The sequence below is a fragment of the Helianthus annuus genome, chromosome 11 (assembly GCF_002127325.2).
Source record: "Helianthus annuus cultivar XRQ/B chromosome 11, HanXRQr2.0-SUNRISE, whole genome shotgun sequence".
NCBI lineage: Eukaryota > Viridiplantae > Streptophyta > Magnoliopsida > Asterales > Asteraceae > Helianthus > Helianthus annuus.
The window spans coordinates 35,090,353-35,162,441 of NC_035443.2; the positions used below are offsets into that span (position 1 = coordinate 35,090,353).

The 72,089-nt window shown below is 38.2% G+C and overlaps 3 protein-coding genes across 3 annotated transcripts; 2 read left to right on the forward strand and 1 right to left on the reverse strand.

The window, feature by feature from the left end:
* Positions 1–18,246: 18,246 nt before the first annotated feature.
* On the forward strand, positions 18,247–22,990 carry LOC110890037 (putative DUF21 domain-containing protein At3g13070, chloroplastic). The gene is made up of 14 exons (XM_022137599.2): positions 18,247–19,031; positions 19,136–19,233; positions 19,666–19,759; positions 20,225–20,302; positions 20,422–20,525; positions 20,599–20,680; positions 20,777–20,916; positions 21,000–21,078; positions 21,159–21,222; positions 21,309–21,400; positions 21,495–21,560; positions 22,102–22,218; positions 22,281–22,460; positions 22,548–22,990. The coding sequence occupies exons 1-14, from the start codon at positions 18,498–18,500 to the stop codon at positions 22,746–22,748; spliced, it is 1,929 nt and encodes a 642-aa protein (XP_021993291.1). The 5' UTR covers positions 18,247–18,497; the 3' UTR covers positions 22,749–22,990.
* A 1,144-nt stretch (positions 22,991–24,134) lies between these two features.
* LOC110890036 (ABC transporter C family member 3) lies at positions 24,135–30,906 on the forward strand. Its single transcript, XM_022137598.2, has 10 exons — positions 24,135–24,241; positions 24,973–26,754; positions 26,842–26,928; positions 27,453–28,052; positions 28,118–28,282; positions 28,366–28,660; positions 28,753–29,273; positions 29,363–29,426; positions 29,515–29,754; positions 29,835–30,906. Exons 2-10 carry the CDS (start codon positions 24,985–24,987, stop codon positions 29,951–29,953), a joined length of 3,861 nt encoding a protein of 1,286 aa, XP_021993290.1. The 5' UTR covers positions 24,135–24,241; positions 24,973–24,984; the 3' UTR covers positions 29,954–30,906.
* Positions 30,530–31,918, reverse strand: LOC110888079. Its single transcript, XM_022135620.1, has one exon. It carries the CDS (start codon positions 31,916–31,918, stop codon positions 30,530–30,532), a length of 1,389 nt encoding a protein of 462 aa, XP_021991312.1.
* Between the last annotated feature and the right edge of the window lie 40,171 nt (positions 31,919–72,089).

A 72,089-nucleotide genomic window follows, 5' to 3' on the forward strand; every position in this document is an offset into this window, starting at 1 on the left:
GGGGTTATGAACTCACCTTGACATTCCTGTGCAAAGCTAGCTTAACGTGATTCCGTGATGTCATTCCAAGAATGTGAACTCGCTAGCGTGCAACTACGACATTCCTACGAAGGAATACTTATAAGTTTTCTAAATAAATCGATGTAGCTAAACTACGTGTCCGAGCTCTACCGAGTCGTAGATAAAACGACTCTACGAAGGTGTTGTTAGTTGATCCGAATAGAAATACATATACGGATAAGGGTACGCCTCGTAGTCTACGTAAGATGAGAATAAATAAATATATGCGTATATATATCTATATATTCGAAGGCTTGACGTTTGAAATGAATTTAAACAATTGTATCGTTTTATAAAAATATGGGAACCCTAAATAATTGAAAGTAATATAAATAATTATATTTACTTCATAAGTTTTCCGAATACTAAACGCTTAAAATAAATATAAAAACTATATTTAGTTCGTACGAAAGTTTAAAGTCGACGTTTTAAAACAAATATAAACCGTTATACTTATTTCATAAAGAAAAAGTACGAAGACGATGTGGAAATCAAATGTTCGAATCCATGATGTTTAAAATAAATGTCAACTAATATAGTCATTGCATATAAGTTTTTGAAATCTCGCCGCTTGAAAATGATATAAATAGATAACTATATCTATGTTATATGTTTTTCGACTAGTCAACTTTTGAAATATAACTTATTATATTCGTTTTATAAACGTATTCGAGATTTCAAGAGTTATGGATACATTTTGTGAGTCGGGATAAGTCATCAAAATAATAATACACTTTATATTTCTTTAAAGAAATACTCTAATTTCCGGTAAGTATCATTTTTTTTTATGAGATAAATGCGTTTGTATTTCGGGTTTCTAACGAAAATTGGACAGAGCTTCCTCTGTTTTTCGAATAACCCCGACAATCAAAGTTGTCGTATTTGTCAAACTCAACAATAATTCAATTAATGTAATCGAATATAAAACTTTTGTCGCGTAATAAACTATCGACTAAATATAAAATCTTGTAACGAAATGTCGGTTCGAGCTCGGTCGCGTTTAACTATAATAAAAAAATCTACTATAAACGGAATTTCGCATCGTTTAATTTCATTACCGAGTCTTTGAGTTGACTGTCGTTGACCTGTTTGGTCGCTGTTGACCCGACAGTTGACTGTCGTTGACCTGATGTTGACCAGTCTGACCATCTTTGACCGAATCCGAAACCCGAAAATCTGAGTAGTTGACCAAACCGAGCTATCCGTTGACTTGTTGACCCGAACATCGAACTGAGTTGACCCTACTTTGACTGTGTTGACCCGAGTTGACTCGGGTTTGACCGAGTTGACTCGGGTTTGACCCGAGTATCCGACTGAGTTGGCTCGAACCTGAGCCAAAACCATCCAAAATCTGACCCGAACCGGAGTTTGTAACCCGAACCATAACTCAAACTGATCCTCGACAACTTCTACCATCAGCCATTAATTAACATAAATAATCAACTAATCATCTTCGCTCGCCGATCTTCGTCGGAACCCACTCGAAACAACACCACGCAAAAACCCAAACCAAAAAGCAAGAGAACTATGTTATCACTCTGTAGAACCGAAAAAAAAGAACAATAACAGAATATAAATCGGCTAACCGGAGTGTTCTTGCGTCTGCCTGAATTTTCGTCGCCAACGCTCGAAACGGAAACCTGTCGAAATCCACCTTCGACAGTTCACCATCGTTGCCCACCATCATAACCATCGCGGCCGGTGGGGTCGCCGGAAAAACCACTCCGACCGTCGTCGCCCTACCTCCCTCTACGATCTTTGTACTCTCTCTCTCCTGAACACTCTCTCTCTCTCTTCTGTGATAACGCCGTCGTACGCCACCACCGGAGTGTCGCCTGTCATAACGAACCGCCGCCAGTGTCGTTGCAGCCGTCGAACGCCGCCACCACTTTGGTGGTCGGCCGGTCTTCACAGAGGGGAGATGGGTGTGGTAACAAGGTATAAGAGGTGTAAGTGAAGAAGAAAAGGTTGTGTCTTTTCTTTTGTGCAGTGGTTATCGAGAAAGGGAGAGTATATGTGAGTGTTGGATTTGGTTTGATCTCATCTCATATGTGTTTTATGTATGTTTGTAGCAGAGAAATTAAGAGGAAGGTTTGGACAAGATGAGATTTAGGAGGGATGTATAATTAGCGGCTGATGAAAAATGATAGGTTTAGGGTTTGCTTCTAATTTATAGTTAGGTTAAGATTAGTGGGCTTTGGGCTTGGGCCCAAGGCCCACAAGCCCAATCTCGTATCTAGGTGGCCCGTTTCTCGAACCCAACTTTGTAAAATGTCGTAAATTATATTGTTAAGTCGAAAACACTACAAGCTGCGTCAGAAGTCGATATTGGACGCACATTTCTCATCGGTTGTCAAAATGCGTAAAGGGACTCGTTAGTCGTTTCTTGTCCGTTTTTCAATACGGTTTCAACTACGGGTAGTAAAATTCGATTAAGGAGCTGAATACGTCATAATATTTCAGTTTTGAATGAACTATAAGTGTCCGATGCGTCCGTTTCATTGTCGGTGCGTTCTTACTATCGCGTTTTTCGTTCATGTTTGCGTTTTGTGACATTTGGAAGCACTATAAATTCGCAGAAACCACATTCATAAGTGTAAGTTATATGCATAAACTTTGTATTTGTCGGCGTGGTCAATATTTTGTATGGTGTCAATTCGTTATCGTTTAATATTCAACGATTTTTTTCGCAGATTATCATTCGCGTACTGTAAAGCCGAGTAGGCGTTTTTAGACATTATAAAAGCCTAATTGGGTTAATTCGTGTCATAACCACTATTAATTATCGCCTTAAACGTTCACTAATCGCGTACTTAGAAGCCGTTAATTACCGGTTGTCACAAAATTTTGACTCGACAGAATGAATTTTTTTTTTTTGTTTTTATTAATCACCTAAGGATAGGTGATTGGTATTGTATTAAGAATCTAAACGCAAGTAAACTCGCATTAGGGTCCTAGGAAGGTTATAAAATAGGTCAAGAGCATTACTAATATCCTAATTCCCTATAACCATGGCTCTAATACCAACTTTTCTGTAATACCCCGACCGCATAATACAATAAACCGCGGCGGAAACGTCGGGGAGTCATGTCACAGAATCATTGTTTCAAACACATGATATTTGAAGTTTTGTTTTATATCATTAATAGACTCATTGTTTTGATATAAACCAGATAAACACAGATACTTGTCTTTCAAGTTTTAAAGTCACTAAGGCACGGGTCCATCCTATGTGTAGCATGCGTCAACAATCGTTACATAATAGAACCTGAAACATATGTGAAAATAAAACGTCAGCATAAAAATGCATGTGAGTAACATAGGTTTTGTGAATTAGATTCATGGATTTGGATAACATAAGAAAAGATTATATGTTTACAAAAATAGCCATGAATCCTTGATAAAAGTTTGGTTTCTAAAATACTTTGTTTTGATAAAAAGGTTTGTAGTATATACGAAATATACTTTGGTTTTGAAATAATAGGATAAGTAGTATATCAAAATATACTTTAGTTTTGAAATAGTTGAATTGATAGTATATCAAAATATACTTTGGATAATGAAATAATAGATTTGGTAGTATATCAAAAATATACATTGGTTTAAGAATGAAAACATCGGTAGTATATCAATCTATACTTTGGTTTGAAAATAGCATATCATACTATGCTTTGGTTTGAAAATAGCATATCAAATTATGCTTTAGTAGTACATCAAAATATACTTTGGTTTAGGAAATAACAAAGTCGGTAGTATATCAAAATATACTTTGGTTTAGGAATTAACAAAGTCGGTAGTATATCAAACTATACTTTAGTAAACAATATCACATTGGGAGCATATTAAACTATGCTTTGGAAGTATATCGAAATATACATAAATTGTGATTTGGTAGTATATCAAACTATACTTTAGTTTAAAAATAGCATATCAAACTATGCTTTGGTAGTATATCAAAAATATACTTTGGTTTAGGAAATCAACAAAAGATAAGTTTTTATGACTTATTGGAAAACATTTGTAAAAGCATATTGTGGTCGTTTGGCAATACATTCAAACCTAGTGTATCAAACTACACTTTGGTGACTATAGATTTACCACAAAGGCAAAATCTATTTGGTTTAAACTTTGGTTTTTGACATTCCGTACAACAGGAATGGGGTGTCAAGTCCTATAGCGCTATATCGTACTACCAATCGGCTTGATCATTGTTAATGAATGTATAAGTATAAATACGCACCAACAAATAGTCTTACAAACTTTGAAAACCAGTATTTAAGCCATAGATAACAGTTTCAATTTGTCAAAGGATATGTACTATGCATGTAAAATCATATAGCTTGATATCATGAAAATAGTGAATAGGCACATCTGAATCACCCAAAATATTTGAAAACGTAAAAGAGGGGACTATGTACTCACTTGGGATTGCAAAGTATCCTTGAATCAAGTGACATAACAAAGCTTCAAACGTGTCCTAAAATCGGGTAACTATGTTAAAGTAACGGTACATAATCGGAGGAATCGGATAGAATGAGGTCTTGTAAACCAAACCAGTGTTGGAACTCATATGAAATGGTTTAACAAAGTCTACATTCTGATTTGGAATGAATCCTAAGTGCTTTTGACCCGTTATGACCCGTTAAGGTAGTTTACGCTACTTTAACATGTCACTTGTGCAATTGTGTGTTCGGATGGTCAAACTACTCCTATGATATCATTAACTCCATAATATCATCAAAACCTACTTCATACTGTAGGATCGTGTAGCGACCCGAACGAGTCGTTCAGAGGAGTTTTAATCTGTTTCAGATGCGGAAACTAAGAAACAGACTTCGAAACAGCTTGCAAATCACTTTAAACTTCTTTCTGATTGATATAACAACAAGTACAATCACAGGATAAACCGGCAGCACCTCGATATCCGAATCAAGAACTGTTCCATATGATTTCGCTCGAAAGGAATTTATAGAATTCAGATTTCGCTTGAAACAGCTTCAAGCGAAATAAGAAGATTGTTGATTCCGCTTGAAAGTGACAAATGTCATTTCAAGCGGAATATCATCCTTCAAGCGAAATCACCCTTAATTCTATTATCTCGAACTTCGTGCCCTAATCTTAACAATCTAGAACAAGACTCGATACAAGACGAAGTCGACAGCTGCATGCACCAACAGACTCCCCCTCAGATGTTGACGAGTCTTCAGTGTCGAGTCTTCTCATCTTCAGTCTTTATCAGTCTTTGGGCTTAACTCTTTCAATCAGCACCAACATGCTCCCTTCGATCTAATCCTTCTCTCGAATGTCTTCAGACTCCCCCTTTCGATGTGCTGGCATTCCTTAAGTTCATCAGCATCATCAGCTTCAGGATCATAATCTGTCTCTCACAGGTTCAAGATCGTTGCCTGGCTCATACTGTGCTCAGAATCGAAATCTGGCTCTCTCCAATCACAAGCTTCTCAGGATTGATTAAACCAGCTCTTACTCAAACCTACACAGTCTTCTTTCACACAGGAAATTCCATAAATTTCAACAATTTAATATTATGAAGTATGCACCAACTCAGACTCTCCTATTCAAAACAATCAGAATATCTGTGACCATTTGTAGAAAAATATTCAGCAATGCAGAAAGTATAATACGTCCCGTATAATACTTTCTGTATTATACTTTCAAACATTTCAATGCAGAAAGTATTATACGGGATGTAGGACCGGTTTTGACACCGTTCGATTGCGTAACGAACGTTCGACGTGCGGAATCCGTGAACGTACTTGATCGAACACACAATAACGTACAAGAAAACGTGATTCTATTAATGTGACGTCGTGTACAATGCCGTGAATCACGTAGAGAGACTTTCTCTCTCTAGACTTTCTCTCTCTAAGCTCTAAGCTCCTAAATCTCCAAATGAGTTCCAAGTCTTCCAAAAGTCTTAACCTTTACAACTAAATGAGCTATTTATAGGCACAAGGGATATAATGAGAAATCTCATTATTTACAAAATCGCCACCTTGCCTTTCTAACTAGTTGTAACCTAAAAGCTTAAAATTCTTCGGTTTCTTCGATTTCTGCTACGGAATAGATTGACGGAGGCGATAGACAGATAGTTGTAACCACCTTGCCATTTATATATGTCATTCAAAGAATTTTCAACAAAATTTCCCAATCCAATTCATCATGTTTAGCACTTAGAATTTTGAATATCAGCTCTTCAACATCAGTTGCCGAAAATCTTTTTGAATTTTTGTTTTTGAATAAAATGCAGTAAACTAATATATACAGACAATATTTTTGTGAGTTTGTGTAGGAGGATCATATCAGTTCATGAGACAAATCACAAGCACCGTTAAGCTTTAATCATATTAAGTTCTAAACGATTCACCTTGATTGTCGATATAGTTATCCTCTTAAATTTTCACACAATTTTCAATCTATTCAGGATACGATTTAGATGTTTTAGGAACTTAGCTCAATTCATGTGTCCCACCTCTTGAATATACTCCCGTATCCAGAATCTCAATATTCAGTCTTACAGGTGATTGTACTAAAATGATGTCTGTACATAAATTAGGACATGCGAGAACTGGGGGATCTCAGGTCGATACTTCCGTATGCGCAGAGAGATATCAGTTTCGACTTTGGTATGTCCCCTTTAGAGGATCTTTTAGCTACAACAGATGATTATCAATTTTATTGTCTAATCAATCTGAGGGCTATAATGCTATGTTTCAAGCATTTCAGGCAAAGCATTATCCAAGGACTAGGTCAGAACTTCCGTTCAGCAGAAGTCCCGGAATAATACCCCAGACATCAAATAGTAGAAAAACCTAGTATATCAGAATAAGAAACCTTTCAAACGAGATTTCAGGGGTTACCTATATATCCAAGTAGTGTTCCCCACAAATTTCGCAAGTTTGAAATTTTAGGTTTATATCCCGAATAAATGTACTAAATGTGCAAAAACCTATCGACACATCATCAGTGAGACCGTTTATCACATTTATCATTTCATTTCTTTAGCGTGCTGTGATAGTCCACTGATGTACTATCATTTCCTCTTTTCTCAACAAAACTCATTTTTGATTTTTCAATGTTTTTGGAATTTTCAAATTTTTTTTTAAAATTTTTCTCCCCCTAAAATCAAAATATGTTTCAATTTTGATTTTCAAGGAAAATTTGAAAAACAAACTGTACAAATAAAGTGACAAACTGATATCGAATTACTTCAATTCACCATTCACTTGGCATAAACAATCAGAACTCCCCCTGACAACAAACTATTTTCCCATTTAGATTTCAAAACACTTAAGTTTGTTTTAATCAAAATGGTGTTTCCGGAAAATTAGTTTTGTGTGTCATTTTACAAATTCGGGGTTCTTTCATCATATTGTTTTCCTTTAATCACTTGTCGGAAAGAGAAATCAAGTACAACTTAATGTCCTTGATTAGTCTTTTGTAATTCGAAATATCACAGTTACCAACCTGTGAATTTCTCAAGAAAGATGCCGATACCTGTTCCACACTTACCAACCTGGGAACTCCGGCAAGTCAGGGTTTTTCATTTGAAAAGATCCACCCAAGCCTGACCAGCCTTGGGTTTAACAGTTTTTACCTCAACAAAAGGCTCTTCTGATTTTGACGAACCAGAATCATTGCCTGAATGTGGCTTGTCTGACTTTAATCTGTCAGATTCATTGCCGACATGTGGCTCCTTTGTTTCCGAAGAAACAGAGTCATTGCCACCAAATTTTACCTTCTTCTTTATCTCCTCTTTTGTCCTCAGATTTGCATCTGACAGATTCGGCTTGCTTGACTTTGCAGTCGAGGGAAGCGATTCATCAGTACTCTTATTCGATCTGTCCGGTGAACCCGAGGACAAAATCTTCTCGAGATACTCTCGTGCTTTCTTCCTCTTCTTCCTCAGTTTGTCTTTCTGCCCTTGTGAAAGCTTTACTTTCTTTTCTTGAACTTTCTGTTCTTGAACTTTTGGTTCTTGAACTTTCTGTCCTTTGGGCTTGACACTGACGGGTTTCTTTGCCATTCTTTGAGATTCAACCCTCGATCTTCCCATCGATCTCCTCGGGCAGTCTCTGGCAATGTGGCCTCGAATTTGGCCTTCATAACACCTTCTCGTTTCAAATCTCTGACTTTGGCAGTTAACATCTATGTGCCCTTGATAGCCACAAGAGTAACACACTCTGTTATCATACCTCTTCTCTCTTTCATATCGTATACCATTTTCATACCACACACTTAAATCATAGCATTGAGTTGCCTTGTGGTAGTCATTTCTCTTCTTGTATCCTTGATTTGGCATTTGAGCACTGTGGTCAGACCTGCACCACTTATTACCAACATTTTGTGAGTTTTGATTTTTAAATTTTTGTGGTTTTTGAAAATGTTTGGATGACTTATCTGATGAGCTTTTATTTTCTTTTTTAGGATTTTTCAAATTTTTATCTTTTTGTTTCTGTTCCACATTCTTCTTTACAGGTTTTTGCGTTGAGCATTCACCTTTCTCAGTAGATTGCAAAACAGTATTTTTAAATTTTTCTTTTGAATCTAAAAATATTTTTCTTTTCTTTTCTTTTTCTTTTTCATCATCATATATTTCATCACAATCTTCAATTTTGACTTTGTCAAAATTTGTGACATTGTCACTTATTGGAACAGAATTGATTGGTTTTGGACAAGGAAAATTCAACCTTTCTAATGAAGTCACAGAACCCTTCAATTTCTTTTCAAGTTCATCAATCTTGTTTCTTGAATTCTCAGCTTCATTTTCAAGCTGAGATATTCTTTCAAGATGAGACTTGATAGAATTTTCATTTTCAATTTTAAGATTTTCAAGAACAGATTTTTCATTTTCCAAACCTTTTAACTGTTCTTGAAATCTTGTTTCATTTTCTTTCAGATTTTTGTTTTCCAATTTTATCCAGAAATCTTCATCTTCTGAAGATTTTCTTCTGCTTTCAAAATCTTTTTCTTTTTCTTTCAAAATTTTGTTTTCAGATGTTAAACTGTTCAAATCATTTAACAGTTATCATTCTCAGATTTCAGTTTTTCACAGTTCAAGCGTAACTCCAGAATCTGTTCATTATCAGCCTTCTTCTCGTTCTTCAGAGTATTGTTTTCCAATGTCAAACTCTCCACATACTTCAAGAGTTTCACACTGTCTGCTTCTGATTTTTTGCATTTCAAGCAATTTTCATTCATTTTACCACCTTCAGCTTCTTTCTTTGTTTCCATCATGTATGTTCCTGCACAAAAAATTTTAACAAAATTAAGAGGATTCGAATTTTTATCAATATAACAACCCCTCTTAATATCGTATCTCATATTCTTTTTTGCTGCAAGACATACATCAATTCGTTTTCTCATTTCAATGATTACATTCAAATCTATCTTTCTTGATTCCTCTTTTATTTCATCCAATAATTGCCCTTTTCTTACATATTCATGACCACTATGATTTGTAATTGTGTTGATGAAACTTCTTAAATCATAACGTGATAGACTAGAATCCCGTTTCAATCCATTCACGAAGTTATCCCATTCCAAAGGTAAAGCATCAACAAATTTCAAAATTCTTTCATCCTTTGAATGATATATCTTATGTTTTTCTAACTTGATGATTAATTCCCAAAACCTTTCTTTCAAACTCTCCATTGATTCATTCTTCAAACATAAGAAATTTTCGTATCTTTTAACATAAACATCCTTATTATATCTCATCTCACACCACAATTCCTTAGTCCAGTTATTTAAACTTTCAAGATTCTTGTTTTCCTTCTCATCAAACATTTTGATCTCACTTTCTTTGTTAAGTGACTTGATTAAAGTTTTTATTTAAGTTCAAAGTCCACAGAATTTCAATGTCTTGATATTTGCACCTTGTAAAAACACTTCGAATCTCCTGCAAACACACAAACAAATGATCAGTTAAAAAAAATCAAACTCTCAAACAACTGAATCAGATTGTGATTGGGCCCTTATAGTATAGTGATTGGGCGATGAACATGATTAACAACACAGGGGCCGTTTTAGATTGTGGGCGGTGATTTAAAGGGCTGGGATTGGGCCAATGTTTAATGGGCGGTGACAATTAAGTGATTGGGTCAACAATTTGTAATGGGTCGGTGCACATCAATTGCTAAATCACACAATCAGCCGACAAATGAGTGGTGAACAAAGGCTGAGATTGGGCCATTAATAGGTAGTGGGTCGGTCAACATGGCTGAAATTGGATTGTAGGTAAAAAATGATTTTATGCTTTAATTGGATCGAAAATGAAACACATTTAACATGCAGCCGACATCACACTTATACTAATGAAAGTCTTTAGCCAAACATTAAACATGCATCCCGATTGGACCTTTTTATTCCACTAAGCCGACCAACCAACAAACACATGCATTATCATGATTACCCCTTAAAAACCTCGATTTGTCAGTGACACATGCACATTTTTTAACACATGACCCGATGATGTTGATAAGTCTGTTATTATCACATGCAATTCTTACTCATTCAAGAACGACAAACAATTCGATTGAACTTTCCAACTTTAATCACGTGATGACTGATAACCACTTTCAAATGAGATCGTGTTTCAAACGGTTGACACCTTTCAAACGTGATGTCACTTTCAAACGGACACTTTTCAAACGTGAAGGACTGCTTCAAACGGTCAGTTCAAACGGGAACCAATTTTCAAACGGAAAGTTATGTTTTCAAACGATAATTCAAACGTAAGTCTTGTTCAAACGACCAGTCAAACGGGAACCCACATTTCAAACAATAGGTGTCAATTTCAAACGGAACCTAGCTGATTCAAACGAACTTCGGACCTAAAAACTCGAATTTCTCCTAAACGGCTAGGAATTAGGATCTGAAACTTGGTAGGGTTGTAAATCAGGTGTTTGCGCACAATATATCAAAAATTCAGACAATTTGGACCGTAAAAACCTGTTCAATTTGACGTTTTTCAGTAAAAAACGTGAAAATGTGAAAAAGATGAAGAATTTGATGAAATTAGGATATGAAAACGCTGAATTCTGGTACGAATCAATGTGTTTGATCGTGCAATCGAGCTCCTATCTCTGATACCACTTGTAAGACCGGTTTTGACACCCTTTGATTGCGTAACGAACATTCGACGTGCGGAATCCGTGAACGTACTTGATCGAACACACAATAACGTACAAGAAAACGTGATTCTATTAATGTGACGTCGTGTACAATGCCGTGAATCACGTAGAGAGATTTTCTCTCTCTAGACTTTCTCTCTCTAAGCTCTAAGCTCCTAAATCTCCAAATGAGTTCCAAGTCTTCCAAAAGTCTTAACCTTTACAACTAAATGAGCTATTTATAGGCACAAGGGATATAATGAGAAATCTCATTATTTACAAAATCGCCACCTTGCCTTTCTAACTAGTTGTAACCTAAAAGCTTAAAATTCTTCGGTTTCTTCGATTTCTGCTACGGAATAGATTGACGGAGGCGATAGACAGATATTGCACTAACACGGGACTTCTTACTCAATGCAGAAAGTATTATACGGGGCTTCTTACTCAATGCAGAAAGTATAATACTTTCAACAAACTATCCCGGGACTTCTTACTCAAACCTGCACAATCTTCTTTCACACAGGAAATTCCATAAATTTCGACAATTTAATATTATGAAGTATGCACCAACTCAGACTCTCCTATTCAAAACAATCAGAATATCTGTGACCATTTGCAGAAAAATATTCAAACATTTCAACAATCAGAACTCCCCCTTTCAACAAACTATTTTCCCATTGGAAAACTAACGTTGAATTGACCGAAATTCAGGCACCTGAAAAAGTGAACCCAGTGAAAAAATATCCTGGATCCGCCACTATGTCGCATAACGCCCACAAAGGGGCTTTATGACTACGGATGGCCTTAGTGCGAGAGTTTTTTTTTTTTTGAACGGTTAATAGAATCAATCTCGAGCATTGTCGGGACACCCACTGGACCAAACGGAGTATTCTGAGAGAAACCTGAGTCCACCACCAATTCTGGAGAAAACCTGGCAACCCACCCGCCCAAGCAAGAAGTAGATTAGGATTAGAAGTGTAAGGTTTACCATTAAAAAAAGAGTTAACTGCCATTTCCGTCCCTATAGTTTGTCCAGTTATGCCAGTTCAGGCCAAATTTCAAATTTGTACCATTTCTGTCCCTAACATTGTTTAAACATGCCAGTTTTGTAAATAAAAAACATGAGTTAACTGTCAGTGTGGTTTGTCCAATTATTAGATTCAATCTTAGTTTTCTGGACTGAACTAGAATGCTTCAAGAATGTCAGGAACAAAAATAATATAAATGTGAGGAACAAAAATAATATAAATCTGAAATGAGATAATTAGACAAACATAATTGCGAAAATGGCAATTAACTCTTAAAAAAATTATCCCGCCTCCTAGCCCAGTTGGGTATCCCCACTTGGGTTAAGTTGGGCCGGCTTCCTCCTTGGAGGTCGCCGGTTCGACTCCCGGCTGCGGCATACGAGGGGTGGGAGTCCCAATGATGGATCGTTCCTACCGAGGCATGGTGCGGTCCTAAGGGCAACCCGGTTTTACCCAGCTGTTACCCCAGCGAGTCTCTCGTGTGGGGGCAGTATGGTTTCTGGACAGAAGTCAGCTTGCGCAATGGCCGGGGCCCGATCGAACATCGCGTCCGTAAGAGCGGGGCTGACGAGGGAATGTATTTGACATGACCCCGGAGACCAATTCGATCTTGTACAGAGAAAGACTCCTTCCAAAAAAACTCTTAAAAAAATGGGGAAATGGACTGTATCACCCTCAACTATGCAAAATTGGCCAATATCACGCTCAACTTTCAAGTTGGCTCCCACCACCCTCTACTCGACAAGTTGGTGTCACTGTCACCCCTTCGTTAAAAAAACACTAACTGAGTTAGTATTTTAAGCCTATGTGGCATTTAAATGATGAGTTGGAAGCACACGTGGACAGAGCCTCAATAAATACCCCCTTTCCCTCTCTAATCAGTTGCATTTCATCAAAACCCAGTTCACCAGTTCACTTCGATGTTGGCGATCAAACCCTAGTTCCTTGATCATCGACGATTGCAGGCAAAATTCAGACTCCCAAGAGGTAAGGTTTATGTTAGGGTTGATTGCATTGTGATTTTACACACTGATTTAACTTATGGACCGTATAGATGTTATGCTTTGGTATGGTGGTTGTCTTGATTTCTCTTTTGAGCAACCTCAGTATATTGATGGTAATTCTAAGTTAATCCAAATGGATTTTGATCATATCGCATACTTTGAGCTAGTTGATTATGTAATGGAAACCAACGAGTATGAAAGTAGGGATTTTTATATGTATGAGATGGATGCGGATAATGGTGATTTTAAACTGTTTCGTGATGATAAAGATGTGTTGGAACTTGCAATGAAGGCTAAAAATTGGAGTGAATCGTTCATTGAAGTCTTTGTTCAACATACCCCAATTATGTCTGAACATAAGACCCACCTCTGTTCCCAACCCAGTAAACCACAGGCCCAGTCCAGTTGCCAGTCCAGTACCCAACCCATTAAACCTAAGTCTAGTTCCCAGCCCATTAAACGACAAGCCCAACCCAAAAAACTAGTACCCAAGCCCAGAAAAAAAAGTAGTACACGTGAAAGTGGGTAGGGCATCTGGTAAATGTTTTACAACTCTCGAAGTCCCTAGATCTGGAAGTACATCAGGTGTTAAACAGGTTGTTGAAGAATCAGTACACGAGGCTTCATGGGCATTTGATATAGATAAGGAAACAAATCTTAAAGAGGTTGTGAAAGAATCAGTAAAAGAGGTTGTACAGGAAGAAGTCTTTGGTCAACATAGTGATAAAGAAGCTGATTTAGAACAGGACAGTGAAGACAGTGATTACAATGAAGAGTCCAGTTGTGATGATGATGAGGATTGTTATTCTGATGAGGATGAGGTTTTGGAAGAATTGGTTGGCTTAGATTCAGACAGAGAAGATTTTGAATGGAAACAATCACAAGATGCAATTAAACAAGCTACCAAGGATGAAGAAGCAGCCACAAAGAAGATACTTGAAGAGTGTATCAAACATAATGAAGAAGAAGGTAATTTGCATGAATCTAATGATGCAGGTTGTGCACATGTAGAGGGATACAGTAGTTATGAAGAATCAGATGGTGATATTGCCACACCAGGTGATAGTGAAGAAGATGATGTTCGAGGTAAAAATTTTAGGGAAACTGCTCCTAGTGTAAGTGCACAAACTAACTGGAAGAAGTTTGTTTGGAAAGTTGGGACAAGGTTTACTTCAAGGGATTCCTTTAAGGAGGCAATTAGAAGATATGATGTGTCTAATGGCAGGAATCTTTTCATAGCAAAGAGTGATAGCAAACAAGAAGGTCGTGTAGTAATCAAGTGTGTAGCAGGGTGTCCTTTCTATCTATTTTGTTCAATGCACACAGGGAAAGAGTGTTACATGATTAAAAGTGTGAAAAACCATCGCACTTGCCAAAGAAACATGATAAAGAACAGGTAACTAACTGCTAAGTTTATAGGTGATGAGTTCCTACCTTTATTTAAGGCCAAACCACACTGGTCTGCAAAGGAAATCACAACTGCTGTCAGACAAAAGTACAAGGTGATTATAAGTAAGTGGTTGGCTTATAAGGCTAAGAAAAGTGTACATAAGAAGCTTCATGGATCAATGAGAGATCATTACAGTAAGATTGGTTCATATCTGAATGCATTAAGGAAAGCAAATCCATCATCAACTTTCAAGTTGGAAACTGCTCCACCAGGTTCCATTAATCTAGATCCAGAGGCCACATGTAAAGCATTCTTCAGACTGTTTGTATGTTTTGATGGTCTTAAAAAGGGGTTTCTAGCTGGATGCAGGAAGGTGTTGTGCTTAGATGGGTGTTTTCTAAAGACCTTCCTTGGAGGAATGTTGTTAACTGCTGTTGGGAGGGATGCTAATGACCAAATGTATCTTGTGGCTTAGGCAGTTGTTGAAGGAGAAAACAATGACAGTTGGGAATGGTTCATGCATGAGCTACTGCTATGTTTGGAAGTAAATGATGCTGGGCTTTCATGGACATTGATTTCTGACCAGCAAAAGGTTGTTACTCAATTCTGTCTTCTTAAATCAGTTATTTAGTTATTCATTACTTATGTTTAAATGCTTTGGCAGGGTCTGTTAAATGTTGTTTCAATGATGTGGCCCTATGCAGAGCATAGAAACTGTGCAAGGCACATCTATGCAAATTGGCACAAATCATTCAAAGATGAGGAGCTGAAAGAGTTGTTTTGGAAATCAGCGAGGGCTTACTCTGAAAGTGACTATCTACAAGCAATTGAAGACATGAAAGCAATCAATCCTGATGCTGTAGAGGCCTTACTGAAGCAGAATCCCAACTGGTTTAACAGGTGCTATTTGAACACCCACACCAAGTGTGATGTAATAGTAAACAACATGGCAGAAACCTTTAATGGTTTTATCATTAATGCAAGGTCAAAACACATAATTCATATGTTAGAGGATATAAGGATTCAGGTTATGAGTAGGTTAGTGACAAAAAGGACAGAAATGGCTGCCAGAGATGTTATCATATGCCCTAAAATCCAGGAAAAACTTGAATTTTCAAAAGCTGCTTCTTATAGATGTGAGGTGTATCCCTCATCATATCAAGGTTTTCAAGTAAGGGATTTTGATGATGTATCTGTGGATCTAGAAAAGAGAAGCTGCACATGTAGAAAATGGGATTTAAGGGGATATCCTTGTAAACATGTATGTGTTGTTGCTGGTTTTTTACATAAGAATGCTGAAGACTATGTTGATGTGTGTTATCACAAAGATACATACATGAAGGCTTATGAGTTCTCAATACCTCCATTGCCTAGTGAAAGGTATTGGACCAAGATCAATCAGCCAATGGATCCACCACCAATCAAATCTGCTCCTGGTAGGCCCAAGAAGAATAGGAAGAGGGATCCTCATGAAGATCCAAAAAGGCCTGGGAAACTCACAAAGCATGGGGTTATAATGAAATGTAGTAACTGTGGGGCTAGAGGTCACAACAAAAGAAAGTGCACTGAGAAGGGGAAAACAACTGAAGGTAAATGTTATTAAGTTTAAGTTTATTATTTAGTTAATTACATGGCTTAAAGTTTGTGTCTCAGGTGGTTCTGCTCCAAAGAGACAGAAGAAGTCAACTAAAAAGGCAACAAAGCAGTCCACTCAAGAGGCAACCCAACAGTCCACTCATGAGGCAACCCAGCAGTCCACTCAAGAGGCAACTCAGAAATCTACTCAAAAGGGAACCAACAAGTCAAGTCAAAAGGGAAAGAGAAAGACCAATCAAGGCTGAAGTTATATGTGATCTTTTGTGTTTGTGGCACTGTTATGTATGACTTATTTAAGTAGGCAATGTTATGTATGACTCTAACATTTTGTCTAAAAACACCTTCTAGTAATGTGGGACCAGTTAAGTAGTCAATCTATGACTTTTCTATGTTGTTTGACTTTTTATGTGTTGTTTGACTTTTCAGTGTTGTTTGACTTTTTCTGTTGTTGATTAAGTCACATATTGGTGTACATATTCCATTATGGTCATTGTGTTCACTTTAATAGGTTGACTCAAAAATTGATGAACATGCTTTCTGTTTGGTATGTTTTGGTCAGTCTGCAGTTTGGTTTGGTGATTCTGCTGTTTGGTTTGGTGATTCTGCTGGTTGGTTTGGTGATTCTGCTGTTTGGTTTAGTGATTCTGCACTTTGGCCAATTTTGATTCAACTTACAGTTTGGTCTGTTGTTTCTACAAGTGCACTTGCACTTTGGTTCAAAATTTGGCTAACTATGCACCTAGTTACAGTTTGACTGCAAATTGGTCAAACTTTGGCCAATTTTGCACCTAGTTATGCAGTTTGAGTCACTTGCAAGTGCAGTTGCACTTTGGTTCATATTTTGGCCACTTATGCACCAATTTACAGTTTGACTGTAGTTTGGTCAAACTTTGGCCAATTCTGCACCTAGTTACAGTTTGACTACAAAATTGGCCAAACTTTGGCCACTTTTTCTTTACACAGTTTTTGAATTTTGGTTCAAACAGTGGCCATTTTGGCTTCATATGCAGTTTCAGTCACTTGCAAGTATGGTCAACATGTACATTAACTTAGATGTCCAGTTGAGTCAAAGTAACAAAACACTTCATTTCATAACAAGTGGGCACAAATGGTTACAAACACTAATTACCACAACAGTTCATTATCAATAAATACTAATTCCACAAATACAACAATATGGCAATTGCAATTACAAAGGTTAGCACATATAGTTTCTTCGACTTCGTCTTTGTGTCAAATCTCATTGCTTTCAAGTTCTTGTTCTCTTCTATTAACAACATATTGTATAATTCAAGGTTCTTTATCTTCAGGTCTTTAAACGTCACTTGAGTTGAGGTGAGGTGCCGTATGAACGTTCAACGAACATCTTATCAACATCTTCTTTCCAGAGGAAGAATTTGCAATCCCCTCTCTACAAAACACAACAACTATAAGGAAATCGCAATGGAATATCTCCTAAACACCAAATTGATATGCAAATTCAACTTACAGGCCAGTGAGAACAGCCGTAAAATTCTTCACCATGTCTTTCACTTTTAAGACCAGCTACCCGAAGAACAGCAACAATGTCGTGATGACAGTACACATTTCCATCCAAATCGACCTTGAAGACTTTAGGTTTTCGAATTAGAGCAGAGGTAGAAGACGACGACATGTTGACTGAATGTTTCAATGGGCAATTAGGGCAAGATTGGCTATGGGGAGGAGGTATTAGGGCAAGAACGGCGATGACCCTCTACCTGCAATTGATCTTCGTCACCAATTTGATGGGGGAGAAGATGAGTTTGTTTGGGAATTCGGGTTAAATGGTTGAATTGATGTTAAACAGATGATATATCAAGTTTCTGTCCACGTGTGCTTCCAAGTCATCATTTAAATGCCACATAGGCTTAAAATACTAACTCAGTTAGTGTTTTTTTAACGAAGGGGTGACAGTGACACCAACTTGTCGAGTAGAGGATGGTGGGAGCCAACTTGAAAGTTGAGCATGATATTGGTCAATTTTGCATAGTTAAGAGTGATACAGTCCATTCCCTCTAAAAAAAATTAGGCAAACGTGAGTAGGGTCAAATTTGTGTAGCATTCCGAGCTACAGAAAATCAGAAACCCCACTTGCATTCTCCAGCAAAAAGAGGGGTTGGTGTTGAGTTCAACAACGGAAGAGATGGTCTCCAATAAGCAACACCACCACCACCATATTCATCTTCTCCACTAACCCATCTCACAAAACCCTAATTTCATCCCTATTCAATCCACCAATTGTCTATTTCCCCAAAGAAATACCCACATGGATGTGGTCGCTATTGACCCCTCAATTTCATCGTACCAAACAACCCCTAAACTTAAACTCCCCCTTTTCAGATTACCATCAAGAACACCCCCACGACTCTTACATTGTACCCCTCTTCGATTCAGCCACAAGATTGTTCTAACAAACTTTCACGATTCAAGATTCAACAGTGTTGTTCAAAAAGACAGAGGCTTGAGATCTGTTTGGGTCAAAAGCAGCAGCAGTCTTGAAAACCCCTCAACTTTGGATTCTAATTTTGTTGAAATCTTGGTTAAAAAAGGTTTGATTTTGGGGGCTGTTTGTTGTGTGTTGGGATGCAGGGGGGTTTTGGCTGCAGAAGGGGTTTTAAATGGTGGGAATTTTGTGGGTTTGGAGCAGCAGGTTAAAGGGTCTATGGTCAATTATATGCCAAAAGTTTTGATGGTTCTTAAGGTTTTGAAGGAACAGGGGTTGATTTTGGCTGCACTTTTTGGTTTGTCTGCTTTTTTTTCTATGGCTGAGACTTCAATTACAACTCTTTGGCCTTGGAAGGTATTAGTTATTTTTTTTTTATTTTTATTTTTTTGCACCTGGTTAACAAGATCAAACAATCATAAATTTCTAAGTTTTTTGTGCATTTTAATTGCTAATTTCAGGTTAGAGAGCTGGCTGAGAAAGAGTCTGAGAATGGTGTGTTCAAAATGCTGCGGAATGATGTTACGCGGTTCTTGACTACGATACTTATTGGCACAACGTAATGTTCTTTGTTTATCCGTAAATGAGCTGATTTGGATTATGTTTAATTATTAATTGTCAAATGAGTTCAAGTTAGAAGAGTTTCCTTAAGAGGAAGCATGTATGTAGGCATCCTACTATGCATATAACCTCCTATATCACACTGTAGTTGTTTTATAAAGTTTAAAAGGATGGATAAAAGAGAGTTGTGGGTCTGTCGAACTCAACCGGCCTGTTTTGACCTTTTACTCGACCACCTGTTATGCCTCGTTTAGGTGCAATATCGTTATGAGTAACAAACAAACAAACGTACTCAGTAAAATATCACTCATAGGAAGCTGCTCCCACTGAGATACCCGTCTCCAATATAGAGTTTTTGATGGTTACAAACTTGCAATATAGTCAATATCGCTATGAATATGATTCAATATTTTTTTTTGAATTATTTTAGTGTTGTAAATATTGGAGCAACAGCACTAGTGACTGAAGCAGCAACTGCGATATTTGGTGAAGCAGGTGTGAGTGCTGCCACAGGAGTAATGACGGTATGCTTACAAACCGCTTCTTTGGCATATGATTTGAAAATTGTGATGTTTTGGTGGGTATTTTGATCTCTTTCTTGAAACTGATTATTTGATTTTTGTGACTTGAGGGTACAATGATCAGTTAGAAAAGCATATTATGCTTCGGTTTATCTAATATTTTAAGGGTTAAATAATCATTTTTGTACTAGTTGCCACAAAACTAATTACGTAAGGGAACATAAAGTTTTTTTATAACGTAATATTATAAACTATTGTTCCCATTTCTCATGTCTGATCTTTTCACATAAATGTCCATTTTGGTCAATTCTATACTGATATTTAGTTATTAACTGGTATAAGTGTATATAATCAAGATAAGTTTTTTTGTTCATTCTTTTTTTTTTTTTTTTTTTTTTTTGAAACTACACAAATTTGCGAATAGTATTTTTAATTATCTTCATTGCAATAATCCTGTATCTATACCAGGTTGCAGTCTTGTTACTCACTGAAATAACTCCAAAAAGTATAGCCGTTCATAATGCCACCGAGGTTGCAAGAGTTGTGGTACGCTCACTACCATCTTTTTTCTCTAAACTTATTATACAAATGGATATTTAATTACCCTAATGAGTTTTATAACTTTTGAGGAGTTTATCTGAGAAGTTGACCACCATTGACTCTAGGTCAGGCCGATTGCATGGCTTTCTTTAGTCTTATATCCTGTTGGAAGAGTTGTAACTTATCTCTCTATGGGAATGCTCAAGTTGCTCGGTCTCAAAGGAAGAAGGTGTGTTTCAAAGTTTCTTATAAGATTAATTTTGTTTTTTGCTCATGTTTTTCATTTTTCTTATTTCTGCTAGTGAACCGTATGTCACTGAAGACGAACTGAAGTTGATGTTACGAGGAGCTGAATTAAGTGGGGCCATAGAAGAGGAAGAACAGGTATGCACTGTCACTTTTTAGAAACAATTTCCTTAAATGAATGACACATACATACGTTTAAATATAGGATTAATATTTTGTGAAAGTCTTTTGCAGGATATGATTGAAAATGTTTTAGAAATTAAAGACACATATGTTCGTGAAGTTATGACACCTTTGGTTGATGTTGTAGCTAGTGATTCTAGTGCAACGTTAATCGATTTCCACACCTTGTGGGTAACTCATCAGTATTCAAGGTATCTTATACTCTTTTTATTAAGTTAGGGAATATTTTTTTTGATGCATTTAAGCATGCTAACGACATTGCACATGCGCACAGGGTACCTGTTTTTGAACAACGTGTAGATAATATTGTCGGCATTGCATATGCAATGGATCTATTAGACTATGTTCAAAAGGTTAGGCGACTGACGACTGCCCTTTTGTTAATTAATTTAAAAGTTTTCTTTTTAATCTTGAATTTTGATTTATATTAAAGGGGGACCTTCTAGAAAGTACGACGGTGGGGGATATGGCTCATAAACCTGCTTATTTTGTGCCTGGTATGTTTATCGTTTTACGTTCCTTTTTCTCCATCGGTTCAATTTAAGAGAATATTAAATAATTATCGGTAGAAGTAATAATGCAGATTCAATGTCGGTTTGGAATCTTCTTAGAGAATTTCGCATTAGGAAGGTACACATGGCTGTTGTCTTGAACGAATACGGTGGGACTGTTGGAGTAAGTATCCCCCTTGCTTTTTGGATATTTATCATATATTCATATCCACTGACGATAAAACTTGTAATTGTTAACATCTATGGCTATGCAACAGATTGTAACACTGGAAGATGTAGTTGAAGAAATCGTTGGTGAAATTTTTGACGAAAATGATTCAAAAGTAGGTGTTTTTTCAAATTTTTGTAAAGAGTAAAATGCCAAATTCGTCCCCGAGGTTTGGGTAGATTTGCCACATCCGTCTAAGAAGTTTTTTTTCAACTAGACCCTTCAGGTTTGCATTTTGTTGCCAGTTCCATCCAATTCGCTAACTTCGTTTGTTTATTCTGTTAAGTCAAGGGTATTTTTGTCTTTTTACCTATTTATGTTTGTTTTTTCTTTTTTTTATTCTCTTTTTATTGTTTTTTTATTTAAATATAAAAAGAGAATGAAAAAAATAGAAAAACAAAAATAAATAGGTAAAAAGACAAAAATACCCTTAACTTAACAGAATAAACAAACGAAGTTAGTAAATTGATTGGAAACTGACAACAAAATGCAAACCTGAAGGGTCCAGTTGCAAAAAAAAACTTTTTTGGTTGGAACAGGCAAATCTGTCCAAACCTCAAGGATGACTTTGCCATTTTACTCCATTTTTAATTATAAGGTTGGTATTTAGGTTGTAATAATGATTAAAAAGCTTTGTTTTTTTTCTGTTATAAAAGGAGGAAATAGATAAAAAGACTGGTTATATAGTAATGAGGGCGGAAGGAATTTATGATGTGGATGCAAATACTTCAATCGACCAGCTTTCCGAAGACCTCAACATAAAGATGCCAGAGGTATTATTTTTCTTTTTTCTAATTTTGGTTTATTATCTTTTCATTAAATCTGTGTATGCCAGGGTCATCAATACGAAACGGTGTCGGGGTTTGTGTGTGAAGCGTTTGGATACATCCCAAAAACAGGTGAAAGCATAAAAGTGGTACTTGAGAAGGAAGAAGTTGATGACGAGTATATCGAGGATGATGGCGATCGCCAACATCAAAAAGAAAAAGAAAAGAGCCAAGTATTTCAAATAGAGGTATAGTATATAGTGTTTACGTTGTTTCATTTTTTAGTCGTTATTAGCATGGGTATTCTGAGAATATGTTTGCAATCTGGTGCGTAGATTTTAGCAGGCAATGCTAGAAAAGTTGGTGCGGTGAGGTTTGAACGGGTAACCAATGAGGAGGAAACGGAGGAGAAGAAGGTGGTGGTTCCGGTCATCACGAAAAGGAAATGGGGCGGTGATGACGATGATGAAACGAATATAATTGATGAGGGTGAAGATGATGTAATTCCACAACATGAAATAAAAGAGGGAGAATGAAAAAGTGAACTACTTTTGTTTTGAATTTTGAAATGAAATATTGAGTAGATGTAGGGAGGGAGATCATGGGAATTTATGAACACAAGGTTTCTGAAAGAAAAAAGAGATACAAAGTTTGAGGTGAAACCATAGCATTTTCTCAATGTTGACGGAAATTTAATAGATTTGTTCCTTCTGTTTGACTTGAATTGGTGAATAAAAACATTATAAATTGATTAACTTGGTTAAGATTGTGGATTTTACTTGTTTGGATATCTGCAACCTATGTAGCACGGATACGGGTACGGGACTGGGGTACGGGGACGATACGGGTACGGGGAACGGCAAAATTCAAAAATACAAGATACGGGTACGGCAAAAAAAATAATATTAAAAATAAAATTATATTAAACAAAGTCCAAAAATATATTAAACTCCAAAGACACTACATAAACCATAGGTAATTAATTATAGTTAATCAAATCGTTTTCAAATTCCGGTTCATCTAGCGAAAGATCGGCAACCTCCAAAAACCCGACATCTTCCATTGAATCGATGATGAATACTTGAATAGAGTTATAGAGATGATTCGTATTTTGGAATAATTCGATGAATGATTCAATGAATGATAATAGTGTACGTGAATGTTGGAAGAATTAGATGAATGATAATTGACAATACTGTACGTGAATGATTATATAATATAAAAAGGGCGACCATTCATATTTTTGGAAGTTAAAAGGGTTAAAAACCCTAAATAATTTAGGAAACGTCCCCGATACCTTGTTTAGGAAGTACCCAATACCGGGTACGTTTTTGCGGAAGTCCCCAGAATCTGGGTACGGTTGGGAAACGTCCCCGAGGCGTCCCCGAGCCGTTTCCGTCCCCGGGACGGGTACCCGACGTAGAATGGAGTCCCCGTGCTTCATAGTCTGCAACTGTATCCCTGCCTCGGTTTTCGACCTGTTTACTTATCATGGATGTTTTTTTTTCCTGAAAGCTGACTAATTTATTTGAACGCTTATGATCAAATCTTGTCGAGACATAAGATGTTTGATATTAGCAATCCTGAATTTAACAACCAAATGAATCAATGATTTATGATGGCATTTGATAAGCATATACAACGGGGTTTGTCTTGGATTCGGACGTGAAGGTTTGAGCAAAAGATCATTACCGGTTTGTAATCAAAACCCGCCCTTACAAAAGGAATGAAACATTTTTCGTCCTTTATGTATATTTCTCATTGCACGTTGGATCCTTATTGTTTACTAGACATCCTTAATGTATATGTAGTAGGTAACGTCATCAACGGTAACTAAAGTTAGAATTTTCAGTTAAATCCATGTGAAATGACCGGTATACCCTTGGTAATAAAACAAAACAAACCCTTCACCACGATTGAACCACCAAAGTTTCTTCACTCCAAGACTTGACTATGTTATTATAAAAGAAGAAGAATTACATGTGCATAGTCTCCATTCATCAGCTTTTGCCCACTAGGAAAACAAGAGGTACATCTTATCACTACTCAAATCTCATTAAAATCTACTCTCTAATTATTCAGATTATTATTACTATTATTTATTTTTCAGTATATAAAACTTGGGTGTGTGTGTGGTCATGTGAGAGATAGAAGAAGGGGATAGTTTGATGATTAATTCCATAGATAGATGAAGCTCAGGGTAAACTTGTGTGTTCAATCATCTGGTCCTAAATTCAGTCAACAAGCTATCCTATTGGAGGAACCATCAATCATTAAACAAGATACATATATTTTAATATAAAACATTAAACAAATCACTACCACTTATAACAGTTACTACTGCACATTTTTGTTGATCAATCCAACTTGCCATTAATGGACCAAGTTGCTACTGATCTCGGTTACCACCGATGATCAGTAGCAACGTCAGGATTATCCATCACTAGGGTCTGGAATCGACAATAGTCTTGCACAAGGGTGTACACTAGAGGTGGCGATTCTTAACACGACACGGGAAAAAAAGTTTTTAGGTCGACTAACATGACCCATTTAGAAAACGGGTTGGGATCGGTTTGACACATATAAGAACGGGTTGATTTTTTAACCCGTTTATTATTTAGAAAAAAATAAATAAATCATTAAGCAGGAATTCATTCTCTTAAAGTTTTTATAATCCTGAATAAACTGATTCGCAAAAAAAAAAAAAAAACAAAAAAAAACACTTTTAGGTTAATAGATATTTTCTACAGGCCCACACAGCTAGAAACTGCAATGCGGAGTGGTGATCAAGATCTTGCAGCTGAACCCAAACATAATGATCTTCAACAACCACTCATAACCCACAGTTCTAAACCTGTAACCACTTATGCAGAATGCAGCATCTTTAGCCATTTGACTTTCTCTTGGTTGAGCCCATTGATTGCCATTGGTTACAAGAAACCATTAGACCTCGACGACATCCCCGACCTATCCGGGCTAGACAGCGCAAAAGGTTCCTTTCCCATCTTAAAAAGCAAACTAGACCGCGATCGGTTCATCAGCAACAAACTCACAACCTTCAACCTGGTGACAGCTTTGATCCATACAACATGGATGGACATATTATCCACAGCCATCCTCGCGGTTCTTTACACATTAGCATCTTACGTCGGTCCTTACCTCATAGATGCATTTGTTCAGTTCCTCAATGGACGTCGCGAGTCTAGACTCGAAGGTTATCTTTTCGTTTTCATCTTCTTTGTTGCGAAAGTTGTCGAATCTCTCTCACAAAGACACTGGTTCTTTAAGCTTCAACAAGGAGGAATTCGGGCTCGGGCAGCCCTTGTTGCAATGATATACCAAAAGGGTTTGACCATTTCAAGCCAGTCAAAGGTCGGGCAATCGGGTGGGGAGATCACTAACCTCATAGCCATTGATGCAGAAAGAATCGGTGATTTCGGTTGGTACATACATGATCCATGGCTAGTAATCCTGCAAGTTGGTATCGCGTTAGTCATTCTATATCTGAACCTCGGGTTTGCTTCACTTTCTGCGCTAGTTGCAATCGGTTTCGTGATGTTGAGTAACATTCCTCTAGGAAGTTTACAAGAGAAGTTTCAAGAGGAACTAATGAAATCTAAAGACAACAGGATGGTAAAAACATCTGAAATTTTAAGGAACATGAAGATCCTTAAACTTCAAGGATGGGAGATGAAGTTTTTGTCGAAAATTCGTGAACTTAGAAGCGTCGAAACAAAATGGTTGAAAAGCTTATTGTGCACCTCAACCACAATCATATCGATCTTTTGGGTCGCCCCGAGTTTCATAGCTGCAGTCACTTTCGCAACATGTATGCTCCTCGGTGTCCCACTCGAATCAGGAAAGATACTGTCGGCAATCGCAACATTTAAGATACTCCAACAACCTATTTACAATCTTCCCGACACCATATCAATGATCGCACAAACTAAAGTTTCGTTAGATCGTATCACAGCATACCTTAATCTCCCCGACTTAGATTCTGGTCTGGTTCAGACATCTCCACGAGATAGCTCGGACGTTGCAGTTGAAATCATTAACGGAACCTTTTCATGGGATGTTTTATCCTGCAATGTATCGTTAAACGACATAAATGTCAAAGTTTTACATGGTATGAAGGTGGCTGTTTGTGGTACGGTTGGATCAGGGAAATCGAGTTTACTGTCGTGTATTCTAGGTGAAGTGAGTAAAGTAACGGGAAGTGTGAACGTTACTGGTACAAAAGCTTATGTTGCGCAATCTCCATGGATACAAAGCGGAAAGATAGAAGAGAATATACTGTTTGGTAAAGACATGGATAGAGTAAGGTACGAGAAGGTTCTCGAAGCATGCGCGTTGAAGAAAGATCTTGAAATCCTGCCTTTTGGTGATCAAACAGTTATAGGTGAAAGAGGGATTAATTTGAGTGGTGGTCAGAAGCAGAGATTGCAGATCGCGCGCGCTTTATATCAAGATGCTGATATTTATCTGTTTGATGACCCGTTTAGCGCGGTTGATGCTCATACAGGAAGCCATCTATTTAAAGTGAGTAAAATTTAAAAATTCGTTAATTCATAAGTTTTAATAGTAAAAACGTTGGTAATGATTCTTTATGTAAGCTTGGCATAACAGGAATGTGTACTCGGATTTCTGAAGTCGAAAACGGTTATTTATGTCACTCATCAAGTAGAATTCTTGCCAGCTGCTGATCTTGTCCTGGTGAGCTAGTGAGATTCTTCTTTTCTTTATAAACGGGTCGATGTGGGTTGTATTTTATTTTAATGAGTTAACTGCCAATTCGTTCCATTGGTTTGTCTAATTATGTCAATCCAGACCAAATTTCAAATTTGTACCATTTTTGTCCCTAATGGTCTTCAAACATGCCAGTTCCGTCCAAAAACTTAACGTTTGTTAAAACCTGCCGTTTAATGAAGGGTAAAACCGTCATTTTCCTTTTTTTAACCCTATAAACAGAATATTAAAAAATGGAAAATGGTGTAAAAATGAAGATGACGTTTTGACCCTTCATTAAACAGCAGGTTCTAACAGATGTTAAGTTTTTGGACGGAACTGGCATGTTTCAAGAATGTCAGGGACGGAAATTGTACAAATTTGAAATTTTGGCCAAGATTGACATAATTGGGCTAACCACAGGGATAAAAATGGCAGTTAACTCTATTTTACACGGGTCAATTTGTATGTAGAAGCACTAATAAGTCCTATATGTTTGAATTTTCAATAAGGTTATGAAAGGTGGAGAGATCAAACAAGCTGGAAAGTATAATGACATTCTTGATTCAGGAAGTGACTTTATGGAAATTGTTGGTGCACATAAAGAAGCTTTACCAATAATCGATTCGATAAACACAAAGTTTGAATCCGAAAACACAAAAGTCAATGAAAAAGATAAGGTCGAGATTATACCGGACGACACAAAAGTGACAAACGGACAAATCGTTCAGAAAGAAGAACGCGAAAAAGGAAGTGTCGGTTTTTCCATCTACTGGAAATACATTACAAGTACATATGGTGGCACCCTTGTGCCTTGTGTATTGCTTGCAGCGATTTTTTTCGAGTTACTTCAAGTTGCGAGTAATTACTGGTTGGCTTGGGCATCACCCGTGTCACAAGACATGGTGCCCCCCGTTGGGGGCACCACACTTATAACTGTGTACGTTGGTTTGGCGGTTGGAAGCACATTTTGCATATTTTTTCGAGCAGTGTGTCTTACAACGGCTGGTTATAAGACGGCTAATCTACTCTTTAATAAAATGCATTTATGCGTTTTTCGCGCTCCAATGTCTTTCTTTGATGCTACACCGAGCGGACGCATTTTAAATAGAGTAAGTTAATATTAAACTTATATAATATTTAGTAGTAAATATGAACATAATTTATCTTCGTACAGGCGTCAACAGATCAAAGTGCGGTTGATCTGACAATTCCGAACGCAGTTGGTGTTTTTGCGTTTGCGGTTGTACAGCTTCTAGCGGTTATCGCTATGATGTCTCAGATATCTTGGCAGGTGTTCCTGGTTTTCGTTCCCGTTATTGCTATTTGCATATGGTTGCAGGTATCGTCGTTTAAAACTTTAAAAGTTAAAACTACCTGCATAATATAGCAACATCAACAACCTAACTTTTTTCGTTTTGTTAGCATTATTATATATCTTCAGCACGAGAGTTAGCACGACTAGTCGGCGTGTGCAAAGCCCCAATAATACAACATTTTTCAGAAACTGTATCGGGTTTAACCACCATCAGAAGCTTTCATCAAGAACAAAGATTTCACCACACAAATATGAAATTAACCGATGGATATTCACGGCCAAAGTTTCACAGTGCCGGTGCTATAGAGTGGTTATCATTCCGCGTGGAGCTTTTGTCATCCGTTATATTCGCTTTTTTCTTAGTTTTCTTGCTCATCGTCCCAAAGGAGACCATCGATCCAAGTAAGCAATCGAGTTTTATAACTTTTATGAACCCTAATTCATATTTTGGGTTATGTTACATGTTTATGATTTGACGTTCTTCAATCATGAAGGTATCGCGGGGTTAGCAGTGACTTACGCGCTTAACTTAAACATCCTACAAGCGTCTGTAATATGGAAACTATGCAATATGGAGAATAGCATTATTTCCGTCGAAAGAATACTTCAATACACATCTATACCCAGTGAGGCACCTCTTATTGTAGAGACATGCAGGCCCGACGATATGTGGCCATCGGATGGAAAAGTGGATATACACGATCTTCAGGTACGGTATGGCCCACACATGCCACTTGTGTTGAGAGGAATTACATGCAGTTTTCATGGCGGAACAAAGACGGGAATTGTAGGAAGAACAGGAAGCGGTAAATCAACACTCATACAAACGCTCTTTAGAATTGTTGAACCAACGGGGGGACATATTTTCATCGATAGGGTCGATATATCCTCGATCGGGCTTCATGATCTACGGTCAAGATTGAGCATAATCCCTCAAGATCCAACCTTGTTTCAAGGGAGTGTAAGAAGCAATCTGGATCCGCTTGAACAGTACACCGATGAACAGATTTGGGAGGTAAAATAGCCTAAATTCTGATTTTATAACGTATAGTCGTATACACATGGATACTGCCTCTTGTTAACTAGTATATTTTGACTCGTTAGGCTCTAGATCAGTGTCAGCTGGGAGATGAAGTTAGAAGGAAGGAAGGAAAACTCGATTCAGCAGGTTTTTCTCCAAACGCGAAATTTCAAAATAGCCAAGAGAACACGTCTGTTTTTTTTTTTTTTTTTTTTAGTTCATAAAATTGTTGCAGTCAATGAGAACGGAGAGAACTGGAGCATGGGTCAACGACAACTGGTGTGTTTAGGCCGAGTACTACTTAAAAAATGCAAGATCTTAGTGCTTGATGAGGCTACCGCATCAGTGGACACATCAACCGACCACACAATACAACAAACACTTGGTCTGCATTTTTCTGACTCGACTGTCGTCACAATTGCACATCGGATCACATCTGTGCTCAACGGTGACATGGTTTTAGTCTTGGAACAAGGTTTGATTAATCTTAATTATATTCGTCATTACTTGTTAGTTACGTTCTCTGTTATCTTAAAATCGTTGATTCTATTGCAGGACTGGTTGAGGAATACGGTTCGCCTTTAAAATTGTTGGAAAATAAATCTACATCCTTTGCAAAGCTCGTTGCTGAGTACCGTGGACGCTCTAGTTCCAGCTATGATTCTAGAGTATGAGATCGGCTTCTAGTCGTAAAAAAACAGTAAATTGCATTTTACGTCCTTTAAGTTTGAGCCAAATTGCAGGCACTGTCCTTTGGCTAACGAAATTACATTGGATGTCCTTTATGTTACTGATTCTCATCAGGCGGTGTCATTTTGCCCTAACACAATTAATTTTTTTTGGTGTTTAAGAGTTAACAGAAAATATTAACTGTGTTAGGGCAAAAGGACACCGCCTGATTAGAAGTACCAACATAAATGACATCCGGTGTAATTTCGTCAATTAAAGGACATCGCCTGCAATTTTGCTCAAGGTTAATGAACGTAAAATGCGATTTCCTCTAAAAATATAATGTAAGAAAGCATCAAAGGTTTGGAGCAATCATACCTTGTTAAGGATTGTGAATCACTGGTTAATGTGTAATAATAATGACATAAATGAGAGAAAAACATAACATGGTTAACAATATAATGTAAATACTCGAACGATGTTGTTATCGTAAAGACTTAAAATTTCAAAATTCAAAAATATTCATACCGTATAACATTGTTTGAACTTTAGAAGTAATTACATACGACAAAAAATAAAAATTACCCCAGAGCAGGATTCCAAGTAAGCTCATCGACAGTCATCTGTCTAACCGATTCAGCCAGCCGTAACTCCGCAGCGCGTGTCTGCACCATCCGCTCCCGCACCCTCAGGAACACAGGATGACTCAGCGCACCTGACATTCGATCACACAACAACGGGTCCTCGTATAAACAAACAAGCGCTTGAGCAGCATTATCTTTAACTTCCTCCGACTCATCTTCTAACATGCTAATCAAAACCGAAATTCCTCCCAAATCAGCGATCACAACCCGTTCAGCGTCGTTGTAACTCAACTGACCGATTGCCCCGCAAACTTTTTCCTTAACGTTACTATCATCACTCCTTCTCAAAAGCTCGACCAAAAGAGATATCACACCAAAGCTATGAAAAACCGGTAATACGTGTTTATAACTTGATAGGTCCCACACGACATCAGCAGCTGCGCCTACACTTTCGTTATCATTACCTCGCATAATCGTCACCAAATGTTCAACGATTGCAACAGCATTATCATCGGTAACAGCTAAAATACAAAAAACATCCTCGGCAATCTCTTTACCCAACGGCTCTTGTTCCCGAAGAAGCTCAGCATATAACGGAATAACCCCATGTTCCGCAACGGGCCGAATATAATCAACATGTGACGATATTACCCCTAACGCATTCCCCGCTACTAATCTGGTCGAAACATCACCGTTTCGAAGCAAATCAACAAGAGCTTCTATCGCACCCGAGTTAACAAGCTCACGCCTTGCTCTTTTAACCAACCCGAGCAACCCGATCGCCTGACCGGCCCGAGCCCGAGAAACCATTTTCCCGACTTTACACGCTTCGACGAGTAAACCAACCGCGCGGAGATTAAAAACCGATCTCCTAACTTCTCGTAAAAGAGCAAGGGCGCTCAAAATATCTAGTAACAAACGTCTTAAACTATCATCCGGGCAAGTATCCGAATTCAACATATCGACAACAACTTTTAATCCACCGATTCTTACAAGATTAACCCGATTAGGCCCGTCAAAGGCTACAATATTTCTAATACATTTAAGAAGCACTCTTTGTAAAGCGAGTTCCGACTGGGGCAACAAGCATAATATGCGATGAATGGCTCTGGATTGACCTATCGTTACGGCGAGTTTCCCATCTCCTTGACAAGATATACATTTTAAACAATAGACAGAGGCTTTTAACACTGAATTAGCTGTGGATGTGTCAAGAAGGTCTACTAGGATTGGGACAGTGGATACTAATATGCTCACCGGAATGCGGTTCGACAGGCGGGATAGTTTTATTATTGATTCTACTTGTAATGACTCGCTATTGGTTGCAATAATGTGTTCAAATTGGTGGAGTGATTGCACCCAGTCTTGTGATTGATATTGATCCATTTGTGCTAGGGTTTGTGTGAATATTTGTAAGCCCTATGTTGAAAATTGGTTTAGATGGTTGATTTTGTTGAAAAGTATGGAACTTGGTGGTGGATATAAACAGAAAAGGAAGAATTGATTGAAGAACAAAATGATGAAACCCTAAACAGAAAACGAAGGAGAGTTGCAACAACTTACGGAATTATGGGGGTGTTTGGGTTAGCTTATTTAAGTTAAAAAGGACTTTTTGTGAGAAGGACTTATTAACTTATGACTTTTTGAAAAGGACTTTTTAAAAAAGTGTTTGGGTTAGCTTATGAGCCAATAAGTCACTAAGTAGTTTTTTTAAAATGTGTTTGGTTTAACTTATTCATGTAAAATGACCAAAAGGGGCATCCTTTAAAAAGTGTTTGGTTTGGCTTATTTAAAAAGTGAGGGCTATAATGGGGAATTTGTTCACATAAGGACTTTTAGGACTTGAGAAGTCAGTAATCTTAACTTCTCAAAAAGCTCCTTCTCAAGGGTAAAATATAAGTCATTTTAAAAGTCCTTTTCTATTTCCCAAACACTATTACAACAACTTATTAACTTATAAAAGTCAATAAGTTATAAGTTGAGAGAAAATAAGGAATGCCAAACACCACCTATATCCAAACAACTGCAGGCAGGCGACTTCTTTAGAATTTGGAAAGGTTGATCATGCCCTAAATGTTATCGAAAATGATCCTTCATAAAACTTGGATTATTTCTTACTTGTGCTATCAAACTTTACAGAGGGTGTTAGAGGTGTTTGGGGTTCTTTTTCAGGGTAAAAGGACTTTTAAAAGGGCAGAAGCACTTTTTAAAAGGGTTTGGCTTTCCTTCCTTTTTTTAAGGACAAAAGTTCTTTGGATTTGTCAAAAGTCAGGATTTTCTGACTTATTTTGGACAAAAGTTCTTTTACAAAAGTTGAAAATAAGCTAAGCCAAACATGCCCACATTATCATAGATATTCTTTTTTTTTCTCCGTTCATTATACCTAAGAGGCTAATGGGGGTGTTTGGCTATGCTTATTATTCCATTATTCCAATATAAATAAACAAGTTATATGTGTATCACTAGGTTTTTACCCGGACTTGGGAAACTTATTTAGATTAATTACTATTTGTTATTAATACGACCACATTATATCAACTATCTCATTCGATTCAACAACAATGTCTTCAAATCACCGAATTAGATCATGAACCCATATTAGAGGTTGTTAGGATCTGAATTTCTTTTTGATTGTGTTTTTATTTAAGAATTAAGAAGATGAACAAGTAATGCAGCAGAATTAAAATGGAAATAAACTTTGCACACAATCAAACAGGAGAAATGCTTTCAACACACATTTTAACATCTAGGAAAACATTGGAATAGGTACAAGTGGCAGTGATTGTGTGGTTGTTTGTGGTAATAAAGTGTCATCATCTAGGACAACATTGGTTACCCTTCTCCTTTTGGGTTTAGGAGAGGTAAGTGGTGTTTTGATTGATTGAGTGGTAGTGATTTGAGTGGAAGGTTGCTGACTAACAGTTGTTGGAACAACTGGTGTTTCAACCAGTGAAGCGGTAAGACCCGTGTGCAAACACGGGTCGATTCTTAGAAAATTATGCATAACATATATTGACAAAATATATAGATATGTGTATAGATATTGTACCAAAACGTGTTATTTATTATAGCTAAAAGACAACTATAAGTAAATATAAAAGATATTTAACATGCATAACATATATTGACAAAATATATAGATATGTGTATAGCTTTGACCATTTAAACATACCTTTGCCAATATTACAGTGCTGAAAATGAAAACAGTAGCTGACTATAACTATCAGTGGATTAAAACACTGAGCTTTAACAACAATCATTATATAAATAGTGATTCAAGAATCTTCCTTCTCCAAAAAAAACAATATTTTAACCCATCAATCATTTCAATCCCCTTCATCCTCCACAAAACACTATTTTAACCCAACAGTGGTTTTAAACCACCATTTTAACCAAACAGCGGTTTCAACCACAGTTTTCTCAACAGTAGTTCCAAACATCTGTTTTCATCCATCTGTTGACCAAAATCAACAAATGTATCAACCACTGTTTTATTTTCAAACATCTGTTCCCAATAACAAAGCTTTGATCATTTAAACATACCTTTGCCAATATTACAAGCTTTTACACTCTCAAACCTAAATATTTATTTACTTAATTTAAATAACAAACATGGTTAATAATTTAACACAACTAATTATATAAAAACTACAAGTGTAAAACAGAGGTAACTATATAATAAACAAAGTTCAAAAAAGCAAACAACAATCAATAGAATACAGCATACTAATTCCAAATCAATGCGCGAAACAACATACAAAGATCTGACGGCTAAGTATTGTCCACGTCTCAACCTCTGATGAATAATGGATGACAGTTGTTAGGAAACCACTGATGAATCAATATCAGTAGTTTACAGTGATGAAAATGAAAACAGTAGCTGACTATAACTATCAGTGGATAGCTTATCGGTGGATTAAAACACTGAGCTTTAACAACAGTCATTATATAACCAGTAGTTCAAGCATGTTCCTTCTCCAAAAAAACTACATTTTAACCCAACAGTCGTTTCAGTCCCCTTCAACCTCCACAAAACACTATTTTAACCCAACAGTGGTTTTAAACCACCATTTTAACCAAACAGTAGTTTCAACCCGCATCGGTCAATCCGACCCGGTTACAACCTATTATTTTAATATAAATATAAATGATTATTCTAGAACTTTCCATATCTACATGGAAGTTGTACAACCGAATCTCCAACTTTTCGGGAAGATCATTAAATCTTTAACTTATCGGAATATATCCTAGGTTAGAGGAAACCCTAAGGGAAAACCTATAAATAGAGGTAAATGTATAAGGTATGATCATCTGACTTTCATATAACTTCTTCTCCTCAATTTCTCTTACCCACATAAACCGAGACTTATTCTCACGCCGGAGGGTGGTTACAAGAATAACCCTATTCCTGTAACGAGTCCTAACGGTGTTTTTGTTTTGCAGCCAAGCGTTCGGGTCACCAATCGTTGAAGTCCTAGTCCGAAATCACTACATAGGTCAGTGTTTCTTCATTGGCGCCATCCGTGGGACCTATTTAGTGACAGAACCTCATGGCAAGTGATCAGAACGAGGCAGATCAAATGGTGATAAACAATAATTTGACGTTGGGGGCGAGCCTCGGTACCGTACCACAGTCTTCCCCAGCCGTTACGAGGTCGCTGGATCCGGAGTTTGAGGCAGAGGGTCCACCTCCAGGCTTTGACAACATCACCACCATCTCTTCCCAGACTGTGGTTACGAGTCCGTTTCTCTATATGCCCTCACAACTACAGTCAAGGGAGTTGGGGAGAGCTAGCAGTAATATGTTCACCCCGGCGACAACGACTAACGCACAGGCTTCACGCCTCTTCTCCACCCCTGTCATTACATCGGCGAGCCCCAGCACCATCGTGTCAGAGATTAGTATGCCTCAATACTACCAGCCGCTGGTTTCCAACTCAATGCCGCCGCTATACTCAGCGGCGCTCACGACGGCATTGTCTCCCCCGCCTCATCAGCCGGTCATCATGCCAGCCGGGGTAATGAATGCCCCTGTCACACCAGGAAACCAAGTATACTTCCCGGGGTATTGTTACGCACCCCCTTATGGGTATTTACCCTCATACGGGGGTTCGGCGTACCCTCTCCAGGGAACCGCGCAAGGAAGCACTCAATCGCCATACGCGGACATGCCGCCATGGTGGAATGTCCCAACTCCACAACCAATGTATACCCAAGCTCCGACTGAGCCCATGTACGACAGAGGAAACGCGGTCAGACCCCGGGTAACCCCATTGGGAAACTCCAACCCAATAGTGGGACCTGCCCCGGGTATGGACGCTCCACCGGCACAGTCTGTAAACGTGGAAGAAGATGAACTTACCAAACCGTACAAGCCGGTAGACGCGACGTTCCGGTCCAAATTCACTCGTAGGATCGCCGAGGCTCCTATCAAGGAAAAACCCAAAGGCAAGTACGATGGTCTCGCCGATCCGGATGATCATCTCAACTTATTCAAGAGCGCCGGCGAAGTGGCCTGTTGGTCCATGCCCCTATGGTGCAAAATGTTCGTACAAACTCTAGTGGGAGCGGCCCGAGTCTGGTGGGACAGCCTGCCCACAGGCGAAATAAACAGCTTTGAATATTTGGAATCAAAGTTTATCTTACAGTTTAGTCAGCAGCGCCGACATACGAAAGATAGAAACGAACTCCTCCACATCCGTCGTCGGGACAATGAGACGGTAGAAAATTTTATTATCAGGTTCAACAAAGAAAGCTTGGCGATCCCAGGCGTGACGAATGATCTGGCTTATGGAGCTTTCCTCCAGGGAGTCAACGACGATGAGCTATTGAGAACGCTGCATGGAAGGGATGGCGTACCCCCAACCATAGACGAAATACTTCGAATAGCCAAAGTATACGTTATACAAGAGAAGGCAGTAGCAGCCAGTCACGCAGCCAATAGGAAGAAAGAAGCCCTAAAGAATCAGGAGGAAAAAGATCACCGGGGATCCAAAAGCAAAAACAGGGGGGACCGATACCAGAGAAACGACAAAGACTCGCGATACGACAGGCACCGAAACTCCTATTCAAGGAACGAGCCGTCGAAACCTCGGTCTGAATATCCCAACTTAAGCAAGACACCGGCTGAAATTCTAGCCTCAGAAAACCTCAGGCTTAATCCACCAAAGCCGTTGAAAGACAACCCAAACAAGGATACGAGTAAATACTGCGAGTACCACAAAGGAAGCGGGCATGACACCAACGACTGTTTTCAGCTTAAGAAGCAGATCGAATACTTTGTGAAGTCAGGTAAATTGGCACACTTAGTACGAGACATCAAGCAAGGCCCGCCAGTGGTCAAGGAGGAGAATGACAAAGCGGCAGGCAAAAGGCCGCGTGAATTGAACATGGTACACGCGGATATGGGAAGGGGGCAAAGCGGAGTTTCTCCACGCTCGAGCCTTGGATGTTGGCAACAATGACCATAGAACCTCGAATGGAGGATTTGCACCTCACCATAGATGCCCTGATCATATCCGTGGCAGTAGGAGACTACCGCATGAGGCGAATCCTAGTCGACACTGGGAGCTCAGAAGACATTATCTATGAACATTACTTTAACAGAATGCAACCAGAAGATAGGAAGTTGCTTGAATCAGTACACGCCCCCATCAAAGGTTTCACAGGGGAAAAGGTTGATCCTATTGGTCAAATCACTTTCCCAGTAACCTTTGGGCAGTCACCCAAAGAAAGAACCATACTACTAACCTTCCTCGTGGTCCGCGCTGAGTCGTACCACAATGTGATAATCGGAAGATTCACCCTGGGGAAATTGGACGCCATAGTCTCCACGGCGAGGGGTTTTATGAAGTTCCCCACACCGCGAGGTATCGCTACTGTGTTTCGTGATAAAATTGGAGAAGTACTAAGTACCAAACGGTGCCGCCAAGGGCCCACCAGGGCCACGGGCCCAGAAAGATGGGTACTAAGCACACGCCATCCGGACCAAATGGTCACAATCGGGGACACTCTGTCCCCGGAAGTTAAAAACGACCTGAAGCAACTGTTAAAAAGAAATGTGGACATTTTCGCTTTCGAACACTCCGACATGACGGGAGTCCCCCGTGATAAAGCAGAACACAGGCTCGCCACACTCCCAGGCGTTAAGCCGGTTGCTCAGGGTAAACGCAGCATGGCCCCGGACCGACGGGCGGCGGTTGTTAAAGAAGTACGAAAGTTAGTGGAAGCTGGAATCCTCAGGGAAACGCAATACCATACATGGGTATCCAACCCGGTCATGGTAAAAAAGCCAGATGGCACGTGGCGAATGTGCATCGATTTCAAAGACTTAAATAAAGCGTGCCCAAAGGATGCGTACCCGTTACCCGAGATTGATTTAAAGGTCGACTCCCTGGTACCTTACCGATTCAAGTGTTTCCTGGACGCATATAAAGGGTACCACCAGATCAAAATGTCCAAGGAAGATGAAGAAAAAACAGCGTTTCATACCGACGTGGGCATCTTCTGTATACCAAAATGCCTTTTGGGCTACGAAACGCAGGAGCTACCTATCAGAGGCTCATGGACAAGGTGTTCGAAACACAGATTGGGCGAAATTTGGAAGTCTACATAGACGACCTTGTAATTAAAAGCAGCGAAGAAAAGCAGATGTTAGCAGATTCGAAGAAACTTTTCAGCGACTTAGGGAATACAACATAAAATTAAACCCAAAGAAATGCTCTTTCGGGGTGGAAGAAGGAAAGTTCCTGGGTGTAGTAGTCACCCGAGATGGTTTTAAAGCTAACCCGGAAAAAGTAGCCGCCATAGCGCGAATGCCTTCCCCAAGAACGCTGAAGGAAGCTCAAGCCCTAAACGGACGATTGGTAGCGATCAACAGGTTCTTAGCAAGAGACGCCGAAAAATCATTACCCTTCATAAAAACATTAAAAGATTGCCTCAGCAAGAAAAACTTCAAATGGACCTGCGAAGCCGAGCAGGCTTTGCAAGACATGAAACGTTTCATAGAAGGGTTACCCATGCTGACAGCGCCAAGGCCCAGTGAAATTTTAAAGATGTATTTAGCAGCAGCTCATACGGCGGTAAGTGCTGTGCTCATGGTTGAGCGAGATGGAAAGCAGACACCGATATATTACATAAGCCGGGTGTTAGCGGGGCCTGAAACGCGATATCCCACGCTGGAAAAGCTAGTTTTAGCACTAGTACACACCACAAGGCGACTGAGAAGATATTTTCAGGCACATCGCGTGCAAGTCCTAACCAATTACCCGTTGCAACAAATCTTACACAAGCCGGAGATCTCTGGCAGGCTGGCCAAGTGGGCTATTGAGCTAGGAGCCTTGGATATTGAATATCAGAAACGAACAGCAGTTAAGGGGCAAATAATTGCTGATTTCCTAGCCGAAATACCGGAAGGAGAAGCCATTATGGACCCGGCCGTCCAGGACCTCCCAGAATCCAGCACTGCCAGACAGACTTGGAAGCTATACACCGATGGATCATCTAGTGGAAAGGGATCTACCGCAGGCTTAATGTTAATAAGTCCAGATGAAATCAGGCTGATGTACGCCCTACGTTTCGATTTCGCATGTTCTAATAATGAAGCGGAGTACGAGGCACTATTAGCAGTTTTGAGGATGGCAAAATCCATGGGGGCGGCAAGGGTAGACGCATACGTCGACTCGCTGCTGGTCAACAATCAGGTGAACGAAACGTATGAAGCCAAAGATGAATCAATGGCAAAATACTTGGCGAAAACAAAAGAACTTATGAATTCTTTCGACAACGTCACGCTCAATCATGTGCATAGAGGAAAGAATCAAATAGCGGACGCCCTTAGCAAACTCGCCACCTCGGGTATGGAAAAGGAAGTCAAAGTCGAAACGCTACAGATGCCCTCAATCGAAATACGGAATGTTTCCGCCGTCACAATGGAAGACCCTTGCTGGTATACCCTGATTCTACGTTTCCTCGAAACGGGAGAATTACCTCCCGCCAAGGGCGAAGCACAGAAGATACAAACGAAAGCGCTACAATATGAAATCAACGATGGTGTCCTATACCGAAAATCTTACCTGGGACCCTTGTTGCGATGTGTTTCACCAACAGAGGCAAAGTACCTCATTAGCGAGATCCATGCGGGTCTATGCGGAATACACGCCGGACCTCGAGCAGTGGTAGCCAAAATCCATAGCGCAGGATATTACTGGCCTGGGATGCACGAAGACGCTGTAATGGAACTACGGAAATGTCGCAGCTGCCAGAAATTTGCTCCACAAACAGTAAGGCCCAAGAACAGCCTGGTGCCGGTGACAGCGGCGTGGCCTTTCCAGAAATGGGCCGTGGACATCGTAGGTCCTTTCCCGCCGACCCCCGGAAAGTTAAAATACCTGATTGTGGCGGTTGACTACTTCACCAAATGGGTGGAAGCCAAACCTTTGGCCAAGATAACGGCGGATAACGCCAAGAAATTCCTCTGGGAACACGTAGTGTGTAGGTTCGGATTACCACTCTACCTGGTGAGTGATAATGGAACACAGTTCACAGACAGAATTTTCCAGGAGTGGTGCACTAATCTCCATATCCAACAGATCTTCACATCGGTAGCACACCCCCAAGGCAATGGCCAGGTAGAGCGGACTAACAGAAGTTTGCTGGATGGCATCAAAAAACGACTAGGGCACGAGGGAAGCTCCTGGGTGGAAGAGTTGCCAAATGTCCTCTGGGCACATCGAACAATGCCCAAAACCAGCAACAACGAAACCCCATTCAGCCTAACCTATGGAATGGAAGCAATGATACCCGCTGAAGCGGGGTTGCCGTCATTACGCCGTCTCAACATAGGCGGGGAAAATGACAGATCTTTAAGAGAAGGCCTGGATTTATTGGAAGAAAGGCGCGAGGCAGCCGCCATCAGCGAAGCAAAATACAAGAAAGCGTTGGAAAAGTATTATAACAAGCGGGTGGCTAAACAGAACTTCAAAGTGGGAGATTACGTCATGCGTGACAACGAGGCAAGTAGGATGGAACCTTCGGGGAAGCTAGGCCCAAACTGGGAAGGCCCTTATGTCATCCAGGAAGATCTGGGCAAAGGGGCCTATCGCCTATCCCGATTAGATGGCACACCAGTACCGCGCAGTTGGAATATTGCCCAGTTAAGGAAATGCTACCTGTAAAACCTTGCTCCTAACAGCAAGAGTTAACTGTTTTTTTTCAGTTCACATTTGTAACCCTCAGTGGTGCTTTCCCGTTTTCTTTCTTACTCCATTCAAGTTTAATAAGAAACATTTAAGTTTATTTGTTACATAAGTTACCATCGCACTACGAATGCATAAAACGGTAAAAATACAAACAACACCCTTAAACACGAAATATTTTCACTTATATAAGTCATAGGGTTAACATTTAAAAGCGCTTATGGCGGGTATCTTGGTAATAGATACATACACCGCCACAAAACAGATAGGCATTACTACATGCACATAACCTATCTCAAAAAAACCAAGTACTTGTCCCTGTCATTAAAAAACAAACACATGGGAACCAAAATACAGAACATGTTCAAAATATCTACTGATGAAAGTTAGGTGCCATCACCACTGCAGGGGTATGCACCACCACTTCATCATCATCAACAACTGCAACTGGATCAACCGCCAAGTTGCCAGATGAATCATCACCAACCATCGGAACCACCATACCTGAGCCGTCCATCTGTTGCTTCATCGGGTGACCACCAGAGCGACGTTGGTACGTCAGGCGATATCGCTGTTCATGATTCACCGGAATCAGACCCGATAGGACGTCAGCCGATAGGGGTGGCACTCCGGAATCCATTGTTTGAGGGTCCTCGATGACAACGCTCTGACAGGCCCGATTAGCACGGTTTGGGCCAGCATTAGGAACTGGTCTCCTCCTCCGAAGCATCGACCTTGTTACTGGATACTGCAACTGGAGCAAGCCGTCGGCAGCATCAAGTACTCGGAAGATCTCGGTAAGCCTCTACCTATACCGTTTTCTTTCCATCTTGTCCAACACTACCAAATAAGGAAATGGGAGGCAAATTTATAGAAGGATTAAAAAAGTTTTGACAGTGATGACGTCGGATGCATTAATAGATAATAATCATTACACGTCACAGGTCCATATTTTCAAAATACGGCGGTGTCAGAAATCATGACATTTGCATTAAAATGACTGTCAAATCAAAACAGAAAGGGGCACTAAGCCCAATTCAAACAGTGTCATTTGCGAGGAAACAAGAGTACATAACAAGTAACAAAGAAACAAATTTATCATTCTTCTTCAGACTCCTCCGCGGGGTCCAGCATCAAACGCAGCGACTCAATCCCATCCTCATTGACCTTGTCCATCAAGTCGCCATAACAGGGCAGTGGCTCGGTGTATGCCGCTTCAAGGACATTTGCCATATCAGTTTGAAGTTTACTCTTGACAGCATGAAAGTCTGGCGATATCTTATCTAACTGCTGGCAATCCGTATAGCCCTTATATACACCATCATGATGCCCGGATTGATAAGCAGCCGCGGACAAGCGATCAATCAAGCTGGTAAAAGGGGACGACTCACGCAAGTACTCAAACGCCCCCACCAGCCCGTTAGTTATCAGCCAATTCCTGTCACCCCGCATAGCCGCTAGTTGGCTAGTCAAGTCATCCACTTCGGCGTTGGATTGTGCCAATGCATTTTCCACCTCCTTCAGCTGAGAAGCGGATGATGCAGCGAGTTTGCTATTCTGAGTAACAAGCGAATCGCAATGGTCCTGCAGCTCCTTGACCTTTCCCTCACGATCTTCCAGCTCCGCCTGAAGAAGCCGGACCTTTGGTATGGGAGGCCTCTACCTCGGCCGTCAAACCTTGGTACCGCTCCTGAACCTGAGACACAAAATCAGTGTCAACACGGAATCTTTCCAATTGTGCTGATAACTCGAGTCTCACCTTTTGGGCCTCCGCTATAGCCTTACGCTCCAACTCCTCCTGTATATTCTTCGCCTGAGCCAACACTCGGTCTTTCTCCGCCACATCGCGGGCCCACATAATCCGCTCTTCAGCAAGGTGGGCAGTCACCCTCTTCAAATCTTCCTCAGCTTTGTTTTTCTCAGATAGTAGCCTGGCCTCCCTTAATCCCACAGTCTGAAGTTGATTCTCCAAGCGGAGCTTGTCATCCCTCAGCTCCTGAATAGTGGCCCGCGCCTGGTGGAGTTGGGTGTTATCATGCATCCACCTACGACGAATCTCAACCAGCCTTCGTGGTAGGCTCACAGAGTCGGATATCGAAGAATTCATCAGATCTTCATTGTTTAAACCCTCTACATATGCCGCCTCGGCAGGGGGGTACGCCCGCTCAACCCAGTGTTGAATCACAGGGGTGAAAATCAGTTTCGAAGATTCAGCGATTTTCCAGTGGGGTTGATAGCATTTGTCTTGAGCATTGGGATCCCAGCGAACTGTTGGTAAGAACAAGTCATCAATCAGACGGGCACCGTCATCAGCAATACCGCTGCTTGACCCCCCAGCTTCACTAGCACCAACACCACCAAGGCTGGTCACCTCTTGTGCCCCTGACACGGCAGTAACATCTTTGTCTACATCGGAAAAAATACCTATGGGCGAGTCAAACAAAGCCGTATCAACACCACATGCCCGTGGTGTGGAAATGGGATCAACAGTTACAGCTACTGATAACGTAGAAGTAGGAAGCGGCATGACACAGCTAATTGCAGCAGTAGCAGATACCGGGGTTTTGGGGGCCGTGGACACGCTAACACTGGAACCAGGCACTGATAACGCCGTAGCCGACACGAGCGTTGGTGCGACAAACCTAGGAGGTACTCCCACAGAGATACCTGCACAATAAAATGGCTGGGGTTTTAGTAACGTGAAAATTTCCACCTATAGCGGCGTGCTAAGTCAGTTAATAAATACCTGTAGGGAAGGCACAAGCAGCCTGTACCGCCTCAAAGGCACTTAGAGTAGGAACAACAAAGGTTTTCCTCTTTTTAAAGGCACGACCCGGGCTCGTCATATCGGCGGCCAGGGGAATATCGCGCCCAATACAGGAAGATTCCCCAGCGGAAGTCACAACCACAGGGGTCGCTGTGTGTTTCCTCCCGGCTAGCTTTATCCGAGCAGGTTTCTTCTCCGATACCGACACGACGGTATTTGCAGTAACCGACAATGGGGTGATGTATACAGTGGGGTCCGCCGGTACAGCAGGTAGACTAAATTGCTCAAGGTGCATCCCTAGCACATTAGGCTCCCCTCCGTCCAGCACGCGGTCGGCAGGCCTCAACGCGAGATGACGCGGAGGATCAATGAAGTCAAACATACTCCATTCCCCTGCGTGGTGTGTGGGCTTTTTTAAATTAAAAAAAAATGAATGTATCGAGACACGACAAGTAAACATACCTGCATCATCCCTTTGGAATGAGGGGTAACGCCGGATATCAGGCCACAACAGACTCATACCCGCCATCACGAACGCACCTTCAGGGATACTTGTTCACTCGAAGGGGCGGCAACAGAGTTTCGTGTACAGAACATTTGATACATACGCATCCTCAGATGGACCATCGTCTTTCACTTTGTCCTTTGGCCCTTTCTCTCTCCAGTACACTTCACCAGGGATAACAGTGGCGTCAATATAGAAGAACTTTTTCTTCCAATCTTTATCCCTAGAACTGGTGGGAATATCCCTTAGGCATGACGCGTCAGTATCTCTCCGATCAAAGGTAAAGAAAGGGGATTTCCACACAAGCACGAAGAAAGCCCTAAACACGATCAGTTCTGGGATGTGGCCCAGGGCTATGCAGGCAAACTCAAATTGCCGAAGTTTCACTAAACCTAGGGGATGCAGTTGAGATATGTGAATACGATAAAAGTCGAGCACCGATTTAAGGAACTTGGTGATGGGTAGCCGGAAATTACAGAACTTGAAGAAATCACTAAACAATGTGATTTTACCCGGCTTCAAGGGAAATGCAGTATCGGTTTTCGACGGAAGGACAGGGTTCCATTCAGCCCGGATACCATAGTCCTGAACAAGGTTGTTATATGACGTCATGCCCCACTTACAGAACAACATGTCAGCAGTGGCGGCAGCGGAAGAAGACGATTCGTTAGGGTTTGAGGCCATTTTTTGGAGAGAATGCTAAGAGAACAATTTGGGGGAAGAGATTTGAACCCTTACATACAGAGTTGTTATTTATACGCAAAAGCAACTTTTCAAATTCAAAAAGAGGTACGGACGGAAATACGTGTCCATACAGGATATGGACAGTTGTCACTCCAATGATGACCCAACTGTCGCATCCTATCTTTTCGCCGTCATTTCCCAAAAACGTAACGGCACATAGCCCAACGAGTTTGGCAATAAGCATGATATAATAACTTTTCTTTTTTCTCTCTTAGTCCGAGCTAATGTAAATCTTTCCATGAACTCGGACTGGGGGGACATGACGAGGTGTGACCCGCATCGGTCAATCCGACCCGGTTACAACCTATTATTTTAATATAAATATAAATGATTATTCTAGAACTTTCCATATCTATATGGAAGTTGTACAACCGAATCTCCAACTTTTCGGGAAGATCATGTAAATCTTTAACTTATCGGAATATATCCTAGGTTAGAGGAAACCCTAAGGGAAAACCTATAAATAGAGGTAAATGTATAAGGTATGATCATCTGACTTTCATATAACTTCTTCTCCTCAATTTCTCTTACCCACATAAACCGAGACTTATTCTCACGCCGGAGGGTGGTTACAGGAATAACCCTATTCCTGTAACGAGTCCTAACGGTGTTTCTGTTTTGCAGCCAAGCGTTCGGGTCACCAATCGTTGAAGTCCTAGTCCGAAATCACTACATAGGTCAGTGTTTCTTCAAATAACAAACATGGTTAATAATTTAACACAACTAATTATATAAAAACTACAAGTGTAAAACAGAGGTAACTATATAATAAACAAAGTTCAAAAAAGCAAACAACAATCAATAGAATACAGCATACTAATTCCAAATCAATGCGCGAAACAACATACAAAGATCTGACGGCTAAGTATTGTCCACGTCTCAACCTCTGATGAATAATGGATGACAGTTGTTAGGAAACCACTGATGAATCAATATCAGTAGTTTACAGTGATGAAAATGAAAACAGTAGCTGACTATAACTATCAGTGGATAGCCTATCGGTGGATTAAAACACTGAGCTTTAACAACAGTCATTATATAAACAGTAGTTCAAGCATGTTCCTTCTCCAAAAAAACTACATTTTAACCCAACAGTCGTTTCAGTCCCCTTCAACCTCCACAAAACACTATTTTAACCCAACAGTGGTTTTAAACCACCATTTTAACCAAACAGTAGTTTCAACCACGGTTTTCTTAACAGTAGTTCCAAACATCTGTTTTATTTTCAAACTTCTGTTCCTAATAACAGAGTTTTGATCATTTAAACATACCTTTGCCAATACTACAAGTTTTTACACTCTTAAAACCTAAATATTTATTTACTTAATTTAAATAACAAACATGGTTAATATTTTTAACACAACTAGTTATATAAAAACTACAAGTGTCAAACAGCATACAAAGTTCATCCATCTGTTGACTCAAGTCAACAGATGTATCAACCACTGTTTAATTTTGAAACATATGTTCCCAATAACAGAGCTTTGATCATTTAAACAGACCTTTGCCAATATTACAAGCTTTTACACTCTCAAACATCAATATTCATTTACTTAATTTAAATAACAAACATGAATAATAATTTTAACACAACTAATTATATAAAAAATACAATTGTCAAAACAGCAAATAGCATTAAATAAAATACAGGATCCTAATTCCTAATCAATTGGTGAAACAGTAGTTTCGATAAGTAAAGCTCCTTTCGGACCATTGTAGTTGTCAACATGTTGGAGGTATTTCAGAAGTTCGTCGCTCAGATCAACTTCAATCATATCCCCCCAGATGCTTGTTATCAGCCACTTGTTGTCTTCAATTACATTAGTACTTCGGCGACTATCTACATAATCAACTACACGAGGATTATTGAAAACAAACACCTTCATCCAGTATAACAACCCAAAACTGACACCCTCATTTTCCCGACACCTAATATATTTTAAAATATTCATATATGTCTTTAAATATACCCCGTATGTGAAAACCGAGGCCGGAATACAATATAGCATTTAAAAATAAATTAAAAACAAGAAATATTAAGTTGAGGCGAGCCGCGTAGAACCCACCTCAACACTCACGCGGGCAGTATGAAGGTTAGAACCTGATTTCGTTGATTTCATTAGTTCAGGCGGGCCGCGTAAGACCCACCATTAGTTTACGCGGGCCGCGAGAATCGCAAAAGATGGCAAAGCCCGGTGCGGCCACGTGGCCCAACACCCGACAGACCTATGCCATGACCCGGACAAGCTACACGTTGACCCAGAGTCAACGCGGGCCGCGTAGGCCTTTACCTACGTTTACGCGGGCCGCGTAAAAGTCAGATTTCAGCCCTATATAAGGAGGCATCGAGCCTTCAGTCTGTTTCGTTCAATTTTCTTTTCTCAATCTCTAATTCTGAATAGTGGGCATTATACCCGAGTCTAATACCCCCTAAATAGCGAGGTTCTGCTACGATGTAAGTATCATAACCCCTGGAGACGTATTAGATACTCTGCCCGATTGATCTAGGGTTCTGTAACGGCTGTCGTGGTTCTGCCTGACGTAGTCGTTGGAATGCCGTCTCGGGGAGGGTATTACTAATGTTAAAATGGGTTATTATACTAACACACGTGCATTTGTAATTTATAGATTATTCCCAGGAAATCCATACTGAAAGCCTTAAGACAACAATGTGAGTTGATCCACTTTTTGAAAACCTTTTATTTATTGTTTTTACAAAACTTTAAATACCTTTCCATGCGAATAACAGTTATTGCGTATTTGTAAGAATACAATTATAGTGGGTATGTTGGGGTTTTGTATACAAAATTTGTTACCACCTGGTCAAGGAGTAACATTTCCACAAGTTGAGTATGACAGTACCACTGATGTTAATTGTTATATCTTGGAAACAAATGTAATTGCGGATGCGCCCTCAATACTGTACACTGTGACTTTTTTACTTAACTTAATTAAACTGGGATTCACTCACCAGTATTTCCCACTGACAAAATGTTTTTAAAACGCGTTTCAGGTAACAAGATGTAAAAGCCAAATAGAAGCCAGCTGGACAGCACTGAAGGCTTGGAAAAGTGGCAATAAAGTTACCTAAAAATAAATAGATGTTTTTATTAAATAAAATAGGGTATATCCCTATGAAAGTGTGTGTACTGAAAACTTGGGTTTTACCCATGTGTTTAATGTTATAAAATGTGGTGGTTTTGCTCTGATAAAATATTTCCTTACTACGGCCCTGATGAAAAAATCCGCTGCCAAATTGGACAATAACGTGATACCGCCGAAACTGGCTCGCGGCCGCCCGTTCCTGAGGATTAGGGATCGGGGGTTGCGACAGAAGGTGGTGTCAGAGCTATGCCACTGATTCAGCCACAGAAGTGTTCCGCTGACATTAAAATTCAACGTGTTAGGAAATAAATAACGGCAATACATGTATAATTGTATTTTCTTTTTATGTGTTATCTGACTATTTGTTAGTTTACAGTATGAGTGACCAAGGACCATCTGACGTGTATCATTAATTGTCTGGTTCACCTAGCAGCGAAGGTGCCTCTTCTCAGCCTGCCCTCTCGGGGTACTCTGCTGATACAGAAGATGGAATATTCGTATTTAAGGCTCAATCTGAAGAGCCATTTCCTCAGAAAAAGAGGGGATGGTTCAGTAGGGGAGCACACGAGCGTAGAAAGCGTATGAAAAAGTTACAAGATCAGAGAGCACTAGCCGCGGCAAAAAGAGAAACCGATGCATATGCCCAGGATATGCTTAATAGGGGTATAGCCAATATCCATATTTTAACAACCAATGCAGCTGACCCAAACCTGGAGCAAATGCTAGCACCCCAACCACAACCACCAATTCCTGATCAACCCATGGAAATAGAAAACTTTGGAAATCAAATAGAAATGTATAATTTCAACCCGGAGGAGATACCTAGGGTACCTGCACCAAATCCCCTAGACCCAAATTACGACCCATGGTGGGACGACAACAGGGATTATGCGCAACATTACCCTATCCATGAAGATTTGCCCATGCCAAATCTAGGAGCCTACCCAGGGTTAGATACTCTAGATCCCTATTTCGACAACGATGCATACATTAGGGAGATTTTAGAGAACCCTTACCCATACCAGGCCCCTATACCTCCATACCAGGAACCCGTACCCCAGATTCCTAACCCAGTCCTAGAACCTGCACCCCCAATGAGTGCAGAAAACGTACAAGAACTTAGGACTTTTGGTGAGGAAAATTTAGAAAGCAGTGAGAGAATGCGACAGGTGGGAGAGCGTCTCGTATGGAAATACGAGGAACGCAATATGGATTTTTGGATGAATCCATATCCCTGAATCGATGGTGGAGACGGTAGAAATAATAATAATAATATAATATAATAATATATGTGTGTATGTGTTTAAAAAAAAACTACGGATGCCTATTACTAATAGTGTAGTTTTAAATTTCAGTCGGTATTGTAATTTTTATTTCAGTACTGGTGTGTAATAGATGTATACTATATGAATAGAGTAAGTCGCAATGATCAACGCTTTTGACCAAAAGTGTGTGACATGTGATTGGCTATATTCAAATATTATTGATATTAATATTTGGTAAATGTTTAAAATTCAGATGGACAACGAAGTGAATCAGGAAAACCAGAACGATAATATTCAGAACGACAACCACTCGAATAATGATAATCTGAATAACGAGAATCTGAACGACAATAACAATGGAAACCAAATGGATAATAGTGTCGTTCAACATATAATGGCACAAGGAATCATAGATGCAATGCCACTTATTATTCAAACGGTTCAAGAAGCGAATAATAAAAGTAAGCATAGCAGTAAGCGACCAATTGAACCAGAACACAATGTGAACAATGGACCCGTACTTCAGGTGCCCATCCCTAAAAGAAGAAGAACCATGCCATATGGCTGTTCTTACAAAGAATTCTGGTCCTGCAAACCAATAGAATTCTCGGGCAATGAAGGACCCATTGCAGCTCTACGCTGGATAGAGAAAACTGAGGCTGTTCTAAAAATAAGCAAGTGTGCTGAAGAAGATAAGATAATGTTTGCTTCTAATCTGTTTAAGAACTCAGCCCTAGAATGGTGGAACACTATCCTCCAGTCAAGGGGAAGTGATAGGGTTTATAACATGGAATGGGAAGAGTTCAAAAATATGGTAGAAAAGAAGTTCTGCCCTCCCAATGAAAAGGAGCAGATAGCCAATAAGTTTCTGAACCTTAGAATGACCGGGGTAGATAGTAAGGGTTATACTACTACATTCTTTGAATATGCTAGAATAGTGCCAACCCTTGCATCACCTGAACCGGTATTAATCTCCCGTTACATCTGGGGACTGATTGGGGAGATTAGGCATGTAGTCAAGGCAGCTAGACCCCAAACCATAGAAGAAGCTGTAGAACTAGCCAATACCTTGACTGATGAACTAGTGCGTACTAGAGAAGAAGACCAGAGGAGAAACCTAACCCAAAGGCTTACCCAAGAATTCCGTTTTGGGAATTCCAACCGTAGGAATGTAGGTTCTACCTCTGCACCATACTGCAAAACTTGCAGAAAGAAGCATTCTGGAAGATGCTCCACTCACTGCAATTACTGCAAGGCACCAGGAAACAAGGAAGAAGATTGCAGGAGGAAATCCAGTAATGGATTGTGCTTCAATTGTGGAGAAAAATGTCATATCAAGCCAAATTGTCCGAAGTTAGCTCCACCTGCAAACAACAAGAACACTAAAAATGCTAGAGCATTTGTTCTGACTGCAGATGAAGCCAAGACGATTCCGGACGTCATAGCTGGTACGTTTTTAGTTAATGATATTTTTGCTAAAGTATTATTTGACTCTGGTGCAAACCAAAGTTTTATCAATACTTCATTTTGCAAACTTCTAAACCAATCATTAACTAAACTACCACAAGAATGTCTGGTAGAGACAGCAAATGGAGAAACCGTTAGAATTTCTGAAATCTTGCAGGGAGCAAGAATAGAAATTTTTAATCAAAAGTTTATTGCAAACCTTTACCCAATGAATCTGGCAGGGTTTGATGTTGTATTAGGAATGGATTGGTTAATAGCCAATAAAGCCAGTATTTTGTGTGATCAAAAGTCAATTCAAGTAAATTCACCAAGGGGTGAAAAGATCACAATTAAAGGAGATAAATCATCTAAATCCACAAAATTCATCTATGTGATGAAAACTGCAAGTTATATAAGAAAAGGATCTATAGTGTATTTGATTTCTATAATCACTAACACTAAAAGAAAAGAATTAAAAGACATTTTAGTAGTATCCTAGTTTTCAGATGTATTTCCAGAAGAATTTCCAGGATTACCGCCAGACAGGGAAGTTGAATTCAGAATTCACCTGCTACCAGGGACATCACCGATTGCCAAAGCACCTTACCGTTTGGCACCCGCCGAAATGCAGGAACTGAAGAAACAATTAGACGAATTGTTGGAGAAAGGATTCATACAGCCAAGCTCATCGCCATGGGGAGCACCGATACTGTTTGTCAAAAAGAAAGACGGATTAATGCGTATGTGCATTGATTACCGTAAATTGAACAAGGTCACGATTAAGAATCGGTATCCATTACCAAGAATCGATGATCTGTTCGATCAACTGCAAGGAGCTCGATTTTTCTCTAAAATCGATTTAAGATCAGGATATCATCAATTAAAGGTACAGGAAGAGGACATTCCTAAGACTGCATTTAGAACAAGGTATGGTCATTATGAATTTATTGTCATGCCATTTGGTTTAACCAATGCCTCAGCCGCATTTATGGACATGATGAACCGAATATGTAAGCCATATTTGGATAAATTCATAATTGTCTTCATAGATGATATTTTAATTTACTCTAAGAATAAAGAGGATCATGCAAAGCATTTGCATTTACTTTTAAGTCTATTAAGAAAGGAAAACTTTACGCTAAGTTTTCCAAGTGCGAGTTTTGGTTAGAACAGGTACAATTTCCTGGACACTTAGTCGATCATGAAGGAATTCATGTGGATCCAACAAAGATCGAAGCAATTACCAAATGGAAAGCCCCTGAGTCGCCAACCGAGGTTAGAAGTTTCTTAGGATTGGCCGGTTATTATAGAAGATTTCTTCGAGATTTTTCTAGAATAGCTATTCCTTTAACCAAGTTAACGTGTAAATCCATTAAGTTTGAATAGGGACCAAAACAAGAGGAAGCCTTTAGAACTCTTAAGCAAAGATTAACCCATGCACCCATACTAGCGTTACCAGAAGGAACTGAAGACTTTGTAGTCTATTGTGACGCTTCTAAGTTAGGTTATGGATGTGTATTAATGCAACGTCAAAAGGTTATAGCTTACGCCTCTAGACAACTTAAGAATCAAGAAGAGAATTATTCAACCCATGATTTAGAACTAGGAGCCATAATTTTTGCCCTTAAGATTTGGAGACATTACCTTTATGGTAGTAAATTTACCATATTCACAGATCATAAAAGTTTAAAGTATGTTTTTGGGCAGAAAGAGTTGAATATGAGACAAAGACGTTGGATGGAATTGCTTAGTGATTACGATTGTGATATCCAATATCATGAAGGAAAGGCAAATGTAGTGGCAGATGCTTTAAGTCGAAAGTATCATGAAAAAACAAAAAGGGTACGTTCTCTTAAGTTAAATCTACAAGTAGATTTAAACGATCAGATCAGAAAAGCACAAGAATCAGTAATCAAGGAAGATACTGAAAAATTAAAAAGAATGATTAAAGAATTAGAACAAGGAACAGATGGAATTTGGAGAATCCATAAAAAGAGAATGTGGATACCTAAATTAGGAAACTTACGTCACCGTATATTAGAAGAAGCCCATAAGTCTAAATATACGATGCACCCAGGAAGTGATAAAATGTACCAGGATTTAAGGGAAAATTTTTGGTGGATAGGAATGAAAAAGGATATAGCAGCTTATGTTTCTAAATGTTTAACTTGTTCTCAAGTTAAAGCTGAACATTAGAAACCTTCAGGATTGTTGCAACAATTGGAGATGCCAATTTGGAAATGGGAATTGATAACAATGGATTTTGTTACCAAATTACCCAAAACAAGAAAAGGTAATGATACAATCTGGGTGATTGTAGATAGACTAACCAAGTCAGCTCATTTCTTACAAATGAAGGAAACTTTCAGTATGGAATAGTTAACCAAATTATATGTAAATGAAATTGTTTCATTACATGGAATTCCTTTATCAATTATGTCTGATAGGGATAGCCGTTTTACCTCTCATTTTTGGACAAGTTTCCAAAAAGCAATGGGAACCAAGTTGAATCTAAGCACAGCTTACCATCCTCAAACGGACGGACAAAGCGAATGGATAATTCAGACAATGGAAGACATGCTTAGAGCTTGTGTAATTGATTTCGGGGGTAATTGGGACGATCACTTACCTTTAATAGAATTTTCTTATAATAACAGTTATCACACAAGTATCAATGCTGCACCATTCGAAGCACTTTATGGACGAAAGTGTAGAACCCTAGTCTGTTGGGCAGAAATTGGGGAAAAGCAACTATCTGGATCTGAGATAGTGCAGGAAACAACCGATAAGATCATTCAAGTCAAGGAACGACTGAAAGCAGCACATGATCGACAGAAGAGCTACGCTGATAATAGACGTAAGCCATTGGAATTTCAAGTAGGTGACAAGGTATTGTTAAAAGTCTCTCCTTGGAAAGGAGTGGTAAGATTCATCAAACGAGGAAAGCTAAGTCCCAGGTATGTTGGACCTTTTGAGATTATTAGAAGAATCGGACCTGTAGCCTATCAGCTACAACTGCCAGAGGAAATGGCAAGAATACATGATGTATTTCATGTATCTAATCTCAAGAAATGCCTAGCTGATGAATCACTTGTAGTACCTCTTTAGGATATAGAGGTAAATGAACAACTTAAATTTGTAGAAAGGCCTCTACAGATTGAAGATAGAAAAGTTAAGAATCTCAAGCATAAGAGATTAGTTCTGGTCAAAGTAAAGTGGGACTCCAAAAGAGGACCTGAATATACATGGGAACTTGAATCAGAAATGCAAAGGAAATATCCACACTTGTTCCAGTAGATCTCGAGGATGAGCTCTAAAACAAGGTGGGGAGGATATAACAACCCAAAACTGACACCCTCATTTTCCCGACACCTAATACATTTTAAAATATTCATATATGTCTTTAAATATACCCCGTATGTGAAAACCGAGCCCGAAATACAATATAGCATTTAAAAATAAATTAAAAACAAGAAATATTAAGTTGAGGCGGGCCGCGTAGAACCCACCTCAACACTCACGCGGGCAGTATGAAGGTTAGAACCTGATTTCTTTGATTTCTTTAGTTCAGGCGGGCCGCGTAAGACCCACCATTAGTTTACGCGGGCCACGAGAATCGCAAAAGATGGCAAAGCCCGGTGCGGCCACGTGGCCCAACACCCGGCAGACCTATGCCATGACCCGGACAAGCTACACGTTGACCCAGAGTCAACGCAGGCCGCGTAGGCCTTTACCTACGTTTACGCGGGCCACGTAAAAGCCAGATTTCAGCCCTATATAAGGAGGCATCGAGCCTTCAGTCTGTTTCGTTCAATTTTCTTTTCTCAATCTCTAATTCTGAATAGTGGGCATTATACCCGAGTCTAATACCCCCCTAAATAGCGAGGTTCTGCTACGATGTAAGTATCATAACCCCTGGAGACGTATTAGATACTCTGCCCGATTGATCTAGGGTTCCGTAACGGCTGTCGTGGTTCTGCCCGACGTAGTCGTTGGAATGCCGTCTCGGGGAGGGTATTACTAATGTTAAAATGGGTTATTATACTAACACACGTGCATTTGTAATTTATAGATTATTCCCAGGAAATCCTTACTGAAAACCTTAAGACAGCAATGTGAGATGATCCACTTTTTGAAAACCTTTTATTTATTGTTTTTACAAAACTTTAAATACTTTTCCATGCGAATAACAGTTATTGAGTGTTTGTAAGAATACAATTATAGTGGGTATGTTGGGGTTTTGTATACAAAATTTGTTACCACCTGGTCAAGGAGTAACATTTCCACAAGTTGAGTATGACAGTACCACTGATGTTAATTGTTATATCTTGGAAACAAATGTAATTGCGGATGCGCCCTCAATACTGTACACTGTGACTTTTTACTTAACTTAATTAAACTGGGATTCACTCACCAGTATTTCCCACTGACAAAATGTTTTTAAAACGCGTTTCAGGTAACAAGATGTAAAAGCCAAGTAGAAGCCAGCTGGACAATACTGAAGGCTTGGAAAAGTGGCAATAAAGTTACCTAAAAATAAATAGATGTTTTTATTAAATAAAATAGGGTATATCCCTATGAAAGTGTGTATACTGAAAACTTGGGTTTTACCCATGTGTTTAATGTTATAAATGTGGTGGTTTACTCTGATAAAATGTTTCCTAACTACGGTCCTGATGAAAAAATCCGCTGCCAAATTTGACAATAACGTGATACCACCGAAACTGGCTCGCGGCCGCCCGTTCTTGGGGATTAGGGATCGGGGGTTGCCACATCCAGCGCACTTCTTCATATCTGAGCAAATCAGCAGTTAGCTCAGCAGACTTTCCAATAACAATCAAATGCAACCGCTTTGCGATGGTCAAAAAATGCCCTTGGCAAGGATTGACTACAATACTCTTGGGAAAATGAAGCATTCTGAAAGTCTCACTAAGAACATCAAAAGCAACGATGTTCCTCTCACCTAGTGGATACCAATAATTTGAAACCATAAAATATATGGTTTTATCAGCATAAACTCCTGTAGACCATGAATAACGACTTGAACCATAATTGTTAACGCTACCGAAATTTATTGTTCTCCATGACTCACGACGTCGTGAGTAAACACGAGCAGCAGTTATATTACGGTAACATCTGATGTTCAGCACTTTCAGATCATTGAACTGATCAAAATAAATTCCACCAGTATCAGAGTTTCGATGATGATTGTAATTGAAGTAGTCATCACCCAAAACCTTATACCGCCTTATAGTTGGATTCCAAAGAATCAACTGACAGCAAATCCCTTCATTGCAAACTAACAACAAACCATTAAATGAAGATAGAATACGTAAGAAGTTAGGGTGCACATTGTTAGGAAAACTTAAGGTTTTGCTTCTAACAACATCCAAATTACCACCAACTACATCGTCAACGACAGTTGACGTGTCTTTATAGGATAGTAGTTTCTTTTGTACTGAATCTCCACTTCGGATAGCATGCATCATCTGAAATGCATGACTTGACAATTCCTTATTAAAATTCTTGGAAAGACATTTGAAACGGCCAATATCTTCTGCAGAGAGCCTTGTGAAAATCTCGTCAACAATCACTTGAAACCCAAATTTTTCCATTCTGCAGAGAGCCTTGTGAAAATCTCGTCAACAAAATTTTTGAAGATGATTGAGTAGATGGATGAAAACGGTAATGATCAAAACCTCTGCCCAATGTATTTTATATACACAATGAAGGCAGTTATGACTAAATACATCGTCAGACGAAAGAATATGATGCGACACTCGTTAGGCTTTTAATGCATTTACATGGGAAAAATATAAAACTAAACACGTTATTATAATTACATTTAACCTATTCATTTACCTATAAGACGCCTTTACCATAAAACAGAAGTGATTGCTTGACGTGCATTAATTGCAAAGTACATATCTCAAGGCATTTTGAATTTGAAATTACCGGCAATTTCAAAACCACTGCTATGGTATATGTTTGCCAAAGGAAACATCTGCTAAGTTATACTTTCTTGGCTATGGGCAGTAGTTTGTTGATCTGATTTGCAAACAATTGTCATGATGACTTTTCTAATAGCATTAATTACTGATTTGATTTGCAACAAATAGTCATCAAGAAATTTTTTTATTTTTTAATTTAACTTTAAATCTTATCATGAAAACAATATTGGAGTAACTCTTATCTAATTGGAATGTAATGATTAGGTAAAATGGTAATTTCATTGTAATTCTAGTTTTTATTTGATAATTTCAATCTATCAATAATTAACACCGGCAATAATCAAGCAGATGTTGACCAAAAGTCAATCAAATGTTGGCCAATAGTGAAATAGATGTTGACCTTAAACAGATGTTTTGTTTAAGGCCAAACATTTGTTTATGGCCAAACATCTGTTTGAGGTCAAACATCTGTTTTAGTCCAAATATTTGATACGGAAGGCAAAACATCTGTTTAAGGTAAAACATATGTTTAAGGTCAAACATCTGGTTATGGCCAAACATCTGTCAAAGGCCAAACATCTGTTTAACCCTGAACAGATGTTTAACTTAATATGATCTACTGTCTTCTCACACTCTTTTCCTTTTAAAAACACTGTTCAACCTAACATGGGTTTCCATTATCTATTGACCAAAATGCAAACAGATGTTCAAACCACTGTTTGTTATTGTACTTCTTTACAAAATTACATAGAATTCAAGAAAATGAAACTAAGAAATTTACGAAGCTAAAAGCAACAATTTAAAATCTAAGAACAACACCAAGAAATTTACGAACCTAACAGTAAAAATTTAGTGCTTTTAGCTTAAAATTTACAGCTTAAATAAGCTTTAAACTCCATCAAAGTATATCTTCGACAATCGCCATGAATTCCAAGGAAGTACTCAATGCATCACCAGCAGGATTTATAGAAACCTGATCTCTCGTCAATAATAAAAATGTGAGCAGTGGATGTTTTTTAGGAAAACCAATGATGGTCAATATCAGTGGATGTCAACAATAAAAATGTGAGCAATGACTATTATTTAACTATCAGTGGATAGCCAACAGTTATTGAAACACTGATGTTTAGTTAGCCAGTGGTCAACATGAAGATTGAAGAAACAGAAGTTGTCTTTCAACAGTGGAGAACATTTAACAATCAGATGTTTGAACCAGTTCATGGCGGTTGTAACAGACTTTTAAGGATTAGTGAAAACTATCATTTTTAACTATTTTGAGATTGTTTGACCTTAAACAGATATTTGACCTTCTATATCAGTTGTTTGGAGTTAAACAAATATTTGTACATAAACAGATGTTTGAAATTAAACAAATGTTTGACCTTAAAAAGAAGTTGGCCCATAAACATCTGTTTGCAAAAAAAAAGACAAATTTCAAGAATACTATACCCAAACAATCAAAATGGGGAGCTTAATAATCATCCAAATGTACTTCATTTTTATTTAGTAGTATAAAGATTAAACCACTGTGCAATTTATAGTACAGATCAATGATAAGAAATCTAATAATCAAAATAGGGTTATGTGATAAATAGCGTTACATATAAACATCTCAGTGATATGAAATCTAACAATCTAACAGAGTATAAAACACTGATGTGATAAATACTGTTTATAATATAAATACTGTTAACATAAACAAAGGTAGAATATCTACTGTTGATGCTGAACCACTATTGTTGTTGGACAGTGGTTCGTCTTTGAGTTTGTATAGGGTTTGTCTCGAGAGACAAAGTATAGCGAACCACTGCTACACTAAACACTGTTACATAAGAATCACTGATACATAAATACTAAAGTTGAATCCGCTGTAGATGCTGAAACACTGCTACTACCGAACAGTGGTTTTCCTTTCGCTAATCAGGCTTTAGGTACATAAGTGCTTGTCTTTAACAGGGCTTTGTCTTCAACAGTGCATAGGCCTCATGAGTCAATAAGCCCATCAGTCTTTATAAGGAGCAGTGGTTAATTATAACAGTCCTTAGCATGATCAGCTGTTATAACCACACCATAACCCTTTGAGAGGAAGCAAGTGTCCGTCTATTGAGAGGACTCATTGCATTACATCCCTGTTGAAAAACAGAATCCATAAATTTAGGGAAAATGGATTTGAAAGATGATAACCAAACAGTGGAGGATCTCATTCTACAGCTCAGATAAATTCAGGGGTATTCTCAAATAATGGTTCCTGGATGTTTGAAGAACGACAAAGACAGACAAATGTCCACAGTGCTGCTTCTTTGAACATTTGTCGGTCTTCAAACATCTACGAATCTACGAAGCATTATCTCATTGGAATGTAACGATTAGGAAAAATTGTAATTTCATTTTAATTCTAGTTTCGTTTGATAATTTCATTCTCTAATTAATTAACCACATCAACAATAAAAATGTGAGCAGTGGATGTTTTTTAGGAAAACCAAAGATTGTCAATATCAGTGGATATCAACAATAAAAATGTGAGCCGTGACTATTTTTTAACTATCAGTGGATAGACAACAGTGATTGAAACACAGATGTTTGGTCAGTGAGTGGTCAACATGAAGAATGAAGAAACAGAGGTTGACCATCAAACAAATCCTTAACACTATTAAACCTCTGTTGACTTACCAAACAGATGTTCAGACACAATTCAACATCAACATAATCTAAATATTACTGAAACACTAAATAATGAGTAAAAATAAAACACAACATAGATTCATAAAATTAAGTTTATTCATTTATTCATGACCTTAAAACTAAAAGTCCAATAATTACATCACATACTGAACAATATTAAAGTTCAAATCTAAGAATAACAGCAAGAATTAAGAAACTTTAGTTTCAACTCCATCGATTGCTGAACCTCTCGATGTATGTCCTTCAGCATCGCCATGAACTGCACGTCTCTATCATCGCACTCTATATTACTGACAACACAAATAAGAAACAAACCTAAAATGCAAAGGTCTCTTCTCAACTATTGTAGCACATCTGAGTTTTCACGATATTGCACGAATCTATACTTTCTATAAAAGAAGAAAATCTTCCTGGCGCAAGAAACCCTGACTTCCGATTTAACGAAAATCAAACAATGCAACTCTCCCATAAAAGAAGATAACACATGCAACTTTTCAAGATAGAAGATACATATCGTCCATTGAATCTGCAACTCTGCCATCAAAGAAGGTAGCACATGCAACTTTTCACGATGTTACAACAATGATACTGCAGCATCGATATTGAAAGGTTGATATGGGATGCGAATTTTCATTGAAACGACGATGTTGGAACAATGATACTGGAACAATAACATGTAAACATAATCAACAAACATTCGAACAAAGAAGTGTAATCGGAGATTAGCGGCTGAATCACGAGAAAGATGCATTTGAGAGAGAAAGATACGCTCACATATATGAGCGAGCGAGATTTAAATGTGAAACCAGATAATTATATCTTATTTATAGGATAAAAATATATGGGTTGAATTTTGAATTTCAAAATTACTGATATTATCAGTAATTACTGATCTGATTTGAAAGCAATTGTCATGATGTTTATTGGGAACTGAAAGGTAAGTAGTGTATATCCTTATATCCTGCTTTTTATTAAACTAATTAAATATTAGAAATGATATGCAAAGTAGGAAAAAAAAAGAGAACGTCAATTTTAAATTAACATTTTGCATATTTTGAATTTCAAAATTACTGATATTATCAGTAATTACTGATCTGATTTGAAAGCAATTGTCATGATGACTTTTCTAATTTTTATTTTAACTTTAATTAAGAGATAATAACCGTCAGTTTGAAATTCACATTTTGCATATTTTAAATGTCCAAAGCTCAAGAAATTAGCATTGATTACTGATTTGATTTGCAATAAATAGTCATGAAGAATTTTTTTTATTTTTTAATTTAACTTTAAATTTAATCACGAAAACAATGTTGGAGGAACACTTATCTCATTGGAATGTAATGATTAGGTAAAATGGTAATTTCATTGTAATTCTAGTTTTTATTTGATAATTTCAATCTATCACTAATTAACACCATCAATAATAAAAATGTGAGCAGTGGCTGTTTTTTAGGAAAACCGCTGATGGTCAATATCAATGGACGTCAACAATAAAAAAATGAGCAGTGGCTATTTTTTCCTATCAGTGGATACCCAACAGTTTGTTAAACACTGATGTTTGGTAAGTGAGTGGTCAACACGAAGATTGAAGAAACAGAGGTTGTATTTCAGTGGTGGATAACTTTTAACAATCAAATGTTTCAACCAACACAGTGGTTGTAACAGGCTTTTAAACAGATGTTGGGGCTTAAACAGATGTTTCGCCTTATATATCAATTGTCTGGACTTAAACAAAAGTTTGAACTTAAACAGATGATTGCCCATAAACAGAAATTTGGCCATAAACAGATGTTTGGCCTTAAACAAATGTTCAAGCTTTAACAAATGTTTGCCCATAAACATCTGTTTGCAAAAAAAAGACCAATTTCAAGAATACTATACCCAAACAATCAAAATGAGGAGCTTAATAATCATCCAAGTGTACTTGATTTTTATTTATTAGTATAAAAATGAAACAACTGTTAAATTTATAGTACAGATCAAACCAATGAAGTGATGTGATAAATACTGTTACATATAAACACTGTTGGGATAAACACTGTTACATATAAACACTGATGTCATAAAAATTGTTATATATAAAACACTGAGGTGATGGCATATAACAACCTAACAGACTATAAAACACTGATGTGAAAAACATTGTTACATATAAACACTGTTAACATAAACAAAGGTCTGAGCTTAAACAGATGTTTGCCCATAAACAAAAGTTTGGCCATAAATAGATGTTTGCCCATAAACATCTGTTTGCAAAAAAAAAAAAGACCAATTTTAAGAATACTATACCCAAACAATCAAAATGAGGAGCTTAATAATCATCCAAGTGTGCTTGATTTTTATTTATTAGTATAAACATGAAACAACAATGTCTTCAAATCACCGGATTAGATCATGAACCCATATTAGAGGTCAAACAAAACCACAACAAGACCACATGAATAATATCATTTCCACTTTTACTTCAATGCACTTAAATAATACGGTGATTTGGGATTATGTACTTGTTTAAAAAATAAGATCTTGGCCAAAATTCAAACAGATATTGACCAAAAGTCAATCAAATGTTGGCCAATAGTGAAATAGATGTTGACCTTAAACAGATGTTTGGTTTAAGGCCAAACATCTGTTTATGGCCAAACATTTGTTTAAGGTCAAACATATGTTTAAGTCCAAATATCTGATACAAAAGGCGAGACATCTGTTTAAGGTCAAACAACTGTTTAAGTCCAAACGTCTGATATAAAAGGCCAAACATCTGTTAAAGGCCAAACATCTGTTTAACCCTGAAAAGATGTTTAACTTAATATGATCTACTGTCTTCTCACACTGTTTTCCTCTTAAAAACACTGTTCAACCTAACATGGGTTTCCATTATCTATTGACCAAAATGCAAACAGATGTTCAAACCACTGTTTGTTATTGTACTTCTTTACAAAATTACATTGAATTCAAGAAAACAAAACTAAGAAATTTACGAATCTAAAAGCAAAAATTTAAAATCTAAGAACAACACCAAGAAATTTACGAACCTAACAACAAAAATTTAGTGCTTTTAGCTTAAAATTTACAGCTTAAATAAGCTTTAAACTCCATCAAAGTATATCTTCGACAATCGCCATGAACTCCACGGAAGTACTCAATGCATCATCAGCAGGATTTATAGAAACCTGATCTCTCGTGAACAGACCAAGATGCAGTACATGAAAACACTTCTTCAGCTGTTGAAGAGTAGCCATGTCCTCATATACTTAATTCTTAACTTTGTTCATAAAGAGCTGCTTTAAACCAAACTTTATGCTTCTTTTAATATAAAAAAGGCAGGAAAGACCATTACTCTGGTAAGATAAAATCTTATCTTACAGCAATAGCAGATGCTTTCTTGCGTTTAGTAGGAACTACTGCGGCTTCTACATCATCATCATCTGCCCAAAGTCATATATAATCATCATTTAGTCACGAGCAAAAATTATTTTAAATGTAGATTTAAAAATATTTCTTTGCGTTTAATTTAACTTTATGCTTCTTTTAATACAAACCTATAATAACGCGCATCAGATTGTATGAATTTCAAACAACTGTGATTAGACTGAAATATAAAGCGAGAATTAGAGTATATCACTTCAAAATAAAAAACTAAAAAAAATTCAAAATTGGAGTAGCAAAACACACACACTTTAAACGATGTTGGAACAATGATACTGGAAACAACCGTAGAACAATCATCATCATCATCATCTGCAGCAGATCATTCACAAGCATCATTTAGTCACAACTCAGATAACAAACTTCAGTAAAATCAAAAACAAAAACACATACCATTATCAAGGGAAACCACATATCAACAAAATTTTTTCTGAAAATGGGTTAGAGAGAGCTTAAGTTTTCTGTTATCCTTTATGAACAAATGCTGAGTATTGAGAAGAAGAGATTTGAGGGATAGATACATATCATCCGTTCAACTTACAACTCTCCCATCAAAGAAGGTAGCACATGCAACTTTTCACGATGTTGCAACAATTATACTGCAACATCGATATTGAAAGGTTGATGTGTGATGGGAAGATTCATTGAAACGACAATGTTGGAACAATGATACTGGAACGATGATTATATAAGGAGCAGTGGTTAGTTATAACAGTCCTTAGTACATGGAACTTTAACAGGGATTTGTCTTCAACAGTGGATAGGCCTCATCAGTCTTTAAGTCCATCAGTCTTTACAAGGAGCAGTGGTGTAACAACTGTCACTAAAACCAATAATTAGAATGATAATTAGACACTAAGAAAACTCAAATTGAGACACCCAATTAATTCTGCACTAGCCCTAAAATTTTCAGGACAATCGGAATCAGGATCAGGACCCCTAAAACTCAAGGGGGGTAAACCCTAGTTGGACGTTTATCTAAATTAAATGTTGTATAGATCTGATTGGTCAATTTCATTGACTCAGCTAGGCTAGTCCCACGCGTGGCAACCTATAGTCGGTTTATACCCTTTACGGACCGTAAAGGGTTAGGCTTACGGTCCGTAAGCGATCCCAAATTCGTGTATAAATAGCAGGCCTTGGGACTGAATCTGGGAACTTAAAACGACGCACAAATTCTGCCTGTACGTCGAATTAGAGCTGTAATACTACAATTAAACACACACAATCACGAAGTGCTGCCACAATCAGGGTAATAACTCGATCGCTATTACGATTCAACGTCCGATCGATTATAACTATCCAACGATTGTCTGAGTGCTGCTCAAATTGAGCTTCTACTTTGATTATTCGTCGTGATTTCGACTTGAATATCTGAGTGCTGTTCGAATTCGGACTATGCTCTGTTATTCGTTGTGAATCCGATTGAATTATTAAGTATTGCACTTGTTAATCATTGTGAGGGTTTGATCTCGTGAATTGACGTAACTGCTGTATTAAGTTACTAACCTATTGTGTGTGCATTATTATTAAATTAGGTTAAATCAAGGCTAATCAGTAGGCTTATACCTTGCCCGTTAAATCTGCAATGTGAGTCATTCTCTTTTTCTCAAACTATTTTACAATACCTCAAAGTATTTTCCAAACGTTATAATTACAGGGATTAAGTCGTGGTTATCTTGACCGCTGGTTAGTGGGGTATTGTGCACATTACTAATTTCTCACAGTTAGGCAACAAGCCCTAACAGGGTTAGCCTACAAGACCTAACAGTGACAAAACGTCACTAATTGGGTGACTGGACCCAATAGTGGTATGACCATCGTCACACGGGTGGCAAGACCAGATATTAATTAAGATACTGCCATAGTAATCGCTCTTATGCTGTAATTCATAACTATGTGTCATTTTATCAAAATGAATGATTCACTCAGTATTTCCCCGCTGACAAAACCTTTTTACAACATGTTTCAGGTGACCTACTGTGAATTCAGCACACGTGCTACGGAGCACCATCAAGCTTGAAATAGTGGCTCAATTAAATAAATAAACATGTTTGTAAAATAATGAAATTATGAGGTTTACGGGATTTATCCGGAAATGTAAATAAATAATATTCGGGCATTTTTCAAGTTAAAAACGATCCTGTTAAGACTTCCGCTATAAAAATAATTACCACGGGAATTTCTGTCCCGCGGCTCCTGAAACGGGTCAAACCGGGTCGGGGGCCGTGACAGAAAAATGTGGTATCAGAGCCACTGATCAAGCCACTGATTTAAGCTCACTATTGATTTTAGCCTATTAAAGTAATTGAGAAATACTTAGGAAATTCTAATTGTTATTTGTTGATTATGTGTTTTATTATCTGACTAATTATATACAGCATAGGGCAGATCTTTATATGCTAGCCAACATAGCAATTAATACAAATTTTAAAATAAATTAGACCAAAATTTTAGTACCTTTATTATTCATAGTCTAGAAGCCTTATTCAGTAAGTAAATAAACTTACAAATAAAACCTAGGGTATTTTAAATTTTAGTTGTTTTGGTAGTTAAACAGTATGAAATGATATTTCAAAGTTTTCTATCAAATTTGTTATAACTTCTGACTTAGTAACTATGTTATATTAAACAGCATGAGTGACTTGTCTGACGCCCTTCAGAACTTAAATCTCTATCCAGTAAAAATAGAAGTTTCCAGAGATTTCAATAGATATATATCAGACACAGAGGAACCTATAGAATTCACCACTGTACCTCTCGAAAAACCCACCCCTAAGAAAATAGAAATCGGGGAAAGCTCTAGGCAAATTGAGGGGTTACCATCCCAAGAAGAATTTGATTTTTCATTAACAGATTATAATTTTATCAAGTCTGTTAATGAAAAACAACTAGTAGAACCAGCTATTCCAAAACCTTCGATCCACCCGCAACCTTTAGGAATAGACGAATGGTTGACTAATGAAATACAGATTCAAAATTATCCCTATAAGCTTTTTCCTCAGTTCGATCCAGAACCAAATCCACCAAAAAGTAACAAGAATATAGCTAGACTCCGCCACTTTGACTAAAGAATTAATGCATGTTGGGAATAGGATCCAAGAGATTGAAAAACAGATCTCCTGGAAATACAATCAGAGGAAACACCATTACTAGAATATTATTTGGCAAAAAGATAGGAGATTTATAAAAATGATTGTATAATAGTAATAGTAAAATTAGTATGTGTAAAATAAGTAATGGGACGGTTGTAGATAAAAGTATAATACCATGAAAATTTTAGAAAATTTACAACTTTTGGCTGTTTACGTAATTATGTGCAATTAAAGATAACATTGAAATTACTTCTACTAATTATTTATCTATAAATTAGTTATCCGATGGAAAACACTAATAATGAACCTGTCAACGAGGTCAGTCAATCCGAGCAACAATCAGGGGATCAATATATGACTAGGCAGGATATAGAAAATATTGTTGCTCAAGGGATAGCTAACACTATTCCAACAATGATAGCTCAAGGGATAGCCAACGCTATTCCAGCAATCGTTGCTGCTGTTAAAAATCCAATAGAACCACAACAAATCATTCCTAGCAAACGTATTTCTGAAGATAACTTCAGTAATAGCGTAAACGGAGGCAATAATCATGTTAATCATGATGAGGAACTACGACAAGCTCCGCTCTCTAAGAAAAAGAAAGCTGCAACGCCTGGTTGCACTTACAAGGAGTTCCTTGCCTGTAAACATGTAGAGTTCGCAGGCAATGAAGGGGCAACTGCGGCACTGCGTTGGTTAGAGAAAACCGAGGCAGTGATCAGAATAAGTAAATGTGTTGAGGAAGATAAGGTTATGTACGCTTCACACCTTTTCAAGGAAGAAGCGTTAGAATGGTGGAATACAGTGTTACAAGCTAAAGGAAGTGACGTGGCCTATGCCATGAGTTGGGAAAAATTTAAGCAAATAATAGAAAGAAAATTCTGTCCCGAATATGAAAAAGAGCAGATGGCGAATAAGTTTTTAAGTCACCGAATGGTAGATGTAGATTGTCGAGGGTATACTTCAAAATTCTTTGAGTATGCCAGAATTGTACCTACTTTGGCTTCGCCAGAACCGGTACTTATCTCTCGCTATATCTGGGGTTTGATTAGTGAGATTCGTGACATTGTCAAAGCTGCGAGACCCCGCACAATTGACGATGCGGTAGAATTAGCTAACACTCTAACTGACGGATTGATACACACTCGGGAAGAAAATAAGAGGAAGGATTTAGCCCAGAAAATTTCCCAAGAATTTCATATAGGTACTAGTAACAATTTCAAGAAAAGAGAAAATGGGCGATTTTCCACTATTCCATTTTGCAATACCTGCAAAGGGAAGCATTTTGGAAAATGCAGAGGATGCTGCAATTACTGCAAAATTCCAAGACATCAAGAAGAGGATTGCAGGAAAAAGAAGGCAATAACTTGTTACAATTGTGGAGAACCCGGACACTTCAGAACAAGCTGCCCGAAATTAGGCAATCCAGTAAACGAAAAGACTGCAGAAGGGAATACCAAGAAAAACGCAAGAGCTTTTCAATTAACTACTCAGGAAGCTGAACTAATTCCTGACGTCATAGTCGGTACGTTTTAGTTCACCAACATTTATGCAAGTATTATTTAACTCTGATGCAAATCACAGTTTTATAAATACTTCATTCTGCCAAGCCCTTAAGTTACCCTTAATCAACCGTAGGCAGACTTTTACAATTGAAACGGCAGATGGGAATTCCGTTAGAGTAAATAAGATTTTGCGAGAAGCAAAGATAGAATTAGGATATAAATTTTCTGCGAAACTTGTTACTAATTAATTTAGCCGGATTCGATGTTGTATTAGGAATAGATTAGTTAATAGCCAACTATGCTTGAGTTCTCTATGATCTAAGTTCCGTAGAAATCCATACATCCGCAAGAAAATTAGTAATAATAACCAGAGATAAACCTCAAAAGTTACTGAAATTAACATCAGTAATGAAGCTGGCCAGTTCTTTACAGAAACCAGGAATAGTATATATGGTATCAATAGTTGTTGATACCAAAAGATAAGAAAAATAGAAGACATTCCGATTATATCGGAATATCCTAACATTTTCCCCAAAACCTACCAGGATTACCACCTAATAACAGAATAGAACTTAGAATTTATCTAAATCCAGGAACTATACCAATAGCTAAGGCACCCTATCAGTTAGCACTCACTAAAATGTTAAGAATTAAAGAAACAATTAGATAAATTCTTAAGTAAAGGATTTATACGATCAAGTTCCTCCCTGTGGGAATACTTCAATATCGTTTATGAAGAAAAAGGAAATTCTAAGTGACTACGACTGTCATATTTAGTATCACGAAGGAAAGGTTGAAGACAGTTAGAAAAGTGATACAAATAAATAAACAAAAGTCGTTGGAGTTCGAGTTGGAGACAAAATACTACTGAAAGTATCTCCTTGGAAAAAATTTATTAGAGTTGGTAAGAAAGGAAAGTTAAGTCTAAGGTACGTAGGACCATTCCAGTAATCCAACGAATAGGACCCGTAGCTTATCATTTACAACTACCAGAAGAGTTAGCAGGAGTACATGATGTATTTCATGTATCCAACCTTAAGAAATGTCTATCAGACAAATCCCTGGTAGTACCTCTACAAGGCAAAGAGGTAAATGGCAAATTTTAAATGATAGGGAATCTATTACAAAATAAGATAAGAAGATCAAGTTTTTCAAAGCACAAAACAACTAGTGCTAGCCACAGCCAAAAGAGGATCAGAATACACGTAGAAACTAGAATCAGAAATAAGGTGAAAATACCCTCATCTATTTCAGTAAATCTCGAGGACGAGATTTTTCTTAAGGTGGGGAGGATGTAACAACTGTCACTAAAACCAATAATTAGAATGATAATTAGACACTAAGAAAACTCAAATTGAGACACCCAATTAATTCTGCACTAGCCCTAAAATTTTCAGGACAATCGGAATCAGGATCAGGACCCCTAAAACTCAAGGGGGGTGAACCCTAGTTGGACGTTTATCTAAATTAAACGTTGTATAGATCTGATTGGTCAATTTCATTGACTCAGCTAGGCTAGTCCCACGCGTGGCAACCTATAGTCGGTTTATACCCTTTACGGACCGTAAAGGGTTAGGCTTACGGTCCGTAAGCGATCCCAAATTCGTGTATAAATAGCAGGCCTTGGGACTGAATCTGGGAACTTAAAACGACGCACAAATTCTGCCTGTACGTCGAATTAGAGCTGTAATACTACAATTAAACACACACAATCACGAAGTGCTGCCGCAATCAGGGTAATAACTCGATCGCTATTACGATTCAACGTCCGATCGATTATAACTATCCAACGATTGTCTGAGTGCTGCTCAAATTGAGCTTCTACTTTGATTATTCGTCGTGATTTCGACTTGAATATCTGAGTGTTGTTCGAATTCGGACTATGCTCTGTTATTCGTTGTGAATCCGATTGAATTATTAAGTATTGCACTTGTTAATCATTGTGAGGGTTTGATCTCGTGAATTGACGTAACTGCTGTATTAAGTTACTAACCTATTGTGTGTGCATTATTATTAAATTAGGTTAAATCAAGGCTAATCAGTAGGCTTATACCTTGCCCGTTAAATCTGCAATGTGAGTCATTCTCTTTTTCTCAAACTATTTTACAATACCTCAAAGTATTTTCCAAACGTTATAATTACAGGGATTAAGTCGTGGTTATCTTGACCGCTGGTTAGTGGGGTATTGTGCACATTACTAATTTCTCACAGTTAGGCAATAAGCCCTAACAGGGTTAGGCTACAAGACCTAACAGTGACAAAACGTCACTAATTGGGTGACTGGACCCAATAGTGGTATGACCATCGTCACACGGGTGGCAAGACCAGATATTAATTAAGATACTGCCATAGTAATCGCTCTTATGCTGTAATTCATAACTATGTGTCATTTTATCAAAATAAATGATTCACTCAGTATTTCCCCGCTGACAAAACCTTTTTACAACATGTTTCAGGTGACCTACTGTGAATTCAGCACACGTGCTACGGAGCACCATCAAGCTTGAAATAGTGGCTCAATTAAATAAATAAACATGTTTGTAAAATAATGAAATTATGAGGTTTACGGGATTTATCCGGAAATGTAAATAAATAATATTCGGGCATTTTTCAAGTTAAAAACGATCCTGTTAAGACTTCCGCTATAAAAATAAATACCACGGGAATTTCTGTCCCGCGGCTCCTGAAACGGGTCAAACCGGGTCGGGGGCCGTGACAAGTGGTTAGCTATAACAGTCCTTAGCATGATCAGCTGCTATAACCATTCCATAACACTTTGAGAGGAAGCAAGGGTCGGTCTATTTGATTGAGAGGTAATTGCATTACATCCCTGTTGGAAAATAGAATTGATAAATTTAGGGAAAGTGAGGTTGAAAGATGATAACCCAACAGTGGAGGATCTCATTCTACAGCTTCGATAAATTAAGAGTATTCTCATATAATGGTTCCTGGGTGCTTCCAAAGAATCCGCACTTTGGACATCTGTTGTTCTTCAAACATCTATTATCTATTCTATCTATTATATATAATAAATGAAAGTTATTTGGTCCACATGGCCCAAATAACTTTCATTTATTATATATAAATAATAGATAGAATAGATAATAGATAATAGATGTTTGAAGACAACAGATGTTCAAAGTGTCGCTTCATTGGAAGCATCTAGGAAGAATTATATGAGAATACCCTTAATTTATCGAAACTGTAGAATGAGATCTCCACTATTGGGTTAACATCTTTCAACCTCACTTTCCCTAAATTTATCAATTCTATTTTCCAACAGGGATGTAATGCAATTATTACCTTATTTAAGATACCTTCAACTGCATCTTCTGATAAATCAACATTCATTTCACTCAAATGATCCATTCGACTGCATCTTCAATCATGAACTATCTAAAGAAATGGATGAAATCATCCAAAAATAGCCAAAATAAAACTAAGTAAACCATCCAATATTCTTGAGTACTCACCATTAATGTAATGACCAATATAAAATCAAACCCTAAAAGCATACAAATCATAATGAAATATGAAAGAAACAAACCAAAAAACTTGTTGGGCGATTAAAATTAAAAGGATATCATACGCAATATTCAGGTAATTAGAATGGCCATTTTTACCTTACTTGACAACAATAGCAAACAACGTCAAACAATAATAGCAAACAAAATCAAACAATAATAGCAAACAACATCAAACAATAATAGCAAACAACATCAAACAATAATAGTAAACACCTGATGTTGAATCCACTGTAGATGTTGAATCCACTGTAGATGTTGAACCACTGCTGTTACAAACAGATAATACCTCGGGAACTGGAAATTTAAAAGGATCGGCTTCAAAGGCTTCAACAATCGGAAGATTCAAATCTCAAGGAAACGGAACCCTAATTTCAAAAAGAATAATCGGTGAACATATTCAAATATCAATAATCAACAGATGTTGTACTCATATCATCACCGTTAAGAAAAAAACCCTTATTTTCTGAACATATTCAAACATACCAGTTCATGGCGGAAATCTATCTGCAGGTAAGCGGATTTCAAATTTGATGACCATCGATGAAAACAACCCTGGAACCATATAATGAAATTACAAAGGCTGAATGATTCATGATGAGATGATTTGGTTTGATCTTTGATTAAGAAGGCAGAAGAGTACAGGAGAAGGAGAAGAAGAAGGAGAAGAAGATTCAGATCTAGGGTTTTGAAAAGGAAGAAAAGGAGACGGAGGGAGTATAAAAGGGATGGAAGTGTGGTACTGTTGGGCGGGAAAACAGAACTGAGGATGCCCTAATTAAGTGACACGTGGCCCAAATCACTTTCATTTATTATATATAATAGATGATTTGTACCTTGTGTTTGGAGAGTGTTTAAAAAAAACTTTCATTTTTCACTTTTAACCTAAACATTTCATATTTTACATTTCAACCCCTTTTTTTTTACTTTTAACCCAAAGTTTTCCATCTTTTATAATTTAACACAACACTTTATTATTTACAACTTTCGTCCCCCAACTTTTTATCTTTCGCAAGTTTTTCATTTTACGTTTCGTTCTAAATTTTGCGAGTTAACATGTCGTAGCGTGCATGTGAGGTTCAACGTTTTTGCTCTATTTTTTCATATTTGATAGACCCGTCGCAACGCGTCCATTTTTCCCCTTTTGAAAAGTTTGCCGCAACGGGAGGGTCGTTGATCGACTAAGTTATTATTTTCTACGTTTTACGTTTCTGGTTAATTTCTTCGCATTAAGACACTGTAACGGGAGTGCGTGGTTCAACGATTTTTGTCTGCTTTTCGTTAAGTGTAATTTTTACCATTTTATCTATTTTATGTTTACGATGTTGAGAGTCGATGTGGTT

Coding starts and splice junctions, on each gene's coding strand:
- LOC110890037 (XM_022137599.2), top strand. CDS start 18,498: ATGGATGTGGTCGCTATTGACCCCTCAATTTCATCGTACCAAACAACC. Junction 20,303..20,421: donor CCGAGGTTGCAAGAGTTGTG/GTACGCTCACTA, acceptor CATTGACTCTAG/GTCAGGCCGATTGCATGGCT. Junction 22,461..22,547: donor GCCAAGTATTTCAAATAGAG/GTATAGTATATA, acceptor TCTGGTGCGTAG/ATTTTAGCAGGCAATGCTAG.
- LOC110888079 (XM_022135620.1), bottom strand. CDS start 31,918: ATGGATCAATATCAATCACAAGACTGGGTGCAATCACTCCACCAATTT.
- LOC110890036 (XM_022137598.2), top strand. CDS start 24,985: ATGCGGAGTGGTGATCAAGATCTTGCAGCTGAACCCAAACATAATGAT. Junction 28,661..28,752: donor AAAGGAGACCATCGATCCAA/GTAAGCAATCGA, acceptor TCAATCATGAAG/GTATCGCGGGGTTAGCAGTG. Junction 29,755..29,834: donor GGTTTTAGTCTTGGAACAAG/GTTTGATTAATC, acceptor ATTCTATTGCAG/GACTGGTTGAGGAATACGGT.